The 72,089-nt window shown below is 28.2% G+C and overlaps 2 protein-coding genes across 3 annotated transcripts; both read left to right on the top strand.

Moving 5' to 3' along the window:
- Positions 1-23,658: 23,658 nt before the first annotated feature.
- On the top strand, positions 23,659-61,551 carry LOC100212202 (citramalyl-CoA lyase, mitochondrial). 2 transcript variants are annotated; one of them, XM_065808006.1, is made up of 7 exons: positions 23,659-23,875; positions 39,604-39,789; positions 44,172-44,364; positions 52,292-52,405; positions 60,708-60,761; positions 60,831-60,955; positions 61,334-61,551. In XM_065808006.1, exons 1-7 carry the CDS (start codon positions 23,663-23,665, stop codon positions 61,421-61,423), a joined length of 975 nt encoding a protein of 324 aa, XP_065664078.1. In that variant the 5' UTR covers positions 23,659-23,662; the 3' UTR covers positions 61,424-61,551. The 2 variants fall into 2 exon arrangements, with proteins under 2 accessions (XP_065664078.1, XP_065664079.1); XM_065808007.1 differs by lacking the exon at positions 39,604-39,789.
- Positions 53,468-55,737, top strand: LOC136085961 (uncharacterized). The gene is made up of 2 exons (XM_065808008.1): positions 53,468-53,924; positions 54,026-55,737. The coding sequence occupies exon 2, from the start codon at positions 54,409-54,411 to the stop codon at positions 55,378-55,380; it is 972 nt and encodes a 323-aa protein (XP_065664080.1). The 5' UTR covers positions 53,468-53,924; positions 54,026-54,408; the 3' UTR covers positions 55,381-55,737.
- Positions 61,552-72,089: the final 10,538 nt, after the last annotated feature.

Genomic DNA, 72,089 nt, shown 5'->3' with positions numbered 1-72,089 from the left:
TTAATTTGATATAACTATAGCTATGATAATATATATACTTTCTCACCTGAAATGAACCAGTATTGACAGATGTTGTACTGGTGAAATGTATTTGTATGGTATAAAAATGATGATTTATTAGTAATCACTCATGAAATCAGTAAACTAACATTAATTTCTATGTAACTTTTTACCACATACTTACAAAAGGATAATGTCGATTTGTTTTTTTATTTTAAGTTTGCGTTCAAAACCGATCTGTACGAACTTCAAAAAACGACTTGAAATCTGATTTTTCAAGAACGAATTCATTTCAAGTTCAGATTTTTCAAGAATTTTTAGCGAATTTTTTTGTCGCTTATTTTTCGTTAAGTCAAAATTTAAACTCCCACCGGCAAAACTGTTGGCTCACTTTTTGGAAAACATGTTGATTTAAAAAAAGTTGTTGTTGATACTAAGAAAAATAATCATCTTAAAGTTGTTGCATATTCATAATTGATTTCGTTGGTTTATTCGTACTTTTTTTTATGCAAAAATGCTATTTGATCAAAAAAATTTCATTTTGTTAAGTTTGAGGCTGCTGCTTGTTTATGAAAATCCAAAATCAAATTTTAACTTTAACCAATCGTTTCCATCGACTCTTCTGTCAGTTGAAATAAAAACAAAAGAAGATTATCATCTAGCTATCAGTAACTCTTGTATCTTACAAAGTGATAATACTTTCATACGCTTAGAAAGAAGTTTTGCCGATAAAATAAAATTTAACAAATTACATAAAGAAAGAAAAATGATTAAATGATCTTCTACAGAATAATTACACTCTTCATCAGTCTTTTCATTTTGTCGTCGGAGGTAACAGAGCTCGTTACCTCGACCACCCGAAAAGTTCCGTAGCTAAAAAAAGCATTTACACCGATTGCGATCAATCCATTGCAGCAACTAAGTATCATTGCTCCTAATAATACTAAATCAAACCCGAATCAGTTAGACATTTACATTTTTAAAAGTCATCATCCAACTAAAATAATAATCGATCACATAAACAATAGTTCAATCAGAAATAAATTTGAACCTTTAAAGGAAATACGTGCGGCCGTGGTGCAGTGGTTAGAACGCTTGCTTTATAAGCAGGAGATTCAGGTTCGAAACGAGCTCTGGACATATGGCGTGAACTTCCTGGTTAAATGCACTTCCGCGGTGCTCTGTAACAAGACCGTTAGGACTTCTTGGGGGCACCTAAAATTAAAAAAAAAAAAAAAGGAAATATCTTAAGGCAAAATTTATATAGTAGTGATATCTGAAACTAAAATTGACCACTTCTTCCCCTCAACACAATTCCTCATTGAAGGCTATTCCAAACGATATAGATTAGATCGATCAAAACTCGTAGGTGGAATAATGCTAAATGTTAGAGAAAATATACCCTCTAAGATACTAACCTTCTAAGATACTAACCCTCTAAGATACTAAAAAAAACAAATGATGATAGTAATTATGAACGCTTCTTCGTAGAAATAAGTTTAAGAAACAGAAAATGGATGATTACCTGCTGCTATAATCCTAAAACCTCGTCAATCAATCAGTTTCTAATATACCACGGAAAATATCTCGATCAATTTTCAGGAAAATATGAATATTTAACAGTCACGGGCAATTTTAATGCTGAGATGAAAAAATGAGTTTATGGAAGAGTTTTGTATTATGTATAAATTAAAACCTGTTATAAAAGTAGCACCTGTTTTAAAAACATAAACCAAAATTAATTGACCTCATCTTAACTAACGCACCAAAATATTTCTGCCAATTGAATGCAATTGAAATATTTCTGCCAATAGAATGCAATTGAAATATTTCTGCCAATAGAATACAATTGAAATAGGTTTATCCGTCTTTCATAAACTGGTAATCTCGGTCTGGAGATGTAATTTTCCTAAGCAAAAACGAAGAATAATTCCATACAGATGCTTCAGAAACTTTGATAAAGAAAATTTTCAAAACGAGCTAATGAAGGAAATATATAAAAAAACGTACAAAACCTGGATATTTTTGGAATTAAAGATACCGTAATAGTTACTTTAAATAAGCATGCAACACAAAAAAAAAGAAATGAACAAAGCTATAATGAATCGGTCTAGACTATTAAACCGTTATCGTTTGAATAAAGCGGAATCTAGTAAAAAAGCATACAACCGTCAAAATATTATTGTTTAGGACTCCTAAGAAATACTAAAAAGTTTTTTCTAAAAATCTTCAACCTAAAAATGCTACCGACAATAAAACCTTTTGGAAAACATTGAAGGCATGTTTTAAGGAGATTTTACATGAAATGATTGTTTAAGAATGAAAAAAATGTTTTAGTCGAAAATGATTCTATAAAATCAGATGATAAACATGTCGCCGATATTTGAAACGCATATTATAAAGACAGTATATTGCAGTTGTGCATCAAATCGATCCCTGAAACTATCGAAACATTTATCTATGACCCCAAAGAAAATTCAATCTTTAAATACAAATCAAATCCAAGTATTATTGCGATTAAGAATTTAATAAGAAATTCAATATCCGACATCTTTTATAAAAACCATGCATAATTTGCATGGGCGTTGCTTTGGAAGCCAGTTTTTTACTTTAAGTTTAAATTCAATCATTCGGGATTAGTTTCCAAGTTCAGATTTTTTAATTTTTTCTGTAAAAAATACTCTTTTTTATTAAATGTCAAAGCAAATTTTTTCTATGCATTTGTTTTCACATTTCTGTCTTTGTAAGTGTAATGATTCACATCCCACAAGCTTGGTAAACCGCAAACAGCTTCGAGAAAAGTCTTTTTTGAAATCAGTTGGCTGAAAAGTATCTTTAGAAAATCCATCATTTTCAAATTGTTCGTTAACCACTTCTTTATCCGTGATTGAAACTCGATATTGAGAAGCATTTAAGAAAGCTGCTGTAAAATCTGCATTACTTACATTTCTATTTTGAAAACACTGCATGATAGTGCCACTGTTAAGTGTTATAGTTTGTAAATCATAATAAATACGGTGTGGTGTTATTCAACGAGCAAAATTTGAATATTTGCTGAGTTTGCATATTTTATAGGTTTTGATTGGCTCTTTCTTCAAGCTAATAGATACGCCACAAAAGAAGTTTAAATCAGCCCAACCACTCGGTGTAGTTAAGGCAATTTATAATATTATAGCGCCTATATGATATTTTGTTGACTACGTATTTCCGTTAAATACGAAGGCTACATATTTCCGTTAAATTTTATAGGTATAGATTTTGAATTTTTTATCGTATAGAGTATAATTATGGTTTTAAACAAAAAATTTGTAATTTATTCTTATTTATTTTAGAATTAAAGTGTAAGCTGCAAAATAAATAATAGATATAATACATTATGCTATTGTATAGATTATTTCCTAAATACATACTTTTTTCAAAATAAATATTTAAATTAAAAAAAAGTTTGTTTTAATTGTTTATAAGTTCTGTCCCGTAAGTAACATTTATGATATATCAATAAATATATAAAACAAAATTTTGAATAACTTCACGCAGAATTTTATAAAGGAAGAATAGTTTTTATTGAATTTTATTTATTGAAGGTTGTCCACATGGCTGCAGACGTCTTTACTTGGAAAGATTCTAAGGCAGGCAAACACAACGTTTTTAAAAGAAGAAAAGCAAAATTATTAGAAACTATCAATATAAAAACAAAAATAAAATGAGATTTTGCGATATTCCCTGGACAAGGAGGATATACAACAGCTGGAAATGTTTCTCAAAAGCTTTTATATAATAATTTAAACCGAAAGGTAATCACAGAACACATATCAAGTCAAACAGACCGCAAATGTATGGATTTTTCTCGCAATTCTAAAGCAATGTCGTCTGGAAAAATATTAATGTTTAGGGGTTGAGTATGATTTCCAAGCTACATGTTATAAAGTCTTAAAACCATATTAAAAAACCCCTATGTTGACAATATGGTGTCTCTACAAACTAAGTAAGCCTTAAGTAGTTAAGAACCTTTTGTTAATCATCTATGCTTACGTCATAGTATAAATTTCAAAACCCAAAGTACTTAAGGCCAGAGTTGTTAACAAGACCAAAAGTAGCAATGTGAAGACCAAGGGCATGGCCACATGTTACAAGGCCATGGCCAAGGACAAGAGCTTCAAGACCAATGCCAAGAATAAGAGTTTCAAGGCCAAGGCCTACACAAATATTTTCAAGACCAAAGAATTAAATATGGCCTTACGTTGAGACCAAATATTTACAAAAAATGTAGATAGCAAATGCTGTGGCAATAAAACCACATGTTGTAAAATTATACCAAGGTTATGCGCCGAATTCAACGAAGTTAATAAGCAAATATATTTGTAGATATATATGAAAGCGGGAAACAAAATTGCATAAAAATAAAGAATTAAAACATTTAAATCTTTAAATTTTTGTGCTTGATGCTAACAACTATTATTAACATCTTTTAATAAAAGATATGTTGTTATTAGTTGTAAGCATTAACAATAAGTCATAAGCATTAACTATTACTATATAGCCTACAAGTCTTTATGATAATGACATTCTATTGAGGGTACATTATCAATCCAGTCTGACAAAAGATAGGAGCTGACGTTGCAGGGACACAAACATTTGTCAAATATAGATTTCTAATTTTTGAATATTGTTTAATTATGTACATTTTTTTTAACAAAAATCTTTTTGATTAAATTCTAGTAATTGATTCGTTCTTGTTTGTCAAATATGGTTTTTTTTAACTATTTGTAAAAAAGCACTTATTTTTTTTTTGGTAAAGAGCTTTTGAATCTGGTTAAAAATCATTTTGCTAAAGGCTTTAATATACAATTTTAGTAGATTTTAAAGTGATTTCTGGTGTTCTAATGACAGAACTATTTAGTTCAACTATTGCTTATTGGTTTAAAAATGGATTTTATAAACAAAATTATTAAAAAACACTCTATTAAATATACATTACTAAAAACTTTCTTGAACAGAATTAAATAAGTTAAATAAAAACAGTATAAATAGATTATTGCTTCAAAATGGCTAGTCAAAAATGGCAATTTAAACTGTAACATAAAACAAAAAATTAAGTTATAAAGCTTTCAAGTAAACAAAAATAACTATTGTAAATAAAATCAAATCTAGTAAAATTTTTTAAACTGCAAACACGAAAGAAAATTCTGAATCTTAAAGAAAAGATGGAAAGCCAAGGCCAAAACAATCAAGGCCAACGTCAAAATTTTCAAGGTCAAGAGCCTTGGCCCTAAAAATTTTGGTCATAGGGCAAGGCCAAGGGCTAACAACTCTGCTTAAGGCTTTTACAGTCTTTATGAAAAATTAGTCAAGACTTTTTTGCATTTTGAAATGTAGGTGAATATTTAGTGAATACAGCCTAAAATTAAGTGTTACAGAAATTTATACGTTACGCGTATGGCATCGTTTTATGACTCTTGTTATTATTTTGTAGAGCACCAACCGCCATCTAGTAAAATTATGGGTTTAAAAAACTCTGATATTGTGCATGAAACAGTAAATCATTTTCTTGTCAAATAATAGATCGAGCAAATTTGCTTTCGTATAAACCAGTTGACCTACCATTTCTTGCTAATATGTTACAAATAAGCTATTAGGAAATTGTCTTAATACTTTACTAATTTGCATTCAACGTCTTCTGCTACTTTAAATTTTGTATTATATTCATGCTAAGTTTTGCACAACGAATCATATATTTTTTCTCTTACTAAATTGTGGTGATAAATGCATGCGGAGATGTTGTCAGAAAATTGATGATGATCAACATATAAAAGTAAATTTGCAATTCTGGGAAAAAAACTGATTTAGAAAGACTTTTTTCACAACTTGTAAACGACTGATGAAACAGAAAACAGTAACATTAGCACAAACATCCAGGAGACAAAATATCTTTTACTATTTCTTGGTGGATAGTGCTAGAGAAATAGTTTTTAAAACATTTCACTTCAAAACTATTGGGCTTACTAAAAATAACAATAGCATGATGCTGGTTATACTTATTTATACTTAGTTGAGCAGAATTCGTTGCAGTAACACCCAACCAAACTTAGTTTTTTTCCCAAAATCCTGCCAATAATAAGTTAGAGAAAGTATACGGCTACATATAGAATTTTGATCCCTCGGTATCCTATTATAGGACAAAATATGCTACCAATAGGAGGTACCTGCCCTCATAAATCATTATTATGTTTATGCATAAAGACTAATTGGTAAAGTCAAAGACAACATGTTCTTATTAAATATACCGGACTATATTAAAAGATAAAATATTTCCATTGTAATTTCGGTAATTTATTATAATTTGTAATTTCTAATAATTTATTGTAATTTAGGGCATGAGCAATGTGAACAATGCAAAGAATTTGCCCTTTACAACAGTACTCACAAACTTGATAATTTTTTTAAAGAGTGCGAAATTTTTATCACTTGGAAGAAACATATAGAAACATATTGATAAAGCAGCAGAAGCTAGATTAGAAAATGAACAGAACGTAGCAGTAACACCAATCCCGATGCAGAAAAGTTTTTACAGATCTGTAAAAAGTAATAATGCTTCCTTCTCTGGATACGTGATGCATTTTTACAAAAAAAAAGTCATTTCATTTAATGAAACATTTGCATCAGAAAGAAAACATGCATCTGGACAGAAGAAAAGAAAAACAATCGTGCTCGGTGTAGTTAAGGCAGTTTTAAAATATTATAGCGTCTGTATGACATTTTATTGACTACGACATATTTCTGTTAAATGATTAGGTCTGTGAATTATGAATAGACGAAAAAAATTAAAATGATAAATTTTGTGGTATCATAAAATATAAATGTTTATAGCAAAAAAACCCAAACCGAAGATTCATTTTTTTTTTTTTTAAATCTTCTTAAAATCACAATCGCTTGTCCAAATTGTAATAAGATTTTAAATAAATACGTTTTTTAGGTGAAATGACCATTATAGTTTAAGAATATGATCTGTTCTGATCGTTTATGGGCAATTTTTCTTAATTATAAGCTCTTTCCTGGATGGAATTTTAGAATTTTTTGTGAAAATTTATAGAAATATTGTATTTTGACAACCATATATAGTTAACATACGTCAGAACCGATTAGAACTAGGATCAATAGTAAATTAGGGAACTTTTTCAAAAGAATTTAACTAAATTTATGTTAACGCCGATGAGCGGAATTGATCTTAAGACTCCAAAATGGTGTAGAATTTATGTAAAGACTCCAAAATTCACAATTACGGTTAGTAAAAAGATTTTAAAAATTATATAAAAAAAGAAAAGTTTTTTTAAATATTAAAAAAACATGAAGCAAAAAGAATTATACCTTTTAAAGCTCTTGTTTGGACATAATAACCTGATAAAACCATGCTAATTCCAAATAAAAGAATTCGAATAATTTGTAAATCGCCTTAACAACACCGAGTGGTCAAATTCTTAAACTTTTAAGACATAGAAACGGTTTTAGACGAAAATAAAAGACTCAAGTTGTGGAATAAAAGATTCTTTGTAAATAAAAATTTTAGTGAACGAACATCAGAAAAAAGAAAACTTTTTTCTTAAGCAATAGAACTTAGAGCTAAGTTAAGTCGGTAAGCATGCTGAAGTAATATATATTAAGGTAAATATGAAGTAATATATGTTAAGGTAAGTATATATATATAAAGGTAAGTATGGTAAGTATATTTTTAAGTTAAGCCGGTAAGTATGCTGAAGTAATATATGACAAACTTATTACGCGTACATAGAGGGTTAGGATAAGAAACTCTTTTAATTTACTTTTATCAAAGTCGAAAAATAAAAAAATGGATTTTCAATTTTTATGATAAATACTTAAATTCAGATCTCAACTCAGATCCAGATGTTAACTTTAGTAATGATGTGAATACATCTTGTTCTTATCAATATTAGTAAAATCAGTAAAAAGAGTTTCTTATTAAAAATGACATTAATAATGAAAAAATCAGAATCTATCATCATCATGATGACACAAACTTATTTCTCACTAACAATGATATCAAGAAATTATATGCAGACATGAATATTGAACTGTGTAAAGTAAACAACTGGTTTAAGGCAAACAAAACGCTGAGAAAACAAAGTATATACTATTTCACAAAAAAACACAAGAAGAAAATCTTCCTCTCAAGTTGCCTAACCTATCTCTAAATGATATACTAGTAAATAAGCAATCCAATATAAGATTCTTAGGAATCATTGTTGATGAAAAATTATCCTGGCTTCCACATATAATATATATCCAGTCAAAAATCACCAAAATAATAGCTTTGATGTATCGAGTTCGCTCCTACGTCAATAAAAATAGTCTTAAATTAATCTACTTTGGGCTAATTCATAGCTTCATCAGCTATGCAAACGTTTCATGGGCAAGTACTCAAGCGGCAAAGATTAAAAAAATTTATAGTCTACAAAAACATGCCTGCAGAATCATTTACTCAAAAAATAGGCGTGAACACGCTAAGCCCTTAATGAAAGATATGAAAATGATGAATGTGTTTGAAATAAATATCTACTAGCATTTAATTTTCATGTATCGTTATAATCACAATATCTCTTCTATAAGCTTTAATAACAAGTTCAAAATAAATAAAAGTGATAGCTATAATCTTAGAGCGAATATGTCCAACACATATAAACTGCCTCGGATAATAATACTTTTTTGGTTAATGATACTTTGAATAATTTCTCATAAATCTGTTTTTGTTTTATTTCTACTTTTGTTGGTTGCTTATCAATTTCATTAGCGAATTACGCGTTTTATTACGATATTTTATTGAAATTTTATTACGCATATTGTAACATATTACCATATTTTTTTGAAATCTTGTTATAGGGGCTCTATGAAAAGATTGCGATAACGTACTGTCATCCTCATCTTCTTTGAGCCCCTATCTTTCTTACTTATTTTATTTATTGAAATCTTATATTACGAAGTTGTAAAATCTTATATTATATTAAAACAGAGAAAGAAAAAAAAAAAAAAAATCATCATTATCAGAATACTCCATAATAATATTAGAAGTTTAAACAAAAATTTTGAAAAATTTCAAGATTTTTTACATGCAACAGAAAACATTTTAAATATTATTTAATACATTTTTAATACTTAATTTTTTAACAACATCTGACATGCAAAAAGGCGTTATAAAATCAGATATATCAGATCATTTCCCCATTTTCCTAACAATTATATAATTGTATAAAAAAAAAAAAAAAAAAAAAAAAATTAAATCATCACCTAATATAAATAAAAACTATATAATAAAAAAAGTATATTTTAACAAAAGTAGCTTAGAAATGTTAAAGCATCAATTATCATTGTTAAACTGGAAATATAAACTTCAATGAATGTATCTATTATGAGTTCCTTAATACATTTTACTCGGTGTACGATGCAAATTTTTCATTCTCTGAAAAAATTGTAAAACCAAAAACCTTAAGTAGTTCTTGGATTACCAAAGGACTTAGAAAATCTTCAAAAATTAAGCAAAAATTATATACAAAATACTTAAAAACAAAATCCAATTCCAATCTCCAAGTCTACAAATGCTACAAACTTTTATTTGAAAAAATTTGTAAAAATTAAAAAAAAAATTATTCCTCTAATCTAATTACTAAATATAAAAATCACTCAAAATATTTATGGAAAATATAAAAAGAAATAACAGGAAAACAAAAAACCTGCTCAAATATCTTACCAAAAATGATTAAAATAAACAACATATGTATATCTGAACTAAATGAAATAGCAAACGAACTTAATAAATATTTTACTGGTATTGGAAGTAAACTTGCTAATAGGACCCCGTCTACTGATCTTTCCTTTCATCATTTTTCAAAATCTACCAATAATTCACCTTTTCACGATGAATTATTGCTAGATTTATCAATTCAAGAGTTTGAAAGAGTCTTCAGACCTCTAAAAAGAAACAAAGAATCGGCTCGGACGGAATAAAGGAAAACATAGTTATAGATTGCTATGAAAATTTGAAAGATTTTCTTTTTAAAGTCCTCAAAGCATCTATGCAACAAGGGGTTTTTCCTGAAAAACTAAATATTGTCAAAGTTATCTTGATTCACAATTCACGGTGAAAAATCAAATGTTAATAATTATTGCCCTATTTCTGTCCTATTCACGTTTTCAAAAATCTTAGAAAAAATTATATCCGAAAAGACATTTAACTTCCTTATTATGAATAATAAGGAAGTTAAATGTCTATATAAAAACAAATTCGGCTTTAGAAAAAATAGTTCAACTGAATAAGATATTGTTCAGTTTACACGTGAAGTCTCAAAATCTTTTGGTAAATCACAATATACACTTGGTGTTTTTATCGATTTGACAAAAGCTTTTGACACAGTCAATCATGATATTTTATTTGAAAAACTTGAATTTTACGGAGTAAGTTGTAAATTGATTAAATGGTACAAAAGTTGCTTGTCAAATTGAAAGCAATTCGTCTACAATGGGGATGAACTACTTTATAATAGTCCCAAAAATAAAACATTAATTGAAATAAAATGTGGTGCTCCACAGGGTTCTATACTTGATCCACTCCTTTTCTTAGTATATATTAATGATTTAAATAGAGCTTCTGATCTTATGAGCATCATGTTTGCAAACAAACTTTTTTTAAATATGAATCAGGAACCTATACAAATTTCTACTTGGTTCAAATGTAATAAATTAACCTTTCTCGACAAAAAAACGTCTTTTGCCATAAGATTTGCCTAAACTTTTTATCAAAAGAGTAGAAATCAAAGAAGATTCTTATATTAAGTTCCTTGGTATTTATCTTGATGAAAATCTGTCATTGAAAACTCATATTGATTTTATATCAACAAAAGTTGCAAAAATCCTATATAAGGCTAGAAATTATTTAAATAAAAATAACTTAAAACAACTATACTACTCATTTATTCATACCTATATAAACTATGCAAAAATTGCTTGGGGAAGTACCTGTAAAAGAAAGTTGCCTAGGGAAGTACCTGTAAAAAGCGTTGTCTTTATCAGCATCAGAGACATGCAATGCGCGAAATACATTTTTCAAATAGTTTTTCAAATACAAAACCTTTATTTAAAGATATGAATGTTTTAAATGTTTATGAATTTAACATTTATAATACCTAATGTTTTAAGTTTTGTTGTATGAATGACCCATTATTAAATATTTTAGGAATATATGCACCTTTAAAGCAAAGAATAAATATAGTATGCGAAATAATAAGGACCAGAGAGCATATTAGGCTTGATGGAGTGCCACCTGGGATTTTTTTACTGATAAAAAAACCTTATTTACAAAAAAAAACTAAATTCTCTTCCTGTTCAAATTTTTTTTTAACTTCTTTCAACGTTTTTTTGTAACCTTTTGTCATATACTTGTGCTTTATTTTATTCTTGTTAACTGGCGGTGTTTTTTTTACAAACAACGACTCTCTCTTGTGACAGTCTTTGCAATATCCTTGTTTAATGTCCACGGCACTAACTGCATTTTGGCACATTGCACAAAGATATATTGTTTTCATTAAACTAACATGATTAAATCATATTTAAAATTAGTTTCACTTGCTAGAAGTAAAAAAAACACGAAATTCTGAACCCCCTCCCCCAATTAAAAAAATGAGGGGGTTGTTTATTTTACATAGCCACAGCTCCGGGATATCAAAGTATTTTTAATGAAATTTGACATCTATAAATTACTTTTAATTTAGTTTATGTCAGTATAACCTTTTTTTTTCGAAAACACATTTAACTGAGGTGGGCTTGGGTTGTCAAAATTTTTGGATTTTATTCGAAAAAATGTTTGCTACAATCCCATGATTTTTTATAAGACAGCTTTATTTAACAATATAATGAAATAAAATTTTTTTACTAAATATAATTTTAATATAAAACAGTATTATAATCTTTTAATTCCAAAATCAACAATAAACGTTTTCAATCTATCTCCATAGCCTTTATGATCTATACTACGTTTATATCGTTGCCATGTAGGCTTAAACTTTGCATGAATTGCTTCACCACACTGTTTTGCATACTTTGACAAGTTACACCCTGCATGGTTTACAAAAGGAAAAATATGGCAAAATATAATGTGGATTTTCCATGAAATGTCTTTCCAAGCGAAGAAGCTGTTTCTTGTAGGCATAGAAAAGCATCTTAAACAATTATACTTTGTGTTCAGAATCAAGATTTTTTCCAAAACAAGCTTCTTTAACAGATTTAAAAGTTCTTAAGCTTTGGACTACAAGAAGTAGACATGGTACTTGAAGATGCACTTCAAGTTGAAGTGAATTAAATAATTTTAAAATTTTATTTACATTTTTACCATCCCATCAAACTCCATGATATTCTCTTCTAATTATATAGTGTTTTTTTAACCACAACTCAAAACTATCCTACTCAGTTAAATGAAATCCTGCTATCTTATCCACTGCTCCAATAAAAAGATGTAGCTCAGGTAGATAAACTAAATTTTCTAGCAAAGTTTTTTTATCCATGTTCAGATATACTAGGCGTTTGTTCACAATATTATTAAATTCCTTCATGGAAGATATAATGGATCCATTTTTAATATATGCTTCATAATAGGAATCTAGATATCCAGTAGTTCTAAGAGTTCCAATATCCAGTATACATTTGCCACTACACAACAAGCAACCTTTTTTTACCTGCGTGTGATGAAAGATCAAATACTTTATTAGCACATTTAAGATCAAAAGCAATATAATAGTTTAAATATTCAAGATTAAGTTTCTCAAGCACTAATATTTTCATATTTTTCAGGAATATCTTCAACAATGGTTAAAATAAGAACTTTTTAAACTCCACTATTTTGAAATTTATTTTTAGATTCTTTTTCTTTCTCAAAACCATTAACAACAATTTTTAGGAAGCTTTCTCTATCTATCCATCTAAAGAAAAATCTCTTACAAAACCTACACATTGATACACCTCTTTCTTGCATAGTATGCAGGATTAAAACTTTGTCAACAAAGTTTAACCAATTTTCTATAACTTATCGAGCACTTTATCTTTGGAATAAAGTTGTTCACCCTAACTTTGATTTGAAAATTGCTTTTCCAGTTTTTAATAAGTTAAAGAATATTATTTTTTCTAATGGATAATATATTAAAATTTTTTTGAGATATGGTTTTCAACCATTTTTAATTCAACTATTTAAGATTACTATTTTGATTTTAACTACTTGTATTATATTATATTTATATTTCAATTTTTATATGGTTCTGGCGACAAGATCAGCATGAATTTCTTCCAGATGCTAAGTTTATATTATATGACATGTAATAAATGTAAACTGAAAAATTAAAAAAAAAAAAGCTGTTCAATCAGCAGAATCTGAACTTGTAGAATTAAAAGAAATGGAGGTTCAATGTTTTTGTACCCAACAATTCATCTGCATATAAATTTAAGAAGACAATTTCTAGGGCATATCTATCTGAAATGGTTGTAGTAAGATCCAGTCGTAGCAACAACAGTTTAATATACAGATCATGATATTCTTGCCAGATAATGAATTTAAATTTCTTAAGTTGAGCATCTAAAAAAATGGTAGTCATTTGCTTAAAGCTCATAATAAACCACTAGGAATCAACCTCAAGACAAAACAGATGACATTTTAGTAAAGCTCAACCCATTGATGTCGGAAGATCAAAAAGAGTTTTGGCTTGAACTAGCTGTTGCAGATCTTGTGAATAAACATAATAACTTAATAATATTTCAAAAGTGCTATTCATTCAGTACTGTTAAATTTTGTTTTAAAAACTTTTCAAATATTATTGGCTTTATCTTTTCTTATAATAATATTTTAAATCGATGTTAAACTCTGTTACACTGTAAATTAAGTCAAACTCAGTTAAGCATGACTGAAGTCTTAAAGTTGATCATAGTTGTTGAAATTACTTAGCAATTATTTTTTAGTAGTTTTTGTGTGTTTAATTAAGTTTAAATTGTTTTTAGGATTTTTTCATGTTTTTAAATTTCATTATTTGTTTTTTTATTCAGCATTTTTTTTTTTTTTAATTAGTTAATTATATTTTATAACTATCATTACCATGCATTAGTCTTTAAAACCATTCAACCTTAAACCAAAAATAAAGGCCTTAAGTTGGCACGCTTTTATTTTCAGCATATATTTCAGCATATAAGTTTTGTATACATTTTTTACTTAGCAAATAGATTTGATTTGATTTTCTCAAGCAAAATAGAAACTTTTTTTCAAGTTTTGACACTACCAAATTTTTTAGCTTGTGCCAGCGTTTGCTAAAAAGTATACGAAGATAGAAACATAATTATATGTTGTCCTGGTATAAATATGTTTTTGGAAAAAAACTCGAAATTTACTTTTCTACACTTCTTAATTGCCACGTCAGAATATAAACAGATGTGTCAGGAGCTAAACATCTTGCTTCTAGAAGAACTTTATTGAGTAAGTATAACAGCTGCAAAAAATACTTTCTCATACCTCTGGTATTTATCTATTTATTCTGGTACCAAGGCAGATAAAAGCTAGTCACCATTTTAGAAGGTTTCAAAGATTTTCTAAATTTTGTTTACAAAAAGAGAATTATTTTTCTTTCCAATTCCAAAAGGGGTTTTACAGTTATATACATTCTTTAAACGTTAATAGATAAATATCTACTATTTATTAAACGAATTCGTTACTAAACGAATTAAAAAGTCATATAAGGATAAAAATTCGGTTTTTACTATAAATATAAAAAATAGCTAAAAAAAGAAATTGAATTACTTTCTTTAGGTGAAAATGATGAAACGTTCCTTTGAGTCTAGTGCATCAAAAAGCAAGAGAAAAGCGGAGAATGTGGCGATTGTCTTTCTTGCAACAAAAAAAGTGCTTTATTTAGTTTTGTTACTCGTGAGTTGCCACTAAAACTGGAAACATTAAATTCAGATGTTCGAAATGAAGAGGATACACAATTACTTTCCCAATTGCTAACATGGTCAAAGTAGTCAGATGGTCACAGAATGTAATCAGCTAATTTACAGAAAAAAGTTATTTTTACACAAAAATACAAGTCAAGCAATGCAAATAAGTGCTAAACTATCGACTTTAATGAGAAAGATGCAGGCTTAAGGCCATCTTCAAAAAGCAATAAAGATGGTGTTTATTTGGCCAAAAAATAATCTTTTTTGTGATTCAAGAACAAAGTACCAGCGTGATGAAAGTTCTAACAAGAGGTATTTTTCTGTATAACTTTTTTTTAGAAAATTACAAATCGGTGAATACTTAAATCATTATTTGCTAGTATAGATCTAAAAAACAAGTTCACAATTGGAAAAAGCAATTGGAAAACTATGTCTGGTGTTTTAGCTGATCATGAATCGACTATTAAACACATTCGTGCTGTCTGAGCTTGGTTTGAGCTGAAAAATGGTTGAAGGAAAGAGAGACAACTGACTTAAAAAAACACAAAATTTAGTCCAAAAAGAGTCTTAGCGCTGGAGTAACGTTTTAAAAAGAATCATTTCAAGTGGGCAGTTTCTTGCGGAACGAAATTTAGATTGTTTTAACCAAATTAAATGGAAACTTTTTGGGATTGATTGAGTTGTTAGGAAAGCATGACTCATGTCTAGAAGATCGTTTATGGTGTTTAAAAGTTAGAAAATTCATAATTATATATTGGGAAAAACAATTCAAAATGAGGTAACTAGTCTGATTGGTGATGCTGTCTTACAAAAAATTATTAACAAAATTCACAACTCGAAATTTAATTTTGCGATTTTTTTTCGAAAATGCAACAATGGACGTAGGCCAGTAAAAATCAACAAAAATTTTGTGGGACTCCTACATGTCGATGACAACACTGACTGAGTTCTCGCGGAAGCATGCTTACAAATTATTGTCAATGACAACACTGAGTTCTCGCGGAAGCTTACGAAAACTTGAAAATCTGAATTTAAATTTAATTAACTACCAAGGCCACGTTTCGAGGAAATGGAACATGTAGTTAGCAACATATCTGCTAGATCATTTTCAACATTGCACTATATCAAAATAGTTTTAAAGCTACACCAAAATTATTTGATTATATTTTGTGGAGATTTAAATATTGGGCTCGCTGATACATCTGATTCGGATACTGATTCGAAGGATTTAACTTCTATTAATGCTTTACGTTTTAATAATGATCGTAGTCTGAATATTGCTATTCCAAATGTCGTTAACAAGCTTTCATACAGCTTTTACAATTCCTAACACTGTTGTATCGGGTAAAAGAAGTTTTTTCAAAGGAGCGTCCATAAAGTACGTACGCATAAAGGACCCCCTCATCTTTTCTTGTATACATCTGTAAAAATTTAACAAACCCACCTCCTCTGCGTGCATACGCATTACTTGTTACAAATTCGATCCTCTCCCCTTTTTTCACAACACTTGAGTTTTTTAAAACGTTAAAAGAGCAGCACAGAAAAGTATATAACTAGGAAGTTCACACCTCCATCCCTACTAATGGTGCGAAATATATCCTGAGTTTGGTTCGAACCCTGAATCTCTTGCTTGTAAAATAAGCGTTCTAGCCGCTGCGCTTTTCGATCCCCACCAATATGGTGGGGATCGAATTTGAAACTTAGAAGCGAGCGCTTCCACTACACCAGTACCGCGGTGTAGTAAAAGTTTAAAAAAATGGAGTCAAAGTTTATTTTAAAACACTTCCGTTCTAAAATTATTTCAAAATTAAAATTTTGGGGATAGGAGTGCGTTACGGCATTTGCCAAGTTTTAAAAAAATAGTCCTCTTATTCCTCAATTTACTGACTTAAGTTAATAAATAATTAAAGTACCATTTTGCAGACTGAAGCTAAAAAAAAAAAGATCCAAATAAGCAGAGTGAAGAGGCAGCGGCCTCTCGTAAAAGTTTATTCAAGTAAGAGTTTTAGCAAAATCGCTAAAATAATTCTTCGGAGGCATATTTTGCAAAATATAATAGCAAATTGCTAATATAACTCTCAAGAGGCATAATACTTTTAGGTGAATAAAAATTTGAGCAAAATTGCTAAAATACTCTCCATTTTTTTAAACCTTATTTATATTTATAGCACGGCGTTCTATACTGCAGGCCTTGCCAACACGCAAACGGCATATTTGACTGGGGGCCTATTTTATAAACAACAAATACTAAAAAAATCGGTTTATTAATTTTATTTTAACTCTATAAACTTTTTTCTCTCAAGAAGATTTACTTTATAATTAAAAAATGAAATTAAAACAAAACATATAAATTACATATATATATATATATATATATATATATATATATATATATATATATATATATATATATATATATATATATATATATATATATATATATATATATATATATATGTAAATTATGTTAGTGTATTTTACAAATAGAGTGCTCAATGTTCTTAAAGAACAGAGCAATAAATTAGTAAAAAACACTTATCTAACTTTTTAGATAAGTGTTTTTTACTAATTTATATATATATATATATATATATATATATATATATATATATATATATATATATATATATATATTTGTATATATTATCAACAAAAAAACTTTAAATAAAAACTTTAAAAAGTCAGTAAACTTTAATTAAATAAAATATATATATTTTTTAAATTTGTCAAAAAATTCACGACAATTTCAATATTTTTTGAGCTGGTTCTTTATTTGAATGTAGAGTCAGAAGTTTACATAAATTGTTCAAAAAATATTTGAAAGAATATTTCCATGGTGTCGCTGCATCTCAAAATTTTAAAACTCTGAAATCATCATTAGAATATTGCTTAATGATACTATGCATACTCTATTCTTAATTGCATTGAAAACTATAAAAGAAAATATTACTCATTGACAGGTATTATCTGTGGGAATATTAAGCCCACCACGGTCAATTGAATATTGTCTATACTTTTGGTGGTAAAAAGTCGTTTTATCTAGCAATTTATTTTCTGATAGTTCTTTATCTTTACAAGTTAAATACCCTGATATATATATATAAGAGCCATATTTGTATCGAGAGAAATAAAAGATTGGAGATCTGGTAGATTGTCAAATATCTCAGCAGAGGGCTTATCCAATAGAAACCACAGTTTGGACAAGAATGGGTTGTATCAAGACTTATTTCAACTGCTGGGTTATCAAGTAACAGCAAAAGCTTAGCTCTTGAAATATTCAGCTTTTTAGTCACTTGTTGTACTGTTATGAAATATGTACCTCCTGAACCTTGGCGCAATTTGCTAAATTCTTTTTCCAATGGATCAGTAGAAAACTAACTAAGAATGACATATTGATGTGAGCTATCCAATAATGATTTACATAGTTCAACAATACCATTACATGTGTGGTAAATTGACTGTGCAGTGTCACAAGTAAGTTGTTTCTCCCTTTTACCTTGCTTTCCAGCCATCTTTAAAGCCATATTTCCAAAATCCAATATATTTTCTAATCTATTATCATTAGGATCTCTAATTAATGCTTGAATTTCATAATTGAATCTAATATGAGCACCTGTTCCCTTAACATTGAGAACTTTTCACCATGACACAACAATGTTAATAAAATCTGATATACATTGTCTTTCTTTTATATGCTGCAGTCCTGGATGATTAATTAAAGCATGGTAAGTTTTGTCACAAAATACCCTTAAACAGGTAGAAACTGATTGCCTCTCAATTGGCATTAGAAATATTGAAGTTTCAGTTAAGTTGGATAGTTGAACTAAATTTTTAGATTCAAGTTCATAAAGTTTTTAAAGATCCCATTGTGCTACTTTATACACTCCTTTATCATAAAAAATAAGTTAAGCAGTTATTACACTAAGCCAATTATTTCTAATGTTTTTAAGCAAATGGACATAATCAAAGATTAAGAAAATACCATCATTAGTCAACCAAGGTTTATCTGGAGCTGATCTTTCAAAGATTTAAAAAAATACCTGATTAATTCTGTTTCCATTGCATATTATAGCTTTAACTTGACCCGAAGACTCCTTTATTGATTGGATAGTAATATTAATTTGTTCAAAAAGAAATTGAAAGCTTAATTTACTTATAGGTATCATTTTGGAAATGAATGATGGTCCACCAAATAAGCAATTTATCATTAAACCCAATTTAGTTTTTGCAAGAGAAGTTGAATTGTTGATTGCTTTTCTGAATAATGTACCACCATGGTATAACAACATTTTTTTAACATGAACCTCATCATGCAATAAATAACCAAGATTCTGCTTTTCTTCAACAGATGGAAAAATATTAGTCAAAAAATGTTTCTCATTTAATTTAGAAACTTTTGAAGTTATTCTTGTCAAAGTTCTTACAGAAGGCAATCGGTAATCTGTTTGCAATTGATTATACAAAGTTCTGGATGTAATACTTAATACTAAATTTAAATTTTTCAAATAACGCAAAACTTTTTCTAATATAGACCACGTGTTGATTTTTGCAATTCTGTTTTTAGAAATTGCAGGAACTTTATTTTCGGCACCATAATGATAAGTTTAAAAATGCAAATCCTCACTAATCTTGATTAAAAAATATGGAGCTCCATTTTAATAAACTTGTGATTGTAAATGAATAGTGTTATTAATCATAAAGTATTCTAATGGAACACCTAAATCTCATTCATTATTTAAAAGAATTTTTTCATTTTAACAAAAAGTACTCTATCTTTTTCTAAAAAAGTGGATAGTTCATCTTGAGCGAAATTTCGAAAACACGAAGCACGAGTTGTTGCACGTAATGGAGGAAGATGGGTAGAAGTTTAACAAGACGGTATGCCAGGCAAAATAGATGGTGGAAATTTAGGACGATATTTTCCTCTGACTATTTGTTTTTCAAAATTTATCGGTCAATGCAACTCACAAACTACTGTGTTATTAGTTACTTATAAGTTTACATTTGGAATTACTTTAATCCACATTTGTTTTTCTTCTTCATTATTAGGAAATCGATATACTAAAAGCTTTAAATTATCAGATTTCCTTTTTGCAGATAAATAATTTGTAGTGCAGCCATAAATGCAACATTTTTTGCCCATATTTTAGTATCACTAAAATGGCGACTAAAGTTAAGCGAAATTTAAAATAGGCCCCCAGTCAAATTCGGGGTTTGCAGGTTGGCAAGGCCTGCTGTATAGATCGCCGTGATTTATAGGCGATCTATACAGCAGGCCTTGTTTTTATAATAAGAATTGACAGGGATATGCGCAATCTGATTACCTGGTTTTAAAAGAGAGGCAATTGCGGTTTGATAGAAACCAAAACATATCCCAAAAAGCGAATTGAAATATAAAATGTAACCGATTAATCGCATTAAAAATCAAAACAAAAAAATTATGATTTTTCTATTAAATTTAGTACATTAAAGTACTTATACTTTCACGACTCAAAACATCCGCGATTTTCAAAATATTATTATATAAGTAAAGATTTAAAATAAGTAGTTTGTGTTCCTATAACTCTAAGACATAAAAAAGACAATCATTTACTAGAAGTGGAAAAGAATCATTGCAGAGACAGCCCAAATATTATATTTGTCATATTTAATATGACAATAGTATTTTATACAGGGATGATTAAGAAATTTGTAAAGATGGAGAATGGAATCAGAAGTAAAAAAAAACCATATGTTTCACAGGTTACCAAGAGCATAAGTCAATTAAGTTCGAGTTAGTGATAAAGCCATCTTAGCACGTTATGAAAAAAAATTAGGCTTTTTATTGGAATCTTTATATGTGCCACTCTACTTACTGAAAATATGCCAAATAGCTATAACACAACTTATGATATTACCTCTCCTTTACAACATCATAAATACTATGCAATCTGCTGTATCTGATACCATACCTCAATATAATTTTAAACATAAAAATCATGCATATATTACTCCAGATTGGAACTACTATGTTAAAGATAAACATGACATTGCAAGGTATGCATTCAAGGAGTGGATTTTTCTAGGAAAGAAGAAACACGGTGGCATTTTTGAAAACAGCAAAATTGTATAACTCAACTAACAATGAAAAATCTCAACTTCATAAAGTAAATAGAACTCTCCACAGAAAACTCTGATATTATAGTAATCTACATTGACAAATCTACTACAATAAAAACTAAAAAACTAGAAAAAGCAGCTGGGCCTGATGACCTTTGTATGGAATCTTTTATGTATGGTAGGAATAGACTGCAGTCTTTTATTAATATTTTTTTAAATTTATGCATTAAATACGGGTATTTACTATCTACATTTTGCTAGGCCACAATTATCCCACTAATGAAATCAAAAATAGTTTATTTAACAGATGTAAACATATATAAAGCCATAGCTGTTTCCTCTGCTCTGTCAAAAGTATTTGAGAATCTTTTAATGCAGAAAATCAATATGCGCAACATTAATACAAATGATGATTATCAATTTAGTTTTAAATAAAATCATTCAACAATGCTCAATCATGCTCAAGCTATTTTTAAAATGACTGTACAGTAATATACATCTGAAAGAAGTCATATACAATACTTTTAATACAGTAATTTAAAACTGAATATATGCTTTTCATAATCAGTTAATGGCTTGCACCTGAGTGAATAATTCCTTGCATTCACTTAATCAAATTTTAAAATAATCTTTTTCTTTTAAAAACTATGGACCTAGCACTTAAATTGTACTGTGTATATATGTGTGTATATATATATATATATATATATATATATATATATATATATATATATATATATATATATATATATATATATATATATACATATATATATATATATATATATATATATATATATATATATATATATATATATATATATATATATATATATATATATATATATATGTATATATATATATATATATATATATATGTGTGTGTATATATATATATATATATATTATATATTATATATATATATATATACATATATATATATATATATATATATATATATATATATATATATATATATATATATATATATATATATATATATATATATATATATATATATATATATATATATATATATATATATATATATATATACAGTACTGTGCAAAATATATATTCAGTATATATATAATATATATATATATATATATATATATATATATATATATATATATATATATATATATATACAGTACTGTGCAAAAGAAAGTAGCACCTAAGAGAATTTTAATATATTCAAGATAAAATGTCAAACAAAATGAAATTGAAACACAAATATAGGTACAAACATATTTTTTATTAAATTGTGTAATATAATACAAGTTTTATTAAAAACATTTAAATTTATAACTATACATAGAGACTTAATTAATATTTAGTGTGACCACCTTTATTTACAATAACATCTTGGAGTCTTTTATTTATACTTTTACACAGATTTTCAGTAAATGTGATGGGGATATCATGTCATTCTTCTTTTAGAACATTCCAAAGCTTATTTACATTCTTTGACAACCTTTCCATTTTCTTTCTGTCTGAGTAATCCCAAACATGTTTGATTATATTCAAATGAGGGCTCTTAGGATAAAATAATCCCTGATCAGTTGTCATCCAGAAGGCACAGTATGATTATGTAAAATATTTTCATTTTTTTCATCTGTAAGCTTTTCTGTTATTCTAACAATATCCCCTACCCCTTTTATTGAAATACACCCCCAAACTTGAATATTCCCTCCACCATGTTTAATAGTTTATGCTAGACATGGCTCCTTCAATGCCTCTCCCTTTCTTCGCCTAACATACTGATGTCTATTCACCCCAAATTTATGAAATTTAGAATCGTCTTTAAACAATAACTTGGTCCCATTGATTTTTCTGCTACTCTATGTGCTCTCTGGTAAACTTTATTTTTTTTTCTTTATTACCTTTGCGTAGTAAAGGTTTTTTAATAGCTACACAGCCTTTTAATCCAGATTTTATTATAGATCATTGCACAATAGATGCATGTACTAAAGTTCCACTAGCTCTTTTAAGATCTTGAACGAGTTCTGCGCTTACTTTCTTGCGATTTCATAGCGCTGTTATTTTTAAAAACTGTTTATCATGTAGGCTTAACTTCTTGGGACGTCCAGACTTCTTTTTATCCACTACATCACCAGTTTCATTATATTTTTAAACTATTTTTTGAAATAAGGCTCACTAACAATTCACACATTTGGCTATTTTAACTTGACTATAACCCTCTTCATGTAAAACAATGATGTGATTTCTGTCATTTGTTGATATCTTTGGCATTTTATTAGTACTGAAATTATATTATTAACAAAATCATTAACTAAAGTAAATAAATATAGCTTTATTTATAACAATATCTTAGTTTAATTTAATAAAAACTGAATATTATTTACTTATATTTATTTAAATGTACATTTTTTAAAAAATTTCTTAGGTGCTACTTTCTTTTGTACAATACTGTATATATATATATATATATATATATATATATATATATATATATATATATATATATATATATATATATATATATATATATATATATATATATATATATATATATATATATATGTATGTATGTATGTATATTATGTATATTAACTGTATTTAAATTAGATGCAAAACTATACTAAACTCTTTAAGAACTGCATCAAATATGTGAAAGATGTGGTAGGAAAGCAGTCAGTTTCTTTTGTTAGTGGGTATTCTCCAAAACGATCACTTTTATATGTACCTGGTGACTCAAAAAAAAAGATTGCCAAAGCGTCAACATTACCAGCTGACATTGTAGTTTTAGATTGTGAAGATGCAGTTGCTTTTTCAAAGAAGGTATAAATATTTTTTTGTATCTTCAGGGTTCCCACTCCTCCTTAAAAACCTTAAGTATCCTTAAAAAAAAACTCTTTAAAAGTCCTTAAGTTACCTTAAAAAAAGTTAAAGTATGACTGCATTCCTTACTTTCTTCTTACCTTCTTTTTTTTTAAGTTCTAAGAAACTTTATTAAAGTGAATAGATTATACTTATTATTAGAGAAGCAAATAGTTACTTCTTGATTTGAAATCCTATACTTTATTATACTAATCCTATACTAAAGGAAGGGTGCAGAAAATCTGTATCTTAACAATAAAACTTTTAAAGTATCTGTATTAATGTATGGAGTGATAATGCATGTTTTTAGGGCTTCCATATATTTAGTTTAATGTGTCAAATGTATGTGCCCTGTATTTGTAGCTGTATTGTTAATGTTATATCTCATTTCAAGTAAAAAAAGGTAATAAACTTTAAACAACTGAAGATTCAAATGTTTATATGAAAAATACGTGTATCTACGGCCCTATATGTTTGTACCTTGTACATAGGGTGCAGTTTGCTTAAATATTATAATGAATAATAAAAAACATAATTAAACAAATTTAATAGTATTTAGAACATTTCTATTAAAGTTTTTACAGATTTTTAGTACCAGGTCCATTTTTTCACATATTTTCTTGTAATTTCACAAAAGGTTTCTGTGTTAGTTTATGATTTAAAAATATTTTTTTTATAGTATGAAGTAAAATATAGCCTTCAATTATAATATTTTCAAATGCGTACAGGATGCATAAAATAAGAAACAGTAAACAAAGTTTGGTTTTTAAAAAAAGTATGAGACCTTTATAAAACAAATTCAAGATTGTCAAAGTAATAGTAGGCGCTGAATCAACAGAGGAAGCAGTAGTGACAAGATTAGCAAGAGATGCACTAGTAAAAAAACTGTCAATACACTAGAAGTTGAAGTAGTATCTAATAAAAATGCGGTAGTAGCGCAGTTGCAAGGCTAGTAAAAGGTGTATTCATAACAGTAGAGGCAGTGCTAAGAAAAGTTACTGAAAAAATAGTTCTAGCATAAAAAGAAGTAGTAATGCAATTTGTATCTACCCCTTTCAATCTTTCTTTTCGTTGTTTAAGGCGCTTCTTTTCCACAACAGACAATATTCGTTTTAAAAACTGATGTAAATCATCAAAAAAGTTTTTATGTTAAATAAGAAATGCATAAATAACATTTAAATTGCTTTAATTAATGTGAATACAAATGTTTTTAGAACAAGCTTGCCATCACTATCTTATGCAAACTAATATATAAATATTATCTAATAATATATATTTTTAAATACTAAATTCCTGAAAGACTTTTTTAAAGTTTTTTTGAGTTGCTTAAAAGTAACTCAAAATAAACTACAAAACATAGAAACATAAAATGAAAATACAAATTCTATACAACAAGGTGTATTTTTTTATAAAAAGAGTGCAGAATTAGTGCATTTACAATTTTTTTATTATTAGTTAAATTGCAAAGTATTTTTCTTTACACAAATATTTTTAAATTGTTTATAGTTATAATTTACTAGAGGCGCAACAAAAATAAAAAGCAAACTTTATTGTCTTACATGCGCGATTTTGGAACAAAGAGAGTAATGCTGTTTGCACAAGATATTATACTTCAGAGCTCATGGGAAAATTATTAAAAAGTGTTATATAGAACATTTCTATGTTGTATAAATATTTTTTTTCTCCGAAAGTTCAAAGTAGTAACTTAAAAAAAAATCTTTTAAACTATTTTTTTAAAGACATGGAAAAATAGTTTCAAACATTTAGATTAATCATAAAAATACATGCCTATATAAAAACAATTTAAATGTAAGATGTTTGTTTATTTAGAAAAGATTCATAGCATAATTATTTTTTATTGCATTTAAATTGTTTAAGCATCAAAACAGCTGTGGTCAAATTGTAAAAAAGCAAACTATAAGCATGGTCAGTTACAGCTTACGATCGCAGGGCATTCCTGTTTAAGCCTAGTTTTGTGGTACTCACTAGGCTAAAAAATAAAGTGTTGCCAATAAAGCAATAGAGGTTGGGTCTAAACTTCTCTTAGGTGTTGACTACTGGAAGTCTTTATTAAAGAATAAGCAACCTGGATATGATAAATCAGGTTAAAACATCACCTTTGAACATTTAAGTGTTTAAATAAGTGAAGTATATGTTCCTTTAAAGTTTTTTGAAGAAATCAGTGGCAGCCTAAATGCGTACCCTGGTATGTAATATTTAATCCTGATGCAATTGTATTGCTCTTTATGTAATTTTTTTTTTTATTACAATAGTATTGAAATACTCAGAGATAGCAATTCATATTATTTTTTAAATTAAAAAAAAAAATCGCAAATTGTTTTTTTCAATCTTGCTATTTTTTTCTTCTAGTTTCTTTCCAAACTGATAGACCAATGACTCCTTTTCTAGTGGTGACACTTGAAAAATTTACTATGTAACTTCTATGTGAAGTACATTCAATTAGATGTTTTTGCAAACGCCAAAACTACAACATCTTTATTAAAAGTAGATTTATATAATTGCGCAAACCGGCTTTCAACCAGCAAGATTAATGTTGGTTCATTAAAGTATGATCTCCAGCAACTCAAGAGTTAGGAAAAGGTTACTGAAGTTTAAATTGACAAGTTCAATGGGAAAAAATATGATTTCCTTGTCTCAATGTGTACTCATATCACTGAGAAAAGCCATCACTGAGGTTGCTGTCTGATGTGTATTTCCCAATCATTTATGGCTAAATTTTCAGAAAAGTGTGAGTATTTATTTGACAAACTGTTGATGAAGCTTGTTATTAACAAAAAAATTAGAGCTTCTGTTGGTGATTTAGCTAAGAAAGAGTATTTTAGGTTCTGTAAAACTATGGTCGTTGATATTTTTGACTTTTGATAAAGATAATGATCGTTTGGACTACTATTTGTGCAAATACATTGATTTAAAGTTGTCTGCAAATCTACAGCACATTTTCAAAATGATACTTATGTTATCTCATGGACAAACTCAAGTTGAATAAGAATGTAACAGCAACAAAAGTCCTAATAATGACAGTATGTCCACATACATCATTATCTCTTTATGTTCTAAGATTACCTCTCATGTAATGGGTTCATGGCACATGAAGTTGAAATAACAAAACCTTTGTTAGATAACTGCAAACAAGCAAGAAAAAATTATTTTGATGATCATCAATCAAACACACTTTCTGTAGAAAAAATAGAGAGAGTAAAGGCAAAGAGAAAATTAATGGAGAATATTAACTTTTGACAGACAATATTTATGATTGAGAATTTAAAGAAGTCATCTAATTAAATTGGATTCCATGTTGAAAAAAGTATAGTCTCAAGTTTGTGCTTTGAATATAGATAATTTTTTAGTTTATATCACTAAATATAATGTAATTATTTAATGATTCCTTTTATATTTAGATGATATAAAAGCTGACCAGGCAAATTACATTTTGCTTTGACGATTTGACCGCGGCTATTTCAAAAACATTTCAAAAACGTGCTGAATGAAAAATATTCTGAATTATACCTTAAGTGAAATAAATTACATCAAAACTTCTTAACAAATGTTTTTATATTAGCGAAACACTTTTTTTAAACAATGGTGTTTTTTAAAAGTATAATTGAGAGTTGTAGTTTTTTTTTAAATTTATAATATATAAATTGTTTAATTTTTTATAATAATTGTTATTAAAAAATAAAAAAATTGTTTTGTGTTTATAAACGATGACATTCTACGACAATGAAAGTCTCTTTAACGAAATTTAAATATAATGATAATAGTTAAAACTAATAAATTTGAAAAGATAAACAAAATTTCGTTGAAAAAAAAAAAGACAAATGTTTTAGAAAGCTGTTACAATTAAATAAGTTTGATCTTAAATGCTTTTATATTATCAAAACCCTTTTTAATGAAGTAACAAAACACTTGTAATGAATTTTTATAATAAGTATTAATAAACTGTTGTTTTTTTTTACTTATATAATTATGTATTTTTTATGATAAATGATTATCTTTTGTAACATATTTAAAAAAAAAAACAAAGTACAAATGTTAAAACAAAGAGTGAAATGGTTTTTTCAATTCGTAAGTTAAATAGACAAAGCATTTTAGTTTGATGAGTTTAGTTTTAGTTGGGTTATATATTTGTTTATATTTTTGTGTGTGTTTTTGCTTTAGTTAAGATTTTTTTTTCTATTTGCTTATGTTAAGATTTTCTTTTCTTTTTAAAATTTTTTTTAGATAAGTTTAATTAAGTTTTTGTAGCGCATTTTTAAATTTTGTCAAAAGGCGTGGTCAAATCCTCAAAGCAAAATGTAATTTGCCTTGTCATATAAAGACGTGCAATCACACGTCTTCCTGTGAAAGTGAAAGACTGATATATATACATATATATATATATATATATATATATATATATATATATATATATATATATATATATATATATATATATATATATATATATATATACATATATATATATACATATATATATATATATATATATATATATATATATATATATATATATATATACATATATATATATATATATATATATATATATATATATATATATAAATATATATATATATATATATATATATATATATATATATATATATATATATATATATATATATATATATATATATATATACAGGGTGTGGAAAAAGTTCCCGTACAAAAATATTAACAGCAAAAATAGCAAAAGTTCCTGTACAAGAGGAGAAACAAATTACACTTTAATTTATAACAAAAGAATACTAAAAGAATACAAAGGAATACAAATGAATACTAAAAACATACATTGAAAGAAAACACCATACAGATAATTTTTTTAAATTATACTTTAGTATGGAAACTTTTTCCACACCCTGCATATGTATATATATATATATATATATATATATATATATATATATATATATATATATATATTTATTTAAACAACTTTAAAAAGTATTCTACACAATAGAGTGTAGAATACTTTTTAAAGTTGTTTAAATATATATATATATATATATATATATATATATATATATATATATATATATATATATATATATATATATATATATATATATATATATAATATATATATATATATATATATATATATATATATATATATATATATATAATATATATATATATATATACAGCCCTTGGAATTAGGAATAATGAGGTCAGCAATATTTTGCTGACCTTAATCTGTAAGAGGTTGGCATCAGGTTGGCAAAAGAGTGTGACACAAAGGTTTAACTATAAAAACCTAGAACCGGAGTAGGCAATTTTTTGCTGACTTGAAATACTTCTAGGTTGGCAGTTGTCATCACCAAATTCTCTAAATCTATCATTCACTAATATTTGTAGTCTTCAAAGTACCTTTTCTTCTGTTGAGTCTTATCCCTTGCAAAGTTCACCAGACCTACTTGCTCTTTGTGAGACTAATTTGAGTTTGACTGTCTTATCTTGTGATCTTAGTGTTGGTGGATATCTTCCTTTAATTTGTAAAGACTAAAACTAAGTTTGAATTCACAGACTATTTTTTTATGTACTTTCGTTTAGAACCACTTAACACTATCGCCTTTCTCTTTGTTCTATATCGCTCCCCTTAATCTTAAGGCTGCATTTTTTTTGATATTTTTTCTGATCAAGTTGACCAAGCCCTTTCTCTTTATCCTTCAGCCAATATTGTTGTTTTTTGTGACTTTAATGCTCATCACACTGAATGGTAAGCATCTGCCTTTCAAAATGGTACAAGACAAAACAAGACAAAATGATAAAAAATATTATTTTGATAAAACCGGTATGATTTTATACAATTTTGCAAAAAACAGTACAAAACAAAACAAAAGTTTCTTGTTTTGTAAAAAATATGGTACAAATCGAAACAATAATTTCTTGTTTTGTAAAATATAAAATGTAAGATATAAAATATAAAATGTAAGATATAAAAGGAAACAAGCTTTACTTGTTTTGTAAAAATATGATACAAAACGATATGATATTTTATTGTTTCTTAAAGACGGCGCAAAATGAAAATTATTGTTTTGTAGCATGTCGAACCAAACTTCCGATAGGATACAAGAAGATGCAAATGCTTATTGAATGGCTTGGCTCTAGTGTCAGTGACTCTGCAGGCGTTAAGGCCCACAACTTTCTCATTCTCTAACTCAAATAGTCAACTTTCCGACTCGCTTTCCAGATAACTCAAATTATTTACCTTCTCTACTCGACTTATGTCTAGTTTCTGATCCTAGTCAGTGCTCAGTTTCTCCACATTCACCCTTAGGTGCTTCCGATCACAGTTTGATCTCTCTAAAACCAATATCTCATTCTTCTTCATCACCTGAATCCCCCCATTATCGTACCTCTTACAACTACCTTAAAGTTGACTGGGATTCTTTCTGTGATTTTTTTTCGTGATGGCCCTTGGGTAAAAATTTTTCGACTTCCTGTCAATAAATGTGTTTCTTACATAACTTTATGGATTCAGGCTGGCATGAAATCTTTTGTTCCCTCTCGACGATTCCAGGTCAAGCCTCACTCTCCTCCATGGTTTTCCTCACACTGTGCTTCTGCGTTTGCCAATCTTACTTCCATATCTATCAGCAAAACAATTCTCCAGAAAGCAGACATCTGTTTATTACTGCTAGAAACCATTGTAAAAAGATTTTGTCTAACGCCAAAGCCCGCTATTCTCAGGTCATGAAATCTTGTATCTCATCTCAAAAAATAGGCTCTTGTGACTTCTGGAGAATCTTTAGTAGTATTAATAATAAGGGAAAATCTTTAATTCCGCCTTTCTTGTATGGTTCAGACTTTGTCACCTCACTTAAAGACAAAGCTGAATTGTTTGCTAAAAACTTTTCATCAATATCATCTCTTGATTCCACTAGTTACGCTCTACCTGATATTGCCAACAAACAGGTTGATCCATTGCTTGACATTCGTATCACTCCAGCTTCTGTATCTAAAGTGATTTCCTGCCTAGACTTCCTTTTAATTAAAGATTCAAAAGCAATGTTTTTGAATCTTTAATTAAAAAACACTTAATTTCTCATCTTGAATCTAATAACTTACTTTCTGACCATCCATATGGATTTCGGTCTTCTCATTCTACAGCTGATTTGCTAACAGTAATAACTGATAGGTTTTATTGTGTTAGATAAAGGTGGAGAGGTTAAGGCCATTGCTCTTGAGAATTCAAAAGCTTTTGATAAAGTTTGGCATGCTGGTCTTTTCCATAAGCTTTTTTCTTATGGTGTATCTGGCAACATCTTTAAGATTATTGAATCCTTCTTTTCCAATCGTAGTCTAAAAGTTGTCCTTGAAGGACAGCACTCTTCTTCTTATTCTGTAACTTCAGGGGTTCCTCAAGGTTCTATCCTTGGCCCTATACTCTTTTTAATTTACATTAACAATCTTCCAGATAATCTCACATCTAAGGTGGCATTGTTTGCTGATAATACTACCATTTATTCTTGTCATGATAAGAAACCAACACTCTCTGGTTGCTTTGATGGGGCATTTGAGCTTGTAAAGGATCTCACTTCTGCTGCAGCATGGGACTCACAGTGGCTGGTGAACTTCGATACAGATAAAACTCAATTTTTTTCAGCCAATCGTTATCACAATAAGTTAGATCTTCCTATATTTATGTACGGTGACGTGTTCGATGAGTCATCTACTCTTCATCTTCTAGGATTAACTTTTACTTCCGATCTTTCTTGGAAACCATATCTCAAATCAGTTGCAAAATTAGCATCTGCTAAGGTTGCATCTCTTTATCGAGCTCGACACTTTCTTACTTCGGATTCTATTCTCAATCTCTATAAATCACAAATCTGGCCTTGTATGGAATAGTATTACCATATCTGGGGAGGATCTTTTAACGATGCAATTTCTCTTTTAGACAAGGAGCAAAAACGCATTGTAAATATAGTTGGACCTGCTCTAGCAGCCAACCTTCAACCATTATCACATCGTTGTAATGTTGCTTTTCTTTCTCTTTTCTACAAATACTATAATGGGACTGCTCTAAAGAGCTAGTGTCTCTTGTGCCATCAACTAAAATTCATTCTCGTGTTACTCGTCATTCAATAAAGTGTCATCCTTTTTCTGTGACTGTTCCTAAGTGTTCCAAAAACACTTATTTGTCTAGTTTTTTTCCTCGAACATCAGTTCTTTGGAACTTGCTTCCTTCACCTTGCTTTCCTGATTCATATAGTTTGCAATCCTTAAAGATGTCTGTCAATCGTTATCTTGCTCTACAATTTTCATCTTTTCTCTTCCTGTAACTTCCAACTTTAATTAGTGGTTGCTTGCTGCCTTGTTGGAAGCAAAGATGTTTAAAAAAAACCACTACTTTCATATCTATTAGCTAAAAAATTCTCTTATCTACTATTGCTAGAAACCATTATAAATGGTTTTGTCTAATGCCAAACCCCGCTATTCTCAGGTCACAAAACTTCTAGAGAATCTTTAACAGTATCTATAATAAGCGCAAATCTGTTATTCCACATATTTAGAGCTTGTTGTCCAGACAACACACCTGTTATAGTATTGCAGAAGTGTTCTCTGGCTGTCGTCTATACTTTCAAAATTATTAAACAAGTGCTATTCAGAGTCTTGTTTTCCAGCCTGCTGTAAAGATGCATCTTTTATCCCTATTTTCAAAAATGCTGGAGAGCAATCTGACACGTCTAACTAAAATCCTATTAGTCTTCTTCCTATCATAAGCAAGGTTTTCAAGTCTTTAATTAACAAACACCTAATCTCTCATCTTGAATCTAATAACTTACTTTCTGATCATCAATATGGATTTCGATCTTCTCGTTCTACTGCTGATTTGTTAACGGTAGTAACTGATAGGTATTATTGTACATTAGATAGATGTGAAGAGGCTAAGGCTATCACTCTCAACATTTATAAAGCCTTTGATAAAGTTTAGCATGTTGGTCTTCTCCATAAGCTTTCTTTTTATGGTCTATTAGGTAACATCTTAAAGATTATTGAATCTTTCCTTACCTATTGTAGTATAAAAGTTGTCCTCGATGGTCAGCACTTTTCGTCTTATCCTGTAACTTCAGGTGTTCCTCAAGGTTTTATTCTTTGCCCAAGATTCTTTTTAATTTACATTAACAATCTTTCAGAAATTCTCACATCTAAGGTGGCATTGCTTGCAGATGATGCTACCATTTACTCTTGTCTTGATATGGAGCCAACACTCTCTGATTGCTTGGAGGGAGCATTTGAGCTTGAAAAGGATCTCACTTCTACTAAAGGATGGGGCTCTCTGTGGCTTGTAAAGTTTAACTCTGATAAAACTGATAAAAATTTTTTTTAGCTTATCTTTATTGCAATAATCGAGATCATCCTATGTACTTGTACTTGATAGTCATCTACCCTTCATCATCGAGGATTAACTCTTACTTTCGATCTTATTTGGAAACCGTATATCAAATCGATTGGAAAATTAGCATCTGCCAAGGCTGCATTCTTATATAAAATACTGTTGCCATATTTGGGGCGGATCTTCCAATGATGCTCTTTCTTTTTTTGACAAGGTGCAAAAATGCATTGTAAACATAGTTGGACCTGCTCTTACAGCCAACCTCCAACTATTATTACATTGTCATAATGTTGCTTCTCTTTCTCTTTTCTATAAATACTATAAGAGCTAGCATCTCTTGTGCCATCCACTAAAAATCATTCTCGTGTCACTCTTAATTGAATAAAGTATCATCCTTTTACTGTGATTGTTTTTTTTTTTTTCGAACATTAGTTCTTTAGAATTTACTTTCTTTATCTTGTTATCCTGATTCATATAATTTGCGATCTTTTAAGTCATCTTTTAATCATTATCTTGCTCTAGCCTTGTTGGAAGTGAAGATGTCAATATATATATGTATTTGTATATATATATATATATATATATATATATATATATATATATATATATATATGATATATATATATATATATATATATATGATATATATATATATATATATATATATATATATATATATATATATATATATATATATATATATATATATATGATATATAGATAGATATGAATATATATATATATATGTATATATATATATATATATATATATATATATATATATATATATATATATATATATATATATGATATATAGATAGATATGAATATATATATATATGTATATATATATATATATATATATATATATATATATATATATATATATATATATATACAAGCCTCAGCGTGAAGCTAGAGCTTTAGCTCTCGCTACTGCCCTAACTCCCCATACTGCCCTAACTCCCATTTGGGAGCAATTTATGGCTCTCGCAAAAGTATAATTTTTTATTTCAAAAGTTTAATTATCAATGTAACTAAAATAAAAAATGTAGTCATTTTAATAATTATTTTTAATAATTCTTTAAATGCCTGCTTTCTATTACAATAAGAAAATATAAAACTTTTTTTATAAGCAGTAAAAACAATGCTTATCTAAAGAAGTTTCTCATGCTGCAGTAAATGACACTTGCTGTGTATATATTCTTGTAATATTAACGTAACAAACATATGCTTGACATGGTCAACAAATCAACGAAAGTGCAAACTTTTGATAAAAAAAGACAGAAAAATGAACGTCATGTTTTTATATTTTTGCATATGCAAATGTTGGCATTTGCTTATAATTTTTAAAAACACACGCATTACTTCAGCAATTTTTATTCCTAATAATTATGCAATTGATAGTTTTTCATTTATTATAAAAAACACATATTTGTAATAAATAAAACAATTAGTTACTAAAATTTAAAACACCTTTTAAAGATTTTTAAAGAAATCATGCTAAAACATTATTTCTTTGAATAGCGCTACTATTAAGTAAAATACATAAGTACGCTATCAAAGATATTAATTATGTTTTAGCATAATCTCATGGTTTTTGCGTTAACAAAAGCATGCAAAATTTTACTTATAATGAATGCATTTGCAATTACTTTAAGAGAAACCATGCTTAAAGATTTCGATAGCTTTTTTCTGTAACGTGCTTTTTTTTTTTAACTTTCTTATTTTCTTAAAGTGAAGTAATGTTTATTTGCATATTAAAAACGCTTTTAAAATGTTTGAAAAAAATATTTAAGTTTTGTTTAAATATATACAATCTAATAGAATATATAGAATTAATAAGTTTATTATATTTTTATTGTTAAATACTTAACTTATTGTTAAATACTTAATATGATGTTATTTTTAAAAGTTTTAAAAAAGAAATGTCAAAAAAACTTTTATTTTATCTCCTTTTCTTTTAATTTCTTCAAGTTTGTACGTTTTTTTTATTTGTAAATAAATTTAGCTAACTGAATTGAGAAAAATTCATTAATTCTTATCAATGGATAACAATTTACAAATAGATAATAATTATCTATTTACAATAATTGTAAATAGATATTTACTATCAATTTTGCGACATACTTAGGTCTTTAGGAAAGTTCGTAGAACTTCATCTGTAAAGATACAATGAGACAGGAAATAATTAAATATTTATATATCATTTTAAACTGTGTTTAATTATGAACATTTTAAGTACTTGTTGAAATATTTTGAATGTTTATTAAAAAAGTTATTTAAATTTTATTATATACGTTAAAAAAAAGATTTAAAAATTGAAAAATTTGAATATTGAGCATATATTAAAACCTGTGCTCTACTTGGAGTTTCAGCACAAGCCATATCCGATGAGTTGGTTTTAGTTCATGGTAGCCAAGCTCCAAAATATAGTTCAGTTGCCAAGTGGGCTACTTTATTTAAAGATGGTAGAGAGAGTGTCGAAGATGATCCTCGCTCAGGGCACCCTCAAACCACGTATACAGCTGAGAATATTGAACTTGTGCGAGCCATTATTGAAGAAAATCCGCAAGCGACACATGATATAATTGAAGCCCTGACATCGATTAATTGTTTACAATCAACAAAATCATTCACAACGCATTTAAAGAAAACTAACATTACGTTAGATACCCCACGAGTTAACCGATCAAAATCGCAAGAATAGAGTTGAGGCATGTAAGGAAAATTTAGCCCTTTTCAGAAACGGCCCATGGAGACTATGTGATATTATTACAGGGGATGATAATTAAAAATAATCGTGGTTTTATTTGAGACAAGTTGGACACAAGTCGGCTAATGCTAGTTGGGTCAGTGAAGGTGAAAGTCCAAGAACTATAATAAGATGCGACAGGTTTCAGCCGAAAAGCATGTTCTACATCTTCTTAAAAACAACAGGTGTTGTTCATTTGGGTTATGTTGAAAAGGGAGACACCATTACTAGCGAATATTATATATAAATTGTTTGAAACCTCTTATATGCGAAATAAATAAGCAAAGACCTAAAACAGGCACTCAAAATTTCAAATTTCTCCATGATAACGCTTGACCCCATGTGACTGAAACCGTCACAAATTGTCTAAACCAAGCTGGAATTACAATAATTCGCCACCCACCATACTCACCAGACTTAGCTCCATTCGATTATTGGCTATTTGACTTGATAAAAAAAATCTTGATGACGATACTGATATCGAAAGTCAAAAAACTCGCATAACGAAGCTACTTCAAAGTATACCCAAAAAAGAGTATAAAAAAACGTTTGACAAATGGCTTGAAAGGATGCAACTTTGTATAGATAACGATGGACATTATTTTGAACATTTGATAAAATAAAATTTAAAAAAACTCTTCTTTTTTTTTTTTAATAGGGGTGTTCTACAAACTTTCCTAACGACTTAAGTAGTAAAAACCACTTTAATCAAATCCATACTTTCAGAAAACCCTGATTCAGTTATTCTCTTTATTAACACATACTGTTTTACATTTAATAAACAGAAGTGGAATTAAGAAGCAATAAACAAAGTATTTTCTTAGTTGTGATGTAAATTATCAAATAACAGGCGCAAAGTCAACAAGTTCTTGCAGTACTTTTTTTTAACATTCGTGAAGTTAAGTTGACTGTTAGTGAAAGCGCAAATCTCGTCATTCAAGAGTGTATTGAATTTTGGAAAAAGCTAGAATCCAAACCAGAGCTATACCTAACTGTGTAAAAAAACTTGTAGATCTTTACCATGGCTGGAGAGAGAAAAAATTCTAAAAAAAAGATATGATGTTTACAAGCACAGTGGGAAGGACTTACAATACAATTTAGATAATTTATTTAATATAACACATGCTGATGCTCTGGAATGGATAAAAATATAAAAATTAAGAGAATTAGGGTGTCCAGGATGTTTAGCTTCTTTATTGTAAACAAAAAATTAGCTGAAATAAAAAGAAAGGCAAGACAAGGAAAATTAAAAGAAGAAAAAATAAATTAAATTTAAAGAAAATTAAAAAAAGAAAAAAAAAGACATTAGCAAGTGAGTTTTGGGAGTTAATTGTCATCTCTTACTACACAAGATTTTATACAAACGCAAGAACATCACGATTAACACACCAGCACCGATAAAAGCTTTAAGGAACCTTTACCATCAAACTCTCAAATGGTAAGTTCAAAAACTACAACAAAAAGAGGAAGGATGAAGTTTATTACATTTTAGGCATAAGGTATTCTGTCTATATACTTCAGGCTGTAGTACAAGCAAATCATACATTCAATACATTCACTTATAAAGTAGAAAAGATAGAGCAGAATCTATAAAATCAGATTTTAAGAATAATATGCCTGAAATGATGACCGTTCACTGGGAGAAATTATTACCTGAAATGGATGTAAGAAATCCTAAAGAAGAAATACTGGCAATATTAATTTCTTATGGAGAAAAAAACTACTGTTGGTTGTACCCAAACTGGAAAGCTCCTCCGGCCAAGAGCTAGCTAAAGTTGTGTTAAATGCAATTTATGGCTGGAGTCTTGATGACTAAGTACAAATAATGTGCTGTGACACAACAGTGTCTAATACAGGACCATTAAAAGGAGCTTGTGTACTTTTGCAACAAAAACTAGATTGAGAATTACTAATTTTTTCTGGAAAACTATTAATCTGACTTTATAACAATATTGCTATTGTTATATAGTCAGATTAATAGTTTTGTTATAAAGTCAGATTAATATAATGATATTGGTATAAATAGTTATATACATATAAGTTTTGTTATAGTTGGTTTAGCTAGAATAGTACATATTAGTATTGAGATAACTAATAAAAAATTTTATGTATGCAGCACTCCCCCATGTTCTACCTATTTGTCAGTCGATGTATGTACACAAAAATAGATAAATAAATAAATAAGGACTGAGGGTTTTGCATAAGGCAGCTATCTTTTCTTTCATTATTCTTTGTTTTTTTGTTTTTTTCTGAAAAAGCCTTATGCTATAAAGATAAGCAAAACTAGTAAAAATATACTTATCTCTCTCTATATATAAACATATGCTTATATATATCTATATATATATATATATATATATATATATATATATATATATATATATATATATATATATATATATATATATATATATATATATATATATATATATATATATATATATACTCCTCTCCATCGAGGCAAATGGTTGAAAAGTGGTTTGCTGACTTTAAACGTGGTCGTACAAACACCGATGATGCTGAACGCTCCGGTCGCCCAAATTCGGCAGTTACTGAGGAAAACATCAAAAAAATCCATAAAATCGTCTTATCCGACCGCAAATTGAAATTGAAGGAGATTGCCGAGGCCATAAAGATATCAGAAGGCAGTGTATTTACAATATTACACGAACATTTGGGTATGAGAAAGCTTTGTTCGAAATGGGTGCCGCATTTGCTAACACCGGACCAAAAACAACAGCGAATCGATGATTCTGAAGCATGTCTGGCACTATTTCACCGAGATAAAAAGGATTTTTTGCGTCGCTACGTCACAATGGATGAAACATGGATCCACCATTTCACTCCTGAGTCAAATCGACAGTCGGCTGAGTGGACACCAGCGGGTGAAAGCCGCCCAAAGCGCCCAAAGGCTCAAGCTTCTGCTGGCAAGGTTATGGCCTCCATATTTTGGGATAGCCATGGTATATTGTTCATTGATTATCTTGAGAAAGGTAAAACGATCAATAGCGAATATTACATGGCATTATTGGAACGATTGAAGGCTGTAATTGACGAAAAGCGACCGCACATGAAGAAGAAAGAAATTCTCTTTCATCAAGACAATGCACCGTGTCACAAGTCAATGAAAACAATGGTAAAAATGAATGAATTACATATCGAATTGTTGCCCCATCCACCATACTCGCCTGATTTGGCCCCCAGCGATTATTGGCTGTTCTCAGATCTCAAAAGGATGCTCCAGGGAAAGAGATTTGGATCGAATGAGGAGGTCATCACCGAAACTGAAGCATATTTTGAAGGAAAAGATAAATCGTTCTACAAACATGGTATCGAAAAGTTAGAGAAGCGCTGGAATGACTGTATCGCCTTAAAAGGAGACTATGTTGATGAATAAAATCAAATTATGTCAAAATGTTGTTGTTTTATTAGCTATCCTACGGACTTATTGAGCGATGTGTTATGTCTTTGTTTATACCATTAGTTTAGATAAAACCAATTTTGCACTCTTAAATAACTTGCTCATGAGAAAAAATTTTTTTTTAGAATTATTTTTTAAATTGTTTTTAGAATGATTGTCGCCTTACTATTTATGAAAGTTTAAAGTCAATTGATTTCCAAAATCAGGTTGGAGTGCGTATCAATTCATTGGATACAGAGTTCGCAAAATGTGATTTAGAATGTATATTAAGGTCAACTCGTTTGCCAGATAGTTTAATGGTTCCTAAAATAGAATCAGTTGATCAACTTAAATGGGTATATTTTTCCAGTTTTTGTTGTCTTTAATTAGTTATATATGTTTGTGATTGCAGGTAAACATTCTACAAAACATTTTGAAGTTGCATCTGGTGGCCATCACATTAGGACAGTGCTAGTAAATAATTTTGTAAAGATGACTTTTCATGCTAAAAAAAAAAAAAGGGTGCAATTTAAAGCTTGTATTTTCATTCACAAAATGAATATATAATACTTGATAAAAAATAAACAAATATATATATATATATATATATATATATATATATATATATATATATATCTATATATATGTATATATATGTATATATATATATGTATATATATATATATATATATATATATATATATATATATATATAAAAAATATTTTTATATATAGTAAATGGTTGTTACAGCAATATAATTTAAGCTTACATAAATTAAATGAAGATAATTTAAGCTTACTTAAAATAAATATAAAAAATAAACTTTATAAGTTTGTAATAACAGTGGTTTTTTTATAGTTTGAGATTATGATGCCCGATTCTGATGATGTTTTCCATAAGATCTTGCTTATTTGTTATAATTTTTCCCAATCTTTGGCTTTATTAGCTTTCAAATGTTTTTGATGGGGTAGAGATCAGGTGAGTTGACCATTACATGACCACATCGACTTTTTCCTAAGTAAACCATAATATCTGTTGCTGTATTGTAAATAGTATCATCTTGCATAAATACAAGGTTCTTGGCGTTCTTAAACAGTCTGCCATTTGGGAAGCAACTGATTTTCCAGGGCTTTTTTTAAATGGTTATCTCATTGTCTCAACAAGTTTGTAAAGGCATCCTGCTCCTTGACTGAGCAGATCATTACTAAGATTTTACTTAGAGGTTTGTTTAATTAGAACACTCAAATATTTAATATACATATACACTTTGTAATATTTAATAAAAATACACAAATATTTTTAAGGTAAAATTGTAGTGTGGTAAATAATAAATTTTTTATTTAGTAAATTTGAAAAACAGTTTAATTGATAAATTATCCCCCAAAATAATAGTAACAAGGTTTAAATAATAGTAAGGTAAATAATAACGACTCTGGAGACTTGGAAAATCTTCAACAGCATTATTAAAAAAGAAAGGTCTAACATTCCATCTCTCATTCATGGGACTGATCTTATTACCTCTCCCAAGGATAAGGCTGAACTGTTTGCAAAGAACTTTTTTTCTAATTCGACTCTCAAATCTTATGGCCATTCTCTTCCTTCAATTCCAATTAAACAGGTTAACCCATTGTTAGACATTCAAACCACTCCAGCTTCCGTTGCTAATCTAATCAATCAGAATCATATCTCGATTAAACTCTTTTATGGTTTGTGGTCCAGACAACATTCTCGTCACACTCTTACAAAATTGTTCTCCAGAACTCTCTTCAATTGTCTCTAAGCTATTTAATAAGTGTTTGACTGAGTCTTGTTTTCCTGCCTACTGGAAAATAGCATCTGTTATTCCAATTTTCAAAAACTCTGTGAACATTCTGACCACTCCAATTATTGTCCAATCAGTCTTCTTTCTGTTTTTAGCAAGGTCTTTGAGTCTTTGATAAACAAAATTCTCACATCCCATCTTGAGTCAAATAACTTGCTGTCAGACAATCAATACATTTTTCAATCCTCTCACTCTACAGCTGACTTGCTAACTGCTGTGACTGAAAGATTTTATCGTGCATTAAATGGAGGTAGTGAAGCTAGGGCTATTGCTCTTGACATATCCAAAGCTTTCGACAAAGTTTGGCATGTTGGTCTTCTCCATACAGTTTCATATGGTGTATCTGGGAAAGTTAATGAGACTATCAAATTGTTTTTTTTCTAACCACTTTATTTAAGTCATCTTCAAAGGCCAACACTCTTCTTTATTTCCAGTAACTTCTGGGGTACCTCAAGGTTCTATCCTTGGTCCAATTTTGTTTCTTATCTATATTAATGATCTTCTCAACAACCTTACATCTAAAGTAGCCTTTTTTGCTGATGACTTAACTTTATACTCCTGTCTTGACAAAAAGTCATCTCTTTTCAATCGCTTAGAACAGGCAGCCGATCTTAAATCTTATCTCACTTCTGTAACTGATTGGGGCTCACAGTTGCTTGTAAATTTTAACTTCCACAAAACTTTTTAATTATTTACTGCAAACAATTATCGCATTACTGTTAATATTACTATATTGATGAATGGCAACCCTTTCACTGAGTCCTCTTCTTTACATCTTCTTGGATTATAATTTACTACTGACCTTTCATGGAAACCATATATACAATCGATTGCTCAATTAGCATCTGCTAAGGTTGCTTCTCTTTATTGTGCTTGCCATTTTCTCTCCCTTGATTCCATTCTCTACCTTTACAAATCTCTTATTCGTTCCTGTATGGAAAACTGTTGTCATATTTTGGGCTGGTTCTTTTAATGATGCTCTTTCTCTTCTAGACAAGGTCCAAAAACGCATTGTAAAGGTAGTTAGAACCAGTCTATTTGCTAAGCTTGAGGCTCTTTCCCATCATCGTAAAGTTGCATCTCTTTCTCTTTTCTACAAATACTATCATGGCCACTGCTCAAATGAGCTTTCATCTCGAGTTCCATCAACCAAAACTAATTCTCGGTTGACTCATCATTTATCAAAGTCTCATTCTTTTACTGTATCTGTCCGTGCTCGCTCCAAAAACTTTTGTTCATCTAGCTTTTTTCCCCGCACTTCAACCCTTTAAAACTCTCTCCCATCTTCATGTTTTCCTGACTCAAACACCCTTTAACTTTTTAAGTCTTCTGTCAACCGTTTTCTTGCTCTATAACTCTATTCATTTTTTCTAGTAACTCCCAACTTAATAGTGGTTGCTTGCAGCCTTGTTGGGAGTGAATCAGAATAAAATTAAAAAAAAAATTTTGAAAATAGTTTATTGGTTTAAATAATAATAAGGTTTAGGTTTTAGGATTTAGGTTTTAAGGTTTAAGTATTAAGGGGTAGGTTTTAGGGTTTAGGTTTAAATAATAATAAGATAAAGGTTTAAATAATAATAATATAAAGTAATAAATAATAATAATAATAATAATAATAATAATAATAAAGGTTTAAATAATAATAATTTTTAAAATAAAAATCAGGCTTTAAAATGATGAAATAGTAAAAAAAAAAAAAAATTTTAGATAAAAAAAAGTATTTTTATTGAGTCATATGCTTTGAGGGCTTTACCATAGTACAACTACCTAGTAAAACATTAGATTTTTTATCAGGCTATGTTTGTGGCTTTAAATATATTTTTCCTTATTATTTAACATTGTGTGACTAGAAATATTTTCTTTAACATTTAAAAACTTTATTATTACTTGCTAATGCCTCGCTTAAGGTAAATCACCGCAAACAGCAGACAAAAAGTATTTAATAGTTTTTTCCATAACATTTTTATTGAGCTGAAGTTTGAAGTTATGAAGATCAACTTCATTTTCTTATTATTTTTATAAAAGATTTGTGTGCTTGTTACTAGTTGGTCTGATATTTCTCACAAATATCTCCAAGAAAACAAAGACTTTTTTTTTGTGTGTATAAAGTTAGCCAACTTTCAAGAAAAGAGAAAGATGTTACTTTATGAGTAAGTACTTTAATACTGTAACTTATATTAATTAAGTACTTTAGTACTGTAACTTATATTAATTAAGCTACTTATAATCACTTCCTAAGCATTCTATTAACCAGAGCTGTTTATAGAATGCAATATTTGAGATGATCCCCACCTTTTTTTAAAAAAAAATTTTTTTGTAAATTAGGAATACAATTTTTTGCATCCCCATTATTTTTGAAACAAAAGATCTGTTTTTTTTTAATACTCTGAAACTGTTTATCATTGAAATTTTTTTTCAATGATCAACAGAATATTATGCATTTATGAACTAAAATCAATTAAAAAATAAAAAATTAAATAAAAAAATTAAAGTTCTCAGTGTTTTGTTAATGGTCCTATTAAATGTTTTCTTAAAGTGTCTAGAGCCTAATTCTCTAGATAAAATCCATGATTTAATACAGGTGATTAATTCTGAGATTAATTGACTTTATTGTTAGACATTACTTTTTTGCATATTGTTTCTTAAATCTTCCTGTAAATTAAGTATTGTAATGGTTTGATATTTTATAAAAAATATTTTAGAACAAAATCAATCAAAAAACTCACTACTTACTCACTAAGTCAAAAATGTAACATTGTTTTATTATTTATATATTATAAATATAATCATTATTATATATACCAGAATTTGTGAAAGTTTGTCCTTGGCATCTAAAATATCAACAGTGTTAAAACAAGAAACATCAATTTTTTTTTTTAAAAAGAAGAGAAACTTATTAAAAAATTTTTTTTCAGTTCAAAAATGAATCAAGTAAGCATTTATTATCATCAGGCCACTCCTTACATAAGTTGTCAATTATTGGTCAAGTTGAAACAGCAAAGGGTATGCTCAATCTTCGTTCCATTCTTGATGAAGCAACGAAAGAACATTCTAACATTTGTTTTGAAGCATTTGTTTTTGGATCAGATGATTATCTAGCAAGTATAGGTATAAATAAAGATGAATTTATTAGAATTGGTAAAACGCTTTTTTATTCACCTACTGTTATGCCAATGTATTGTTTATCAGCAATACATTTTTAGAAGAAACAACTCATTTGTATACATTTATTATCAATGTATAAATAATTTTTGTTAAAAAATATAATTACATTTATATGTTTTTTGATAAACATTTTCCACTCATAGGACGATGGTTCGCTCTTACAATTTTCTGCTTTTTTTTTTTCTTTTTTTCTTTGATTGTTTGTATAACAAAGCTGTATTATGACCTTTTATAATTCTTTCTGTATTTTCCGCATCCTTTGTAATTGCATTTAGAGGAATTGAATAAACCTTCATTTAAGAGTTCTAATTAAGCTATTTATTAATTGATATTTGAGTTTGTTTTGTGAGGCTACTCTTTTTTTTTCATTTGCAACTACCTCCAAAACGCAAGTAGAAATGTATAGTTAATGTAAAAAAAATGCCATCTGTTTTTTCAGTTTTACATTTAAGACTTATAAGGGTCTTTTAACCCTTAAAAGTACCTCAAAAAGTACTTACTCTGTAGTTCCAGAGGTGTTAGGTGTATGATTTGAAATGTGAGGTGTGTGGTGAATTTGTGATTGTTAGAAGGGTGTCTTATTACTTATATTTTATTATTTTGTTTCTTTTATTTCAGATTTGATAGTTTATATTTTACATCTTTATACATTTTATATCTTTAAACTAAAGTTTATTATAATATTATATTATATAAACTTTAAATTTATTATAATAAACTTTATTAAACAAAAATTTATGCATGATAGTTTGTATTTTATAAACTTATATCTTTATACATTTAATATTTACTTCATAGGGTTAGGCAATTAGGCAGATTTTTATTATAAAATATAAATATCCTTATGAAAAAAAGAAAAAAATGAAAATGAAAAAAATTAAAAAATAAATGTAGCATGCTTTTATTTCTCTTGCTGATGTAAAAAGTTGAAAGAAATGTGAAATAGAAAAATATAATAAGAATTGTGAAATATATAAATTTAAGAGCTATTTAAGAAATCTAAGCTAATGGTAAAAATTCTTTTTGTTGATTTGTGTCATGATTGCTTTATATCAATTCTTTTTTTAAACATAGTGCTCTAAATAACCTTATTGAGGTATTACAAGGCACGTTATAACCATCGCATTATGTTTATTTTTCCATGACAGCTTAGGAATATATCCTGGTTATATGTATAAAACGAAGCCATTTTACTGAATTTAAAGGTTAAGACCCTTAAAAGTTTTAAATGTAAAACTGAAAAAATAGACTTTTTTTACATTAACTATACATTTGCCATTTTTAATCTAATTATAGTAATTACACCCTGGGGGTTATGGTCAAGTAAAGGCTAGAGGTGGTGTCTTGATAATAATACTCACCTTACGTAGATGTGAAATCCGTCTGGTTACTGTCTTGTAGAAGGCTTCCTAGGCAGAGACTTAAAGGGTAAACAGATTCTATCTGTTGACCAGCTTTGCACTCCTTCATCTATTAGGCTGGCATAGATATATTTATAATACATTATTTCCAGTTTACAATGTTGAGTTCTGGATCTTCTTGGCTCAATGCACGGGTTTTGCTTGTGTCTCTGTTTTTATGGCTTCAACTCAATTCTTCTTATACTAATATCTCCTATATTAATATCTCCTTATGAGGGTACAGCTCTGAAACTTAGTTTTATGGTTTTAAAGCTAGCTGGTAGCTCTCAGAGAGGCTGATTCCATCAACAGCTATAAAGTATCAGAGTACTAACAGTGCTATGTTGTGGATGGTGTCCCTGTTTGTACTTTAAGTGTAGATTGTTGAGGCCACATTTGAAGCCTTTTGTTACGGCTTAGAGTTTATTAATAGTAATGAGGCAATTGCTTGGACTGTTAAATAGTGTACTGAGCACTATCTGTGTTTTGAGTCAAATTCTTTAACATTACTTTAACATCACTCTATCATCTTTATCTTTGTTCTATATACTGCACTCTTTTTGATGTTATTTCTAATGAAATTGATCAAGCCCTTTTTTCTTTATCTTTCATACAGTATTGTTATTGTTGATGACTTGAATGCTCATCACACTGATTGGCTTGGCTCTAGTGTCTGTCACTCTGTAGGCATTAAAGTTCACAAAATTTGTCTTGCTCAATCTCTAACACGAATAGTCAACTTTCCAACTCGCTTTCTAGACAGTCCAAATCGTTTATCTTCTTTACTCAACTTATGTCTTGTTTCTGATCCTAGTCAGTACTCAGTTTCACAAATTCACCTTTAGGTGCTTCTGATTACAGTTTGATCTCTCTAAAACTATTATCTCATTCTTCTTCATCATCAGAATCCCCTTATCATCGTAACTTTTACAACTACCTTAGAGCCGAGTGGGTTCTTTCCATGGTTTTCTTTATGATAGCTCTTGAGTAAAAATCTTTCATCATCCTGCTGATAAATGTGCTTTTTATGTAACTTTTTTGATTCAGGCTGGCATGGAATCTTTTATTCCCTCTTGACAATTCCAAGTCAAGCCTCACTCTTCTCCAGAGTTTTCTTCTCATTGTGCTGCTGTAATTTCCAATCATAGACATTACTTCCATATCAATAACCAAAACAAATCTCCAGAAAACAGACGTCTGTTTTCTATTGCTAAAAAATATTATAAAAAGATTTTGTCTAATGTCAAAGTCCACTATTATAGTCCTACCTTTTATAGTTTAGCAGAAATGTTTTACAGAGATCTTGTCAATTTTTTCAAAACTATTTAACAAGTGTTTATCAGAGTTATGTTTTCTGGCCTGCTGGAAAGCGGCATCTGTTATCTTATCTGAAAGTGCCAGTAGAACTTAAAAAGCAAGAGTTAATTAATAAAATGTGCTATGACTAAAATAAAAATATAAATTTTTATATTGGTCAGTTCACATTTTTTAAAATTGTCAATATTAATTCTGTGGTTGTTTTTTTTATCTTAAGTTGAACTTTTTTTTCAAAAGAAAAATCTTTTGGTTTTTTAAATGATCTTTGTAATAACTTCAAATAAATCTTTGTGACAAAAATCAGAGCTGATTGTAACAGGACTATTAACATATGACTGTAACAGGATGCCATTAAAGAAGACAATCAATTTAATAAAGAGTGGAAGTTAACTAGAAAAACAGTTTTAACTGAGAATGTTGACACGATTTACCATAAGAAAATTGAATGAAGAAAGAGTTACACAAAAGACTTGTTATTAACAAATGTAAAAATCTATTTGAAAATCATCTTTTTTCTGATTTTGAAATGGATTTAATATCATTTCCATTAATTTCATCTAATGGTTTTAATCAATGTATCAGTACCATATCAATATTAATGTACCTAGTAAAGAGGATCAAGAAATCCCACTACTTAAAAAAAAGGTGTTCTGATGAACTGCAATTTTCCATATCATAAATTTGCAGCTCATCGAAGCCTTTTTTGGATTATTTTTGGAGGAATACATTCTTTGGTTTCTAAAGTAATCCATAAATGTTAGGCATCCATCATAGTACATCCATCATAATACAATAAAGTAGCTAAAACTAAAAAGATGAAATATAAAGCAAAAGTCTTAAAAATTATTATTCTAGACATATATAGTACTTGGATAAAGATGTTGTTATTGTATTGCTATTGTATTACTATATGTAATCAACATAATGAATGGTACAAAATGGTACAAAAACATATCAAGTATCCCTATCCTGAGAATACATCTTACTTTGAAATAATTTAATCTAAGATCACATATGATGATCATTGACAGGCATGAGTTTGTTGGAAATAACAGCTGGTATCTATTTTTATATAAAATTTTAGTAAGCAAGATATACAATTTAAGATTCCTGGTGGACAATTTTTAGATTTTCTGAAAAAAGCTGCTCTGAAGGAAATTCTAGCAGTTTTCTATATTTTTAAAATATTAGTGAAAAAACATCATGGTGGTTGCTAAAGAGAATAAAAAATAAGTGTATAAGAGAGAATGCAAAACATCATGCCAAAGAGAATAAAAAATGAGTAATTTAACTACTTAACTCTTTATCAATATACAATTATGATACGTTTTAGATTGTTATGTTTTTTTTTCTTGTTTTTTTGCATTAAATATTTTGAAATCTACATAACTATTCTTTTTGGAAATGTCAGTGAAACAACTGAAAACTAGTTTAGTTGCTTATGCTTTAAGTAAAAATGAAGAACTTCAATATAAGACTCATCTTCTTTAATAGCCACTGACCATATCAAACATGAAAGAAGTGCTGGTATCATCACTCTTTAATGAACTTAATGTAAAAATGTTGCTAGTAGGCGCTTCAGAAGTCTAGTCAGAAGTTGAAGTGCATAAGCACTTCGACTCAAGCAGCTCCATTAAAAGTACTTTTTAGTAGAAGAAAGAAGTATGATTCTCAAAGTAAACTAAGACTTAACAATGCTTGCAATGGCATCTACATCAATCCAGATGAAATTCCTGCTTAACTGAGGCATTTAAAACTACTACGTATTTCGGTTAAAATATATAATTCTCAAAAACAGAATTGATAATTAAATCAACTTGTTTCTCCGCGCAGCGGCCTTGTTCGACGAGGTTCGTGTTTCGGAGTTATAGAGTTGAGAGAGGGTTATAACCACTATTAAGTAGCCTCCTCATCTGTAGTGGCCTTCTTGGCCTTGAGGAGGTGAATAACAAAAAAAAAAAAAAAATCAGTCTACAACAGAATAAAAATAACAGAATAATATAAAAATGATTGTTGAACATTATCAAACAAAATAAAACACAACAAAACATCTAAATAATTTTAGTTGTTTTTATACAAATGCCACCTCGTTAAACTTGGTGAAACTTACTGAGCTGCAAAGTCTTATTCAAACTTCAAAAGCACCACCAAGTCTTGTCTTCATAACAGAAACATCGTTCAATGAAAACTATATTAATATTCTCACAAATTATATTACATATAAGCATGATCACAAAATTAATTCTCATAAAGTCTGCATTTATATATCTGACACACTAATAAGCGGTGAAGTAACTCATATTGAATTTGACTTTAAAAACTGAACAACTTTGATGTTTGGTGAATCATGAAATTGGAACATGGTCTTATTACGCTGCAACCACTACTAATGCCCTAGCTGAAGACTTTATGAGATGTTTGATATTACTTTTCTATTAAACTATATTTGGTCCAACTAGCACTCTAGATCTTATATTAACTGAATCTTCTTAACACATTTATTCTCTTGAAAAACATCTCAACTTGGCTACACTAGGATTTACGCTGTAGAATTTACAAGCCCTCCCAGAAATCTGTTTTCTTCATCTCGACAAGATTTTGTATTTCAAAGATATTGACTCGGTTAATCGTTTCAGAAATTTAAATATTGATAAATGTTATGAAACATTACAATCTATCTATATTGAGGGATGTAATCTGTAAATACCAGTAATTAAATCACAGTTTTCTGTTTTGCACAAACCTTGGATGACAAAAGTTTTTTGTTTTGTACAAACCTTGGATCACAAAATTTCTGCAATAAAAAGTAAAAAATAAACTTTGTTATAGAAGCAAGACTGAAACTGGCGTTTAAACACTAAAAAATAGAAGAATTGTTGCTAAAAAGTAAAAAATAACTCTTGTTCATTCTATTACTCAATATGAAAAATCTATATCAGAAAAAGCCAAGATAAATCCAAAACTTATCTATTGATACATAAACATGAAATATAATTTAAAAAATCAAGTAAGATTGATGAAAGTATCAAATATAGCAATATACCTATGATCCTTAACAATTTCATCTGTTTTTACTCCTTTAAGTTTAAGTTAATCACTGCCATTATTCAAAAAACGCACATTTTCTGTGATTGATGAGACGTCTTAAATAAAGTTATTAAGAACTACATACAGTCACAACTATCAAAACTTAACATGCATAAACCAACAGGCGTAGATAGCATTCACCCACACATCCTCAACAAATTTTCTTCATATCTAAACGTGCCTATTACTTATATATTTATAAAACCTGTTTCTGAAGGTCTAGTCTCAGCTGCCTGGCTGAAAACTTACATCACACCGCTTCACAAAAAAAGATCTAAACTTGATGCATCAAACTAAAAACCCATTTCTTTAATTTCTGTCTGCTGCAAACTCCTATAGTGTATTGTAAAAAATTGTTTAACTGAGTATCTATCTGCTAATATTATTTTATTTCAAAATCAGCACGGCTTTGTCCTAAATAAATCATGCTTTACCAATTTATTGGAAACTGTAGATCAGATCTTATATTTAATGGCAAGATGCTATAGTGTAAATGCATTATATATCTAGATTATGAAAAAGCCTTTGACACACCTCCTTGTGATCATATGCTCCACAAACTTTGTGGTTATGCTGTCTCTTAGATGCTGCTTAATTGGATGAAGTCATTTCTCTCTAACAGAACACAACAAATTGTCATGGGTTCTGCTAATTCAGATTGGTTACCAGTCACTAGTTGTGTCCCACAAAGGTCTGTTTTAATACCTCTTCTATTCGTTTTATACATTAATTAAATTACAAACCTAGTTAGCAATCCAATGAAGTTATATGCTGATGACAGCTAAATTATTTCTACCAACTCGACTTTTGACAGCCTAATTATGCTCCAAAACAATATAAATCAAATCACAGCTTGGACAACAACCAGGCGCTTTCTTCTTAACTACAAAAAGTGTCTTATCTTTCACTTTAAGAAAAGCAAAAATCCAACCACCAATACTATATCTTGACTCAAGGGATGCAGCTTCTTGATTCATCTTACAATGAAAGAGACCTTGGCATTTGTATTTTACACAACCTCAAATGGTACATGCATGTTTAAATAATATCATCAAAAGCTAACTCTGTCCTCTGTTAACTTAAAACTCTGTTACCTATAAAAACACACAAATTTGGAAGAGACTTTACACATTACTGGTCAGACCTCATCTTGAATATGCTGCCCCTGTATGGAATTCTCTTTCTGCACACAGCATTAAAAAACCTGAAAAAGTTCAAAACAACGCTATCAAAGAAATTCCACTTCTCAGAGTGTTATCCAGCAAAGCTAGATTATCACATCTTCATCTCACCTCACTAAATGAAAGGTGCAAGCAAGATGATTTAATCTACAACTTCAAGTTTATTAATAATTTAATTATTGGCTTAACCCACAAATTAGCCATTCATCTATTCAAATAACTTGTTATTGACTCTAGTTACCCTAATGAGTTTAAAAATCATATTGACTAACACTTTGGTTAGCACTAACATTTTAATTTTTTACCAAAATGTTACTACAGCTACTGATATCTACTGACAGGGAGCTAAAGGATTGCCACCCTTTTCAAGTTGGGGGAAAAAAAACAAAAAAATTATATTTTGTGCTAAATTTAGCACTCTTATTTAGTTTAGTCCCTGTATTGATATTTGCACCTTACCATCATTATTGTTTTTGTTATTGTTATTATAATTATAATATATATATATATATATATATATATATATATATATATATATATATATATATATATATATATATATATATATATATATATATATATATATATATATATATATATATATATATATATATATGTATATGTATATATATATGTGTGTATGTGTGTGTGTATGTGTGTGTGTGTGTGTGTGTGTGTGTGTGTGTGTGTGTGTGTGTGTGTGTGTGTGTGTGTGTGTGTGTATAGAGAGAAATTTATTTTATTATAGTAATAAATACATTTATTTATAATAATAATAAATAATGATGAAAGTAATATTAATGATAATTTAAAATAAAATTTGATTATTTATATCAATACCAGATCAGTTAATTTAATTTCTTTTTTTTTTTTTTAAATATTAAGGTGCTGTTCGAACAATAAATGCATCTGAACTCTTGTTTGCAAGACAATATTTCATAATGCATGTAAAAGGATATAATTTGCAAGCAATTGACATGGTTGACATTAATTTCAATGGTATATAGAAATTTATTTCAAAATATTTAAAGATTTTTGGTCAGTATGTAATAAATTTGCAATGTGTATGTTTTACAAATTTATGTTTTTAATACTGCTATTGTTTTTAATATCACAGCATAGTTTTTTTAGCATAGTTTATGTAAATATATTGTTAAAGGCAGGAAACTCCATTTATATACTAAAACAGGTTTGCATAAGAAGCACTTTATTTTGGATAAGAAACACTTTGCTGAGTTAAAAGTAGAAAGAAAATTTTGAAACATTGTGAAACAATTTTTATTATTATTTTTTAATATTTTGGTTTTCAAAAACTAAAAAAGAACATTTCCAACAAAAAAAAAGTTAAGAAACTATAAAACAAATAAATAAATAAAGTAGAAACTGGGTCATTCCATGCCAAGTGGTGCAAATTTTAATGAGGTCCCTCATGGACCATCTCAGATTTTATTGAAATTTTTTGATTTTGTACATATATATGTTAAAAGCATGTTTTGAATATCTAATATGGTTCTTGAGAAAACGCTATTAAGTAGTGGGCTATTTTGCATAAAATTTCTTAAAATATTTTACTAAGTAGTGGGCTATTTTGCATAAAATTTCACTCTACAAGAAAAAAGGGTTTTTTCATCATTTTTAACAGCCAATAACTTTTGAACAAGTTAGTTTTATACTTCAATTATTATAAGATAGCAAGTGTGCTGTGGATACTTTGAAAAAAGAAAAAAATATTATTTCTGGCATCTTAACTTTTTCCATAATGGCGGGCTAAAGTTGATTTTTTGTTTTAAGAATAAGTTTTTTTGTGATTTTAAAGACCTTAATCTTAAAAACTAGTTACAAAGTTAATACAAATCAAATTGCCTGCTGATCTACATGTGGTGGATAAACATTTTTAAAAAAATCAGTTGATTAAAGAGCTGCATTCAAAAGTTATAGGTCTCCAAAATGAGTCAGATCGAGATTTTCGTAAAATTGATCTGTGATGCAAAGCATCTGTTACCTAAGATGGCACTTTTTTTTTTTTATAAAATTTTTTATACGCATCAATTAAAGACTGTTAATTAATAAAAACCAAAAAAATTAATGGGCGCTTATTTATAACCCCCAAAAGGTAGTCTCTAAAAGTCAGGTAAATTTTCCATAAAAAATTATTACTTTTTAAAAGTTTAGTTATTGTTTCATTTAATTCTATATTACTAGTATGTCAATCTAAAAAGTACTAATAAAACCAAATAAATTGTTGTATTTTAGAACTAATTAATAATAAGTAATATGCCTGAACTTTCTACTTGCTGTATTGGTAAAGCATTAAATGAACAGTGCTATCTATCTAATAAAAGTAAACGCTACCAAGAACTGTCTAAACTAAACCAAGAGCTTATTTCTTTGAGAAGCAAAATAAATCCCATAGATTTTATTTGTAGCTATCACGAGAAAGTTTACTTGTCGAGGTATGAGAATGAACATCGCAGGTATTGTTGTAATCCGTTGAACAAGCACGCAAAAAATGTGAAAAGTAAGTTTCAATATTTAATATCTTAATTTAATAAAAATACCTTAATAACACTAAATAAATAAAAAAATATATATTTAATAATTATTTCCATTATTTTTTAGATTCTCTTAGAGTTATCAGTCTTTCATATGCCAAAGATTTTGGTTTAATACCTGGTCAAAAAATTTGCACTAGTTGCAGAAAAGTTCTGAATTGCAAACATAATACAAAAGAAAATGAACTCCAAGAAAAAGAAATTTATGTTGACAACCATACATTAAAAGAAGATCTTAATTCAAGTATTGCAAGTTTTGGATGCTCACCTCTAAAACTTGTTTCAAAAAAAGATAGAGTTGCATATGGAAAGCGTAAAATTGATAGCGTATGAGCTCATACACAAAAGGCTGTTGCCAATGTGCTAGGTTTAGAAATAGCTGCACTTTGTGGAATTGAATCACCCTCAAAAAAATGTTTGAAAAAAACAAACACAGATTTAGACAATATTATGACTCAAATTAAGTCAAAATTTGAAAAAACATTGTCAAATTCTGAAAAAATCACACTTCTTACACTCACTCCAGACAGTTGGTCAATAGAGAAAACTCAGAAGTTTTTTTTTACTTCAAAAAGATCTGTAGTACAAGCCAGAAAGTTAAGTAAAAAAAGTGGAATACTATCAAAACCTTCTCCAAAATCGGGTAGAAAACTAAGCGAAGATGTAATTACAGAGGTTGTTCATTTCTACGAATGCGATGAATATTCAAGGGTTTGTCCAGGAAAAAAAGAGTTTGTTTCAGTTAAAGTAGATAGTAAAAAGCAACATATCCAAAAGCGCCTTCTACTAGTCAATATGAAAGAGCTACATATTGAGTTTAAAAAGAAATATAATTATCTTAAAGTTGGATTTTCAAAATTTTGTGAGCTAAGGCCCAAGTGGTGCATTCCTGTGGGTGGTGCTTCTGGTCTGCATGCAGTTTGTGTTTGCCAGTACCATCAAAATGTAAAGCTCCTTGTACAGAAAATTCCTGGAATTTCTGATTACAAAATCTTATTAAAATTAATGGTTTGTAGCATTGAAAATAGAGATTGTATGCTGCATAGCTGCGATAAATGTCCTGCTAAAAAGGTTTTGTTAGACTACATTGACACTTTGTTTACAGAAAAAGAAATTAGTGAAGTTAACTTTTATCAATGGCAAAAATCAAATTACCAATGTACTTTAGTACCAGCAACTCTACCTTTAGATGAATTTATTGAAATGGTTTATGAACAGTTAGATAGTTTACGAGTGCATCATTTTATATCAAAAAGTCAAGCCACCTACTACCAACATTTGAAAACTAATTTAAAAGAAAATCAAGCTTTGGTTCTTCTTGACTTTGCAGAAAACTATAGTTTTCTAATACAGGATGCAGTGCAAGGTTTTCACTGGAATAACAGCCAAGCAACTGTGCACCCCTTGTTGCGTATTTTATAAAAGATGGAAAACTTGATAGTAAAAGTTATTGTGTTATATCAGATCATCTGAAACATGGAACAGATGCTGTTCATTGCTTTATCGGTAATGTTATTGATAAACTTAAACAATTACAAACATTTGAACACATTATCTATTTTAGTGATGGAGCTGCATCACAATATAAAAATTACAAAAATCTTATCAACTTATGCTACCATAAACACGATTTTGACATGACTGCAGAGTGGCACTTTTTTGCAACATCGCATGGTAAAAACCCTTGTGATGGTGTTGGTGGAACAGTGAAACGTCTTGTTGCACGAGCCAGTCTACAATCACTAAACGATCCTATTGACACACCAACCAAAATGTACAGCTGATGTGTTCAACACGTCAAAGGAATATCTTTTTTTTTTGTTGACAAAGTTTTAATAGAAACACATACTACAAACTTCAATTTGGAAGAGAGATATCGTTCTTGTTCGACAATACCTGGGACACGAAACCACCACAGTTTTATCCAAATGTCACTTACCTCAATAAAAATAAGAAGAATCTCATTTGATATTATTTGCACTAATGTGGATTTTTCTACTTGCAGAATTTATATTAATAAAATTTCCAGTTACTCACCAGGAGAATATGTGGCCTGCGTTTACGATGCTCAATGTTATTTAGGAAATATTCTTAGTATTTCAGAAGAGCATCAAGATCTTAATATGAAATTCATGAAAAAGTCTTTATGTAACAAGTTTACGTGGCCATGCAGAGATGATCTTTGTTGGGTACCTCTAATGCATATTTTATGCAAAGTGCAATCTCTTAAAGTCCAGTCAAACAGTGGAAGATTTTATAGTATTGACTTAAAAGAAATCAATGAGATTATTTTATTATTTGAGAAGTTTAACTTTTTGTAAATTTTATTATTTTTGTTTATTTTCTTAAAAACATTTTGTTTGTTTTTCATTAAAAAAATTATTGTATTATAAAGAGGGGAGGAGACAGAGGGGAGGGGACTTTATCTATTGGGATTTAAAAGTTCTTTATCTAAAGGCTTTAAGCATTGATATTTTTTAATTGATATTTCATAATAAATAACATTATATAATTCAATGCATTTATTTATTATGTCAATTTCAGAATTTTATGGAAAATTTACCTGACTTTTAGAGACTACCTTTTGGGGGTTATAAATAAGCGCCCATTAATTTTTTTGGTTTTTATTAATTAACAGTCTTTAATTGATGCGTATAAAAAATTTTATAAAAAAAAAAAAGTGCTATCTTAGGTAACAGATGCATTTTTGTAACAGATGCAACTTTTTTTGTAACAGATGCAACTTGGCATCACAGATCAATTTTACGAAAATCTCGATCTGACTCATTTTGGAGACCTATAACTTTTGAATGCAGCTCTTTAATCAACTGATTTTTTTAAAAATGTTTATCCACCACATGTAGATCAGCAGGCAATTTGATTTGTATTAACTTTGTAACTAGTTTTTAAGATTAAGGTCTTTAAAATCACAAAAAAACTTATTCTTAAAACAAAAAAATCAACTTTAGCCTGCCATTATGGAAAAGATTAAGATGCCAGAAATAATATTTTTTTCTTTTTTCAAAGTATCCACAGCACACTTGCTATCTTATAATAATTGAAGTATAAAACTAACTTGTTCAAAAGTTATTGGCTGTTAAAAATGATGAAAAAACCCTTTTTTCTTGTAGAGTGAAATTTTATGCAAAATAGCCCACTACTTAAATAGCGTTTTCTCAAGAACCATATTAGATATTGATCTAAAATTTTCAAAACATGCTTTTAACATATATATGTACAAAATCAAAAAATTTCAATAAAATCTGAGATGGTCCATAAGGGACCTTTGCACCACTTGGCATGGAATGACCCAACTATAAAATCAGTCAAAACTGGAAGAATAAATTAATTTTATTTTAAATGTCACTTGAATTGTGATTTAAATGTCATTTAAAGTGTAAAGACATTTTTATTACTAAATTTGTAAAAAAATATATATATATAATTATTTTTTTAATTTAATTTTATAAATTTGCCGTTAAAAATAATTACAACTTTCGTATTTCTAAAATATACAAATGGCAGGGGCAAGAAGATGAAATAGTCTTATCGCCAAGTCCCTTTTTTACTGTTATACTTAAATAATAATTTACTTGTTATATTTGGTGGCATCTAGCCAAAAATTGCTTTAAAAGTAAAACTTATCTGTTTTGGGACCCATTTTTTTAATGAGATCATCGCATCAGGCATATACAATGTTTAGAATAGTGTTTTTTAAATAAATTTAAGAAAGTTTAAATAAGTTTAAGAAAAACAGCTCCAAACTGTTTTTCTTAAACTGAACACCAGTCACCAGTCTTTTGGGTCAGAAGTGCACAAATGTCATTATATTTTCATTGCATTTTGATCAACTTATTTTTGTTGTAAGGTATTAGAGGTTATTGAACTCTTAAAATCTTTATTACGAGCCTCTTGAGCTTTCTCTGACATAAGATTGATAAGCAGTATCATATTTTCCACTATAAGGTATCCATGTATCAGGAATAACATTTAACAAATATCTGGCAGTTTCAAAACAATTATATTAAAATTTTAAAATGCCTAATTTTAAACCACTGAAGATACAACAAAATATAACATGCAATCTTTCAATTAGCACTTTATCAATTCTTGCAATTTCAATAAATATGTCTTCATTTAAAAAAGCTTTTCATCAATCATAGTGATTTCGATATGTTTTGTAATAGATATTTTTCGCCCTTTTAAAAGCAACTACGGGTGGAATCAAATTTTCCATTTTATTTTTAATTTTATTTTATCAATTAATACAGATTTAGTTTCCTTTTTTTACTCAAAACTCAACAATAAATGGTTGATGATGGCTTTAAGTGATTTTTAATTCTTTAAATTTGTTTAGACTACATCAAATAAAGTTTAGAATTAATAACATCTAAATTAACGCAAAACTATTTTGATCGAGAATCAATTAAAAAAGTGTAATAAATGTTATTAGTTAAAAATGTTACGGGACTCGCTTATTTTGCTTTCAATTTTTTAAAGTATAGAGAAATAAATTTATTTCAAATGTGAAGAACATTTGATACAACTTTTTAGTTTAACTAATTTATTGGTCTTTTGTGTCGTAGAGAAATTTTAACAAATCATTTTTACTCCAAAGGTTGCTAATAACAAATATTTGTGTGCATGCTTTTATTCAAATTAAAATAAATACAAATTTCTGTTTTAAATTAAGCTGAAAAAATTTTGAAGCAATTAAAATCTTTCTTTTTAATAAGTTAAGATTTTTATCATTTTTGTGAAGATCAATGTTTATACGTGGAATTATGTTGATAATTTTCTAATTCAATTTTATATCTTGGGTTAATGACATTTTTGTAAAATTGCATCATCATACAAGGTTTGCTATCAGACTTGTACCTTCCTAGTTCATCTGAGATCAGTGATCCGAAAGTACTTGGAACTTCTTTTTTATCAAATGGCCTGTCACAATAACAATGTGGCTATTTTCCAAATTTTTTCAGGTTTTGCTCATTTAAAATTTACAAATATCTAATGATGACTTGATATACTCTGACCATCAACTAAGAATGAGCCTCTGACTTTAAACTAAGGATGAGCCTCTGACTGTAAACTAAGGATAAGTTAAAGGTCAGAGCCATGGTAAACCTTAGCTGATTGAGTTGAAGGAGTTGAATAAGTGTTTTCAGATTACAATCATTCTAAATATGATTATTGTTCTATTTTTTGCTTTGTTGATCCTAATGTAATTTTGGTTCCTTGATTGAAAACCTAATGCTGGTGGGTCAAAAATGGTTACAACAATCTTTCAAAGATCCAATTTCTTAAAATTTATATGTTAAATTTGTATTAAAATTATATGTTAATAATTTTCTAAATGAACACATGAGATAAATAAGTACAAAAAACAATATTTTATATAAAGTTTTGATCTACCTGAATTATTTTTTTTCATAAAACCCAATTCAAGTAGAAGTTTTACAATGTGTAAATGAGACCAAGTGAATATATTCATAACTTCAGAATAAGTATTCACTTGTATTCAAGATCTTCTAACATCTTTTCTTATCTCCTTCATTATTCCTAAAATTGAATAATCTGGATAATCATGGTCAATCATATAGTTCAAAATTGTTTCACTTTGTATTTGTCTTATAAATTATTATGGATACTCAAACAAGAAGAGCATTTTCATATGTTGCAAGTTTTATATTTGCACTCTAACCAACAACAATTTTTTTTTTAACGCAAATAAAATAACTATTTTAGGCGGGTTCTTTAAAATCATGAAAATTTTGAACAGTTTTTAGTTGCATAGTGACAAATACCATTTAGTTATTCAGCAGCATTCTGAGCAAAATGATTTTTTTAAATGGAATTTATTCAGTTTTTTTTGTAGGTAAATTATGAAGGAATAAATTAAAAATTACTTTTAGTATTAATTTCTAGGATGCAAATAGCACACAAAACAGTTGATATCTACTTTTCATTCTTCCCAAATTTTTAACTTGCTGGCAACCATGGCAACCAAGAAGTCTTAATGTAGCTTTACTTATAGTCTTTTCTTTCTGTTTAAAAACTTTTGGAGTTTCAACAAATTTCAGTCGGATGTGAATTTATGTTCAAACATAATTTTCTTCTATTGGTTGAATCAATGAATTATTAACCAAGAATGAACATTTTTTGTCTCTATTAACATAACAGAAACATATCCATTTCTTATTTTCTGTGTGAACTTTAACGTAAATGTATCAATCTTTTGTTAATTTAAAAAAACTCATTTTAGGCACACACCACTTGATTTCAGTAAAAAATTTCATTTTAGGCATTTTAAAAATAAATGTGTGTGCCTAAAATTTCATTTTAGGCACACACCACTTGATTTCAATAAAAAATTTCATTTTAGGCACACACCACTTGATTTCAGAACAGGAACAAAAATACTTTCAAAATACTCTTCCAATAACCTACTGATGTAATGAAATTCATTAGGTTAGACTAAGTCTTCCCCCTCCTTTTTTAAACATTTCAAAGTTTTATAAAAATTTCTCACAAAACAAAAAAATCGCGGGTTTTAATTTGTTTTTAGCGGTTCTTATCTAATGTCAGCAATTTAAAAAATCCTGGAGTAAAATAATTTCAACTGAGAACCATTTCAAAAACCATAAAAATTTTTAGGAAATATTTGTAAAAAATACATTTATAATTTTTTTAATCCTTCTCTTCAATAAAACTGTTTTGAACTTAAAATTCTATTTATTTAAATTTAGATTTAGAAAATTTGAAAAAGCAAAGCGAAGAAGGTGCAAAAATGGGTTTTACAGGTAAAAGTCGTTTATTTTCATTTTTTTTTTTTTTTTATAATTTAGTTAAACAAGAAATATTTTTTTAAGGTAAGCAAGTTATCCATCCATCTCAAATCAATATTGTTAACCAATGCTTTTCACCAAGCAGTGAGCAAATTGAAACAGCAAAGGAACTTATAAATGCTTTCAATGAACAGCAAAAAACTGGACAGGTAATGAATTATTTTTTACTCAGTTATAAAATACAGTATTTTAATGTGTGTATATAAATGTGTATATATGTATATATATATATATATATATATATATATATATATATATATATATATATATATATATATATATATATATATATATATATATATATATATATATATATATAAATATATATATATATTTATATTTAAGTGTCTAAAATCTGATTTTCTTAATTCAAAAATGGCGCATACCACGTTTTGAAAATAAATAAAAAAAAAATTTATAAAAATATTTTTTGAAATTTCAGAACGTATGTGATAACCAACGAAATGCTATCATTTATTTTTTATTTTTCAAAATTTCTGTTATAAAATTTACTTTATTCATTTTAGGGTGTGTTTACTTTTCGAGGTTTAATGATCGACATGCCATCAGTAAAGCAAGCCCAAAATATAATAGTATTATCAAAGAAGTTGACATGATAAATAAAAAAAGAAAGCGGTTAATACGATTATATCAAACGGAAACGAACTAAATTTTTTATCTCAAATTTTTTATATTTTTAATTTTTTTGTACATAATATTTATTAAATGTAAATTCTTTAACTGACACGCTAGTTCTTTCACGTACTTCACTAGATTTAAGTTGTCGCAGCCGAAACACATACATACATTTTAATCAGCGTTTAAGTGTTGAATCATCCATTGTGTCTGCGTCTAAGTCATTATGTTTGCCTAATAAGTTGTATTGCTTTTAAATTTAACGTTTTTTTTGTTTTTTTTCGTTTTTTTTTTGCTATAAAAAGTCTTAATAAAATAAAGTTTACATTTAACAGAACTAGAGTGTAAAAGCTATTTATATAAAAAGTCAGAAACTTTTTACGCCAGTCCAGAATCGTTATTACCTCGTTTATAAAAATAAAGCCACTCTTTATTTGGAAAATATTCTACCTTGTAAAGGTTGGACGGTTTACCGTCTAGCCTATTCAGTTTAATTGACTGAAATTAAAAAAAAAACTAAGCAATACAAATTTAAAGAAACTAAGCAATACAAAATCTTAATGAAGTTCAATAGTTAGTATAATATAAAGACGAGAATAAACTTTCTCTTGAAGACATACAACAACTACTCTATGTAACAAAATTTTTGTTCCTGGCTTTTAAGTGTACAACATAAGTGATGTATTACTTATGTTTAAAATATGTGTAAAAATGAATTCTTTAAGCACAAACTTTGCTTACATGACGTCAGCACAAAGAAAACTTGTTATTGTGTGGAAATAAAACAATTTTTTTTTCATTTTTGTCATTATGATCGGGTAAAAACAAAAATTGCAAAAAGAATAGACAGTCAGAAACCACTCTACAAGGTTCAGAAATGTTTAGATTTTCCAGATTTACGATTGTACTTTGAATCACTCTCTCGAAGTAGCCCTAAAATGTAGTCCCTCATGTTTTTGTTATACTGACCTTGGTAACGACGTTTAAAGTCCAATATATCTTGGTAAAAGCGCTCGCCTTGCTCCTCGAAATAAGCGCCCGTGTTCTCTTTGAATTTGATTACCTAGGAAGCCCTGAACAACTGCAAGGAAACTGCTCACCGTCCTGTTCAACAGTTTTGCAAAATCTTCACATTCTATAACTTTGTTGATCTGTGGTTCGACGAATTGTGTGTGTGTTATTTAGGTGCCCCAAGAAGACCTGACGGTCTTGTCACAGAGCACCGCGGAAGTGCATTTAACTAGGTAGTTCACGCCTCCTACCTTACCGCGACGCAAAAATATGTCCAAAGCTCGTTTCGAACCAGGATCTCCTGCTTATAAAGCAAGCGCTCTAACCACTGCGCTACGGCCGCAGCCATGACCTCACCATATCAGCCATAACCTTAGAGTCGGACAGCTTTGGCAAAAGATCTGGGAGGTTGTTTTTTAAAAAAGATCATCCGTAGTCGTTTTACTTTAATGCACTCAGCAACTTTTTGACACTGGTGTAGTCCTCTTTGAAATGCACAGTGGGCCAAGCGGAAAGACGGGTAGTTGTTTTCATTGTGAAGCAACACGGCTTTGAGGTTCCGGGATGAACTGCCTATGAATAGACGCCATTCAATAGGGTTGCACGCGATACCTACAGCCTGAAATAGACCGGCAATACTGTTACAGAAGCACAGCCCATCACCCTGACTGAAGAAGTTGGAGAATCTTTTATGCCGCTTCCTCTGATCCGTGACTTGTCTCTATCGCCAACCAAGTTCCACTGTTTGAGCCTCAATATCAAAAGCTCAGCATTCAATTTCGTAAGCTCAAGGTCCTTAATTATATCGTTTACGTCTTTCTGGTCAGATAGCGAGCCAGATACTGGAGATATGTACTACAATTCTGCGGAATTGTAGTACATATCTCCAGTATCTGCCTCGCTATCTGACTTGTTGCTGTCTCTTGAAGATGGCCGAAACCGCATAGGAGGAATCGGAGATTGGGACTGTGTGGTACAAAGGCGATGGAAGAAGAGATGTCCGAGTAAGCAATCTGATTGGTATTTTTGCCGGTACGACGATTTTTTGGGTTTACCATGCAGAAGTAGGAGTTGCTTGAGTGGTTCCACCGAATTTTTTTTTTATAAATTGTCCGCACATGTAGCAGTAAATTATTTACATAGTGTTATTGGAACTTTCATTGAGTATTTCCTATTTTTTACATGAAAACAAAATCTGAGTAATACCTAATTCGGGTCCAATAGGTTTGTCTTTATTGGTTGTTATGGCTAAAGCGTTTTTAAAAAATATAGAAAGAAAAGCTCTTAATATAGCTAGTGCTCATACATTTGAACCAAAAACTTCCATGAAATATGTAGACGATTCTCACGCACGCGTTAACTTAATAAAACAACAACAAACATTAGGATATTTAGAAACTTTTTTTTAAATATCCTAAATGAACAAAATCCTGAAACAAAATACACTATTGAACTCAAAAACCATCAAAAACAAATTAATTTTTTAGATAATAATATTAGAAACGCACTGCATGGAGCTTATGAGTTTCAAATACATCGAAAAAAGCAATAACTAATAAAAAACTTAACTAACTAATAAAAAACTTAAACTTAATTCAAACATTCTAATTTTATCCCTGGCGTATTCAAAGGGTTTTCATGCCGTGCAAAAAGAATTTGCTCTCAAAAATACCTCCTACAAGAAATTGATTTTCTAACAAAGAAATTTGTTGAAAACGACAAGAACAATCTAACTAATATCGCTTGAAACTATATAAAAAAAGATTTAAAAATAACAATTATTAACCAAATGACAACCAACCATTTACAAATTTATCGTGGACCGTGGATTGTTGGTCCCAAACTTAAAAAAGAATTTAGAAAAAAAAAAACATAAAAGTCATACTCACATGATCTCCAAATTTGAGCAATATATTCTGCAACAATAAGACAAAACTTCCTTCAAATACAAACCCAGGCGTCTACCAACTAAAATGTTTATGCAATTCTACATACATTATATTCTATATATCTTTTTTCCATTTATAATATTTTTTTGATGCTCAATACATCTTGAAATAATTTTCTTTTTGGTGAAACCAAAAAGAAAATTATAAAAAAGGATATATAGAATATAATGTATATAGAATTGCATAAACATTTTACATTCCAAATAATGCCAAGGTTTGACATTATTTGGAATGTAAAATGTTTGTTGAATTGCTCTAGAATATCATATTCAAAAAGTTTGAGAATCACTTGAAATAAGCAAAGCTAAAGTTCGACAAGAGTTGGAATGTGGCGAAAAAATTCCTAACAGGGATGATGGTGACAACGTGACAAACTTGAGGGTTTTTTTTTATTTTTGTATTCTGTTATGCTCTTTTTAATGTTATCATTTTAACGGTTTGTTTTTATTATAACTATTTTTTTTGTGACAGATTGTTTTTATTATAATTAATTAACGGTTTAACGTTTTAACGGTTTGTTTTACAATAGAAATTGCCGTCAATAGCATAACAAATAGTAAAGTTAATCTTAAAATTAGTAAAAATAATTACAAAAAAACGCTTCAATTTTGCAACATCTCAAACTTATTTTCTCTTCAAAAGGACAAATTTATGACCAAATTCATGGTGTTGCTATGGGTTCTCCCTTAGCATCTGTTCTTGCTAATCTTTTTATGGGAAATTTTTAAGATAAATGGCTCAAACCATATAACGGAGAAAAGCCAGCTTTTTATAAACGGTATGTAGATGATATTTTTGCTGCTTTCACTTCCGAAAATCACGCCGTTTTATTTTTGGAGTATATCAATAATAAACATAATTCTATTACTTTTACAATGGAAAAAGAAATTCAATCAAAAATATCTTTTTTGAACATAACTCTAAATAAAACAAACAATTCCACAATTCTGACTGTTTTTCATAAGAAAACTTTCTCAGGACTCTACACAAACTTTTTTAGTTTTACTTCATTTTCATACAAAGTTAGTCTGGTTAAATGTTTAATCGATAGAGCTCATAAAATAAACAACACTAGTCTCGGTCTTAGTCATGATATTAACGATCTTTTTTAAGTTCTCAAACGCAACCTGTACCCGTCTTGGTTGATTAAGAAAATCCATAGCTCTTATATTAACACCAATATCGGCGTTCGGAAAACCTACAAAATTATCAATATTTTAAACTTCCTTATATTGGAAAAATATCTGATTTAACCAAACAAAGACGAAACGCAACCATTAAAAGATATTGTAAATCGGTCACCGTAAGATTGGTTTTACTTCATTTAAAATTTCAAACTTTTTTTCCGCAAAAGATCCCTTTTTTACAGACTTTATTTCAATCGTTGTCTATAAATTTAGATGCGCAGGAAGTAAACACAGTTATATTGGAAAAACTACTCATCATTCAAAGACACGAATAATCGAGCACCAAAAAAGGGATAAAAACTCACACATTTATAAACATATTCATTCAAATAATAGCTGTTTTAATAGTTTTGATCATGCTAATTTTTGAATTTCGGATTCGGCCTCCAACAAATTTATATTAAAACTTAAAGAAAACATGTACATAGAGTGGGAAAAACCCACTATTAATAAACAAATGAACCATGTAAAAATGACAATTTCAATCTATAGATTGAAATTGTCTTTTTTAATATTTTTTTTTTTTTTTTTTTTTTAAATATATATTTGCTGTTTATATAATAAGAAAATATAGTTACAAAGAAACATTTACATACAAAAAAAGTTGATTTATAAAAAACAGGCAGGGGCTCAAAGAAGATATGGATGACTAAAGTCACCACAATCTTTTCATAGAGCCCCTATGTGGGCTTTACAAGTTTAAAATAGAATAAGATCAAAATGAAAAATTAAAATATAAATTTTTAAATTGAAATATAAAATTAAAATATAAATTTTTAAATTGAAGTTTTAATTGTCATTTTTAATATAAATTTTTAAATTGAAGTTTTAATATAAATTTGTTGGAGGCCGAATCCAAAATTCAAAAATTAGCATGATCAAAACTATTAAAACAGCTATTATTTGAATGAATATGTTTATAAATGTGTGAGTTTTTATCCCTTTTTTGGTGCTCGATTATTCGTGTCTAAAAATCAAATTAGTAAAATTAAGTTAAATTAATAGTGAACTTATAATAAAAAATACAATAAAAATGCAATTAAAAATAGTAACAAATGTTTTTAAAAAGATAAAAAAAACCGGTAATGTTAAACGGAACTATATTCCTTTTAACATTACCGGTTTTTTTATCGGTAATACCGGTAATGTTAAAAGGTGCTATAGTTCCTTTTAACATTACCGGTTTTTTTTATCTTTTTTAAAAACATTTGTTACTATTTTTAATTGCATTTTTATTGTATTTTTTATTATAAGTTCACTATTAATTCAACTTAATTTTACTAATTTGATTTTAAGCATTTTAATATATTTTATCTGACGATGGCTATGATACAGTCGAAATATGTATTTTATAAAATAAATGATTTTAACAAAAATTAAAAAAATTGTGTTATTTATTAGAATATTTACACAGTTTGCGCTGAAGAGAAACATAGGAAATATATATATATATATATATATATATATATATATATATATATATATATATATATATATATATATATATATATATATATATATATATATATATATATATATATATATATATGTATATATATATATATATATATATATATATATATATATATATATATATATATATATATATATATATATATATATATATATATTGCTTTACGAGTAGCTTGATTAATTTGTTCTTACCATTTGAGCTTGTTATTAATTAGGATACCCAATGCTCTTTCGATAGATACAGCTTCAAAAGAATGCAACTAACATTTATTAAATTGTAAAGAGAATACAACATGTGTCCAACATTGTCAAAAGGACATCTAATTCTGAGGAATCACCGTGAAAATTTAGAACCTTGCATTTATTTATGCTAAATAAATATTCCATGTACAAAAGTTATAACCTATCACATAAGAGATTAAATAATAACCCACTGCTATCATCGGCAAAAATGTTGAAAGTATTTTTAACTAATTCTGGTACATCTTTGATAAAAAGCAAAAATATTAGAGGTCCTATAATCCTTGAGGAACACCACTGAAGACGTCCAGAAAAAAAAAAGTTTTTACAAATTTCTTTTTAACACAGAGTTATGTGAGTATTATCAGGCCGGGTGAATAAAAATGAGCAATTGCTTCAACTCAGAAATTGGTCAGCTTTACGTGAACAAAAACTTCTTTGCTTAAAACAATTTTGCTTAAGTTTTGATTCACGTAAAGCTGAGCAATTGCTGAGTAAATTGCTCAACTTTACGTGAATAAAAATTTTAGGAAAATTCCTAATATTTTTATTCACGTAAAGCTGACCAATTACTGATAAAAAGCAATTGCTCATTTTTGTTCACCCGGCCTATCATATAATATTAACATAAATAATCAACCAAAATAGATATTTATAAGTATATACATTTTACAATTTAATAAATCCGGGTGATTAACAATTTTCAATACCAAAATCTCGAAATTAAAAAACGCTATTGATATTGAATGTAGCCATATAGCTAATTCTTCAGGATTCCTCAACTTTATTCTTTCTTTTTTTTTTTGTAGTTATTTTAGGTGCTCTCAGAAGTCCTTACGGTCTTATCACTGAGCACCGCGGGAGAGCATTTAACAAGAAGTTCACGCCTACTTCCGTACCAATGTCGCTTGTTTGGCTAGAGCTGGTGTCGAACCTCGGACCTCTGGGTTCTGAGCCAGAACTCTCACCTCTGCGCCACGGCTGCTCAAAGTATTCAAGTATATTGGTATCGATATATTTTTACTTAAAATTAACGAGTAAAATTATTAAATACTTTAACCAACTTTGATTTTAATAAAATCATAGGTACAACACGTTTACACGCAATTAAACTTAAAGCTGCATGAACAAAACTAATAAAAAGATAAAACTTTACTATAAACAAGTATTGTTATTGAATTTAAATCAATATGTTTGTACTGAGACTTGAAAAGAACAAAAACAGGGTTGGTTCATACTTGTGCGGATGATTTTATTCTGCAATGTCAAGAATGAGGAACTGATGATATTAACATAGTGAAGAATATTTTCATTAAAACACACAATAAATTATGTATCAAGAATTATAGCTTGTCATCATTGCAAACAAAAGTAAGTTGATTAAATAGAAGCTAGGAGATAGGGTTATATAAGGTAGGGTTCATAAAATTCATGCATGATAAATGCTTTTTCTCAGTTATTATGTAATTGGAGAAGAGTAAGCAACAACTATTTTTTTATATCTTCCTCCTAGCTACTTTTTTTTAAATTCTCCGTTTAATTATATTTCAATCAAACAGTTTAAACTTCTTCTAATCAAACAAATTAGGTAACCCTCTTTTGAAATGAGGATTAGCAAGTTCTATAGTTTTTTCATTGGTTACAAATTCCAAATATGAAGCGTTTTTAATTCAGTAACATGATGTCAACAAGCTGTTTGAAAGAGATATTCAGTTCTTTAGATAATGGAGCACCATTACTTATTCGCCCAAGTATTTCATGATTTTTTATTTGACTAAACTCACCTACCTAATGTAAGCTGCATGTTAATTTAGTAACTCACAGTTTGGTAAATTCAGAATTAAAAATAGTTTATCAGCCGAAAATGATCTCCCTATAGTAAATATTTGAGGCCCCAGCCCCGACCAAAAATGAAACTTTTAGCAAACCTGACCCCCACCCGGGCAAAGTTATGATAGAAAAAAATATATAATACTATAATACATTATAATTTTATTCTTACATTTACTATTTATTAAAAAAATATATATATTTTTAAACTCTAGTTAACTTCCAACAAGGTTGCATGCAACCACTATGAAGTTACGAGTTACTTTAAAATAGAGAATAGGTTTAAAAAGGAAATTGTTAACTGAAGACTTTAAAAGCTGAAGGCTGTAAAAAAAGGAAAACATGAAAATGGGGAAGAGTTATGAGATTTTTTTGATGTGAAAGGAAAAAAACTGGATTAATAAAAATTTTACTAACATGAAGGAACAGATACAGTAAAAGGATGCAACTTGTTGAATAAGAAGCCAAGTAAGAATGAGATTTGGTTTAGTGCAATAGTGATGATAGCTCGTTTGAGCATTGACCATGATAGAATTTTTAGAAAAAAGAAAAAAATGCAACCTTACAGCAATGGGAGAGTTGATCAATCTTGGCAGATAAAGCAGGTCTAACTACATTTATAATGTGCTTTAAGACTTTGTCTGAGAGTAAGAGAGTTGTTATTTGTTATTATAAAAATGCCAACAATATTTCAATTTTTTTGCAGTAAGTAGAAGAGTACAGATCTTCAAGAATAACTTTAATACAGCAGTTGGAAAGAAATGATTTAATATTCTCCAAAACTTTATATAAAAAAACTAATAATAGAGCGAAGACTAATCGTAGGATATTTAGAGAGGTTAAAGTGTTTTCTAGAGTTTTTTAAAATTGGTACCACTTATTAAGCACTTTTTGGTAGTTTAGCAAAAGGTGAAGAGAGTTCTGGAGAACGCTTTTTTAAGACTATGATGCAAATCTTGTCTCAAGCACAAACTGTAGAAGTGTTTAATTGAGAATTAACTTTAGCATAGAAAACCAGAGTGATTTGGATGTTTAACGATGGGTTAATTTGTTTATTTGGTATGACAGGAAGAATATGGCTATTAGATTCAAGAGTTTAGTTAGAGGAAATGTTCTTTCCAAATAAATCTGTCCTACTCTTGGGAGAAGTAAAAAGATCAGAACAATAAATTAAAAGATTAAATGTTAGGCTTTAGTTAATGACACTGTTGAAGACTTTTCAAAAGTCTGTAGAACCTAAGATCTAGGATAAGATATAAGATTTAGAAAACTGAAAATAACAAAGCTTAATATCAGACAGGGTCTTTTTAATTTGGATTTTCGCAATAGTAAAATCACATTTGTTTTAAGAGAGATGTTCTTGTAAAAAAGATGAAAAAAAAAATGAAAAAAAAAAGATTACGGTTTAATTAAGCAACTGCTCAAGACGGTAAAAAATATGGAGTAGAATAAGGCTTGACTTGAAATTGAAAAGAAGGAATAAAAGCTTCAAAACTTTTATTCCAGAAGGAATAAGAGCTTCCAAGATGCGCATTTGTGCATACTTATTATGGGCATAAACATATATGTTTGCTATTTATTTAGATGCTGGCATACAATATCTTTACATATTTATATAAACTTTAGTATTTATATGGTGTAGTTTTAGCCAAAAGAAAAGATAATTAGATGAATGAGTGGTGTGACTTTAACAAGACAAGAAAAGGAGGCATAATATTAGACAGATAAAAAAAAAACGTTGTATTGAACAACGTTTTTGTGGAAACGTATATATCTCGTAGTGCAGTATAATAATGCAATTATTTTATTTACTCTATATTTTGAATAAATTAAATTAAAACTTTAGATAAAAACTAATGAACAAAAACTTTTTCTCATAAATTTTGAAAACGCAAAAATGTTACGAAAAATACCAATGGTCATTAATTAACTTAACTACTATGTAAAGAGTTCAAACTAAGCTATTTGGAAACTTAACGGTAACTAAAATTAAATAAGTTTACAGCAGTCATTAAAATTGTCATTAGTAACACAATAGAATGAAAAATGAAATAAAGAAATTTAAATAATAAATGAGACAAAGGGTTAACTACCAATATAAAATAATATCATTTTATCCTTATAATAAAGAAAGAAAAATTTTATAATGGTTTTTGTTCATTAAATACTTTACTTAATTTTTTATTTTATTACAGTTTTTTACACTATGATACATAAAATAAGCAATTTTTTTTAAACTTTTAGTTTGTATTTTCATAAGTTAGATCAATTTAACTGATTTCTATTAATTGTGATATTTACATATAAAAAATTAAAAAAACAAAAGATACATAGATTCATTTATATATATATATATATATATATATATATATATATATATATATATATATATATATATATATATATATATATATATATACATATAAATATAAATTTATATATATATATATATATATATATATATATATATATATATATATATATATATATAACAAATATATATTGGATATAATTATATATAACAAATATATATATATATATATATATATATATATATATATATATACATGTATATATATATATATATATATATATATATATATATATATATATATATATATATATATATATATATATATATTGGATATAATTATATATAACAAATATATATACAGCGGTGGCCAAAAATAAAAGACCACTCATTTTTTAGTTGGTTTCTTAATCTTTAAATTAAAATTAAGAAGATTCTAATTGACATATTAAATTTTTTTTTAATATCTTGTTAATTAAAACATACGGATTAAAGTGGTATAATTTTTTAATCTAATTCTAATTAAATAGCGTTTAACTTATTAAAAAACTGATGAGTACTTATAAATCTTCTTTAAATAAATCGGACAAAATTAAACGACCACTTTCAAATCTTTAATTTGCACTTATTAAAAATAATAATCCAT

This window comes from Hydra vulgaris, chromosome 10 (genome assembly GCF_038396675.1).
Source record: "Hydra vulgaris chromosome 10, alternate assembly HydraT2T_AEP".
Lineage (NCBI taxonomy): Eukaryota > Metazoa > Cnidaria > Hydrozoa > Anthoathecata > Hydridae > Hydra > Hydra vulgaris.
This window is presented reverse-complemented; position numbering and strand designations above follow the sequence as displayed.

Coding starts and splice junctions, on each gene's coding strand:
- LOC100212202 (XM_065808006.1), top strand. CDS start 23,663: ATGCAAAACTATACTAAACTCTTTAAGAACTGCATCAAATATGTGAAA. Junction 39,790..44,171: donor CAGTTGATCAACTTAAATGG/GTATATTTTTCC, acceptor ATTTTTTTTCAG/TTCAAAAATGAATCAAGTAA. Junction 60,762..60,830: donor TGCAAAAATGGGTTTTACAG/GTAAAAGTCGTT, acceptor TATTTTTTTAAG/GTAAGCAAGTTATCCATCCA.
- LOC136085961 (XM_065808008.1), top strand. CDS start 54,409: ATGACTCAAATTAAGTCAAAATTTGAAAAAACATTGTCAAATTCTGAA.